At 52.0% G+C, this 71,625-nt stretch overlaps 1 protein-coding gene across 1 annotated transcript; it reads left to right on the forward strand.

Moving 5' to 3' along the window:
* Positions 1-12,445: 12,445 nt before the first annotated feature.
* On the forward strand, positions 12,446-13,681 carry LOC149345427 (uncharacterized). The gene has a single exon (XM_089547422.1). The coding sequence runs from the start codon at positions 12,446-12,448 to the stop codon at positions 13,679-13,681; it is 1,236 nt and encodes a 411-aa protein (XP_089403548.1).
* The last annotated feature ends 57,944 nt before the right edge of the window (positions 13,682-71,625 follow it).

A 71,625-nucleotide genomic window follows, 5' to 3' on the forward strand; every position in this document is an offset into this window, starting at 1 on the left:
CTGGTTGGCCAGTTTCGACCGTGTGGCAGCCTTCAACCAGTGGGACGGTGAGCGCAAGCTGAGGAACGTTTACTTCGCGCTAGAGGACTCGGCAAAGATCTGGTTCGAGAACCACGAGTCCTCTTTTGCCACCTGGGAGGTTTTTCTTCGCGAGCTGCTGGCGACATTCCGTAGCAGTGAACGAAAAGAGAAGGCGGAAGTCGCTCTGCACTCGAGATCGCAGCAGCCTAATGAGAGCGTCACCATGTTCGTTGAGGACATGATGCGCCTCTTCAGTCGAGCAGACCCTGCTATGGCCGAGGCAAAGAAAGTGCGGCACCTGATGCGGGGCGTTAAGGAGCAGCTGTTTGCTGGACTTGTCCGCGACCCTCCAAGGACAGTGGCCGATTTTACGAAGGAGGCAGTGAGCATGGAACGCTCCTTGCAGGAACGCGGTGCACAGTACGGCCGGCAGGCTAGTATGGCAGCCGCTCAAACCTGCACGCCTACGACGCTGCCTCCTGAAGATCTTCGAGACCTTGTAAGGAGCATCGTTCGCGAAGAACTCGCGAAACTCCGCTTCGCAGCTCCACAGGCCAGCGTCGCCGCCCTGTCGGACGTGGTACGGGATGAAATCCGTCGAGTGGTGCAGCCAGCACCAGTTGTTCCGGAGCCGCAGCCGCAACCCTACATCATGACCTACAGCGAGGCACTTCGACGGCCTGCGGCAGTGGCACAAGCTTTTTCACCTGTGCCGGCTGTGCAGTACCCACGTCCAACTGTGCCCACCACCGTGCCGCAGGAATTCCGGCCCGCCATGCGTAAAGCGGACATGTGGCGAACGCCGAGGAACCGGCCACTCTGCTACCACTGCGGTGAGCCCGGCCACATCCTGCGCCACTGCCCCTACCGTCGGATGGGTTTAAGGGGTTTCGGTTCAGACGCTCCTCGACCACGCTACGGCGAGCGACCCCAGGAGATTGAACAATACCTGACGTCCAACGTGCAGGCTCAGACCGTGCCGCGACGCCAGTCTCGATCCCCATCGCCCAGGAGACTCTCTTCTCCCAGCCGCCCGTCGACCTCTGGCGAATTCAGAGGCAGGTCCCCACGGCGGGAAAACTGAAGACGGCGTCCTCTGGGGGTAGGGCCGCCGCAGCTAGAAAGAAACAAGAGCCTCCACTCGACGATCTGCAGCGACGACGAGACCAACGACCACCTGACCCGACGAGCCGACCGCCGACGAAGAGCCAGCAGTTGGCTTCTACGGAAATTCCAGTGTTCGCCGATAACTGTGAAGTAACCGCACTGGTAGATACCGGCGCTGATTTCTTTGTGATAAGCAGCCAGCTAGCCACGACCCTTAGAAAGGTTTTGACACCTTGGACTGGGCCCCAGATCCGCACAGCCGGCGGCCATGTTGTGACGCCGACCGGCGTTTGCACCTTACGAATTCAGATCCGCGGCGTCACTTTCCTCGGCTGCTTTGCTGTGCTTCCTGAGTGTTCTAAAGACCTGATTCTCGGTCTGGATTTCCTACAGGAATATGGGGCTGTCATCGACTTTAAGGAGCTGATCGTCTCGTTTGCCGCACACCGTACTGTTGGCGACGAACCGCAGCAACGCAGGACTAAGTTGCGGGTCTGCGATGATAACGTGGTGATTCCGTCGAGAACCACCATGCTAGTAACTGTGGAGTGCGATGACAGCGCCGGCACTCATGGCATCGCTGAAGCCAACATGTCACTGCTCCTGGGTCGGCAAGTGTGTGTAGCTCGCGGGCTTATAGAACTGAACAATAAGCGAGCCGAACTACTGATAACAAATTTCGGTTGTGAACCCCAACGTTTAGCGGCCAACACAACAATTGCTTATTTTGAAGAACTCGGGGAATGCGCCGGAGAGTACGCGTTGACAGGGACTACGAAGTCCGTGGAATCAACGAATGCTCCGGTTAAACTCGACGTGAACCCGAATCTTCTGCCTAGTCAAAAACGCAACCTGCAGACTGTCATTGACTCTTTCCAGGACTGTTTTGCGTCAACCTCCAGAGTTAGGCAAACGCCGATAACAAAACATCGAACTATAGTTGATGAAAGCCAGAGACCATTACGCCAGTCGCCGTACCGGATATCTTCAAAGGAACGGGATGCAATTCGAAGGCAAGTTCAAGAAATGCTCCGCGACGACGTGATCCAGCCATCGAAGAGCCCGTGGGCGTCGCCTGTGGTCCTAGTTGCAAAGAAAGATGGGACCCTCCGGTTTTGTGTTGATTACCGACGTCTGGACAAAGTCACTAAGAAAGACGTTTATCCTTTGCCGCGCATTGATGACTCCCTAGATCGTCTGCGCCACGCCAGATACTTTTCATCACTCGATTTACGCAGCGGCTACTGGCAGATAGAGGTGGACGAACGTGACCGGGAGAAGACCGCATTTATTACCCCGGACGGTTTGTACGAATTCAGGGTGCTCCCCTTCGGCCTATGCTCAGCTCCGGCAACTTTCCAACGGATGATGGACACTGCTTTCTGATCTCAAATGGCAGTCGTGTCTTGTGTACCTGGATGATGTTGTCATCTTCTCCGACACTTTCGAAGAACACCTCAGCCGCTTACGCGCTGTTTTCGAAGCTATCCGTTCAGCTGGTCTCTCCCTTAAGCCCGAGAAATGTCACTTCGCTTTCCAGGAGCTGAAGTTTTTGGGCCACATTGTGAGCGCCAAGGGCGTTAGTCAAGACCCCGACAAGACTGCCGCCGTCGCTTCTTTTCCCATTCCTGCTGACAAGCGAAGTGTGCGCCGTTTTCTGGGTCTCTGCGCCTACTATCGGCGCTTTGTGAAGAACTTCTCCCGAATAGCTGAGCCCCTTACTCGCCTCACCAAAGATAACGAACCCTTCGTCTGGGGTCGGGAGCAACAACATGCCTCTGAAGAGCTACGCACGCGTCTTCAGAATACACCCATACTTGGGCACTTCGATGAGGCCGCTGACACAGAACTGCACACAGACGCGAGTAACGTTGGCCTTGGTGCGGTACTTGTACAGTGGCAGGATGGTGTCGAACGCGCAATCGCTTACGCAAGCCGCACGTTATCACGGTCTGAGGTGAACTATTCCACCACCGAAAAAGAATGTCTAGCTATTGTGTGGGCAGTAACGAAATTTCGACCCTATTTGTATGGCCGCCCTTTCCGAGTGGTGAGCGACCACCACTCGCTGTGTTGGTTGGCAAATCTCAAGGATCCCTCAGGGCGACTCGCACGCTGGAGCCTCCGACAGCAAGAATTTGATGTCACCATCGTGTATAAATCAGGGCAAAAGCACAGTGATGCAGACTGTTTGTCCCGTGCCCCACTTCCTGCCAGTACCGTGGACCTCGATGACGATTCCCTTTTCCTTGGGGTCATTTCCGCGTCCACCCTGGCTCACCGCCAACGAGACGACATTGAATTACGGTCCCTGATTGACTATCTCGAAGGAAGCGCTCAGACTCCGCCCCGCATCTTTTCACGCGGCCTGTCATCATTCTGCTTACGGGAAGGTATCCTGTACAAAAAGAACTATAGGTCGACGGAGCCTGCCTATCTGCTCGTTATCCCTAATGCCTTTCGCGATGAAATCTTGCAGGCGTCCCACGATGATCCTTCCTCTGGTCACCTTGGTTCCTCCCGAACGTTGGCCCGCATACGGCAAAAATATTACTGGCCCAAGCTCGCGGAGGTTGTGAAACGCTACGTCCGAACTTGCCGCGAGTGTCAACGTCGCAAGACGTCGTCGACTAAGCCGGCCGGACTTTTGCAGCCTATTGATCCGCCACAAGTTCCTTTCTACCAAGTCGGCATGGATTTACTCGGCCCCTTTCCGGAGTCTTCGCTGGGTAACCGGTACATTGTGGTCGCCACCGACTACCTCAGTCGATACTGTGAGACGAAAGCTCTTCCCCGCGGAACAGCGGCGGAAATTGCCACCTTCTTCATGCAGAACATCGTGCTTCGTCATGGCGCACCCACGGTCGTTATAACTGACAGAGGCACGGCCTTTACCTCGGCGCTGACACAGGAAGTTATGCGACTCAGCGGCACGGGTCACCGACGAACAACAGCTTATCACCCCCAAACTAATGGACTCACTGAGCGCCTAAATAAGACGATCGCCGACATGATTTCCATGTATGTCGACGACGACCACCGCAACTGGGATGCAGTACTCCCTTACGTTACGTTCGCATATAACACCGCGCTGCAAGAGACTACTCACTTCACACCATTTCGCTTAGTCCATGGTCGCGAGGCCGTGACAATGCTCGACGCCATGCTGCTTCCTGGTAGTGAAAACTCCACTGTCGTGGGGGCCGACCGCTTTGTTCACGAAGCCGAGGCCGCCCGCCAACTTGCTCGGCAGCATATCCGACATCAACAAGAAAAAGACGCTCGCCGTTACAACCATCGCCACAGGGATGTCTCTTACCAGCCCGGAGAACATGTTTGGGTGTGGAGCCCAGTCCGTCAACGAGGGCGCTCTGAAAAGCTTCTTCGGCGGTACTTTGGCCCCTATGAAGTGTTACGCCAACTCGGCGAGGTAAACTATGAAGTTCACCCTCAAGGAACTGTTCGTTCCTCAAGGCGACCAACGTCCGAAGTTGTGCATGTCGCCCGAATGAAGCCTTACCACGCCGGCTAGCAGCTCACTCGTCTCTACCTTCTCTCTCTCCACTCGGCTCTTCACCGTGCGCACCCGTCGAGATGGTGATCGGCCAGAACCGCCACATGGAATTCGGCAACGTCAGCATCCATTCCACACTTGCCGTGCTGTTCAACCATAACACGCTGCAGCTTGAATATTTCGTCGGACGGAGTACCCACGCTTCACTGTCGCGAACGCTGAACGACCGCGTGCTGCTCCCACTGGAAGTAGCCTATGTCCAGACGACTAAGAGCGCAAAGATCATGGCATTCTCCATCCTGACCGTCCATATGCTCCAGCTATCCGCATCTATGATGATTGTCTTAATGCCTCCCTCTCCTCGCGTACGAGATCACGACGGCCGAGAAAGTGGATTCCGCGCCCGTCGCCGATACCTACTATATACACCAGGACTACTGCGCCTCTGCAAGGGCACTCTATGATCAGCGGATGTTCGTGCCCCAAAAGCCTGTGCCCGGGGAAGCGGCTGCCGCACCACACGCCCTCCAGCGCCTCGGGCGGCGCTTAACAGAGGGGGGGAGCAATGCCACATTCCTGGACATTCTCGTGGCGCCGTCTCCTGGCCGAACTGTCTCAACCGCCATCCTGGCTAGCCTTAGCCATGGTGGCGGGCGGGGCTTCTTCGTCGTCTCTTCTTCGGGTTCCGCTCGGGAGTTCGCTGCTACCTGGCACTGTTCAGTAAAACGTGACCTGGCTGTCCCGACTGTATAGCCGTGACAATATAGTTCACTGGTGACGTACGCTCTAAGATGCAGTAAGGGCCAATGTGCTTGGCCGAAAATTTGGACGCAGCCGGAACAGAGAGCCAGACCAATGATCCAGTGGAGAAGTGTGTAGCGGGCGTGTCTTGGTCCGACTCATGTTTCCGGAGCCCTTGACGTTCGGCGGTGAAGGAGCGAGCCAACTGGCGGCACTGCTCAGCATGGCGGATAATGTCAGATATGGAAGTATATTCTGAGCTGTCGGGGTTGTAGGGAAGGATTGTGTCCAGCAGACAGGAAGGCTCGCGCCCAAATAAAAGAAAGAATGGGGAAAAGCCGGTGGTTGCCTGGGATGCGGTTTTATATGCATAGGTCACGAACGGAAGGACTTGATCCCAATTAGAGCTGTCGGAACTACTGTACATGGCGATCATGTCCCCAAGAGTACGGTTGAATCGTTCGGTGAGGCCGTTGGTTTGGGGGTGGTAAGCGGTAGTGGTACGGTGGACTGAGTGGCACGCATCGAGAAGCTCGCGAACAACTTCAGACAAGAAAAAACGGCCGCGGTCACTGAGAAGTTCTCGCGGAGCGCCGTGACGCAGGACGAAGTGATGAAGAAGGAAGAAGGCGACGTCGCGAGCAGTAGCAGCAGGTAGGGCAGCGGTCTCTGCATACCGAGTGAGGTGGTCCACGGCGACTATAATCCATCGATTGCCGGCGGTCGTGAAGGGGAGCGGCCCATATAGGTCGATGCCCACACGATCGAAAGGGCGAGCCGGGCACGGTAATGGCTGTAACGGGGCAGTCGAGGGTCGAGGTGACGACTTCCGCTGCTGACAGGCTGTGCAGGAGCGAACGTATCGACGAACAAAGTTGTACATGCCCCGCCAGTAGTACCTCTGGCGTAGCCGCTCGTAGGTTTTTAGCGATCCAGCGTGAGCGCTTCGAGGGTCGGCGTGGTAGTGCGCACAGATCTCAGACCGAAGATGGCGGGGAATCACGAGGAGCCACTTTCGGCCGTCCGGACGATAGTTGCGGCGGTACAGAAGATCATCGCGGATGGCGAAATGGGAAGCTTGGCGACGAAGGGCCCGAGGGAAGGAGGACGTAGAGTGCGCACGAAGGGCATCCAGCAAGGAAGAAATCCATGTATCCTGGCGTTGTTGATTGGGCATGTCGATAGCAGTGAGCGCTGCGAGTGGGGAATCAGATACAATGGAAGAGGGCGCAGGAGAGGGCAGTGGCTAGCGTGACAAGGCGTCGGCGTCGGAGTACTTGCGGCCCGACCGATAGACAACGGTAACATCGAATTCCTGAAGACGGAGTGCCCAGCGGCCAAGGCGTCCTGAGGGATCTTTGAGGGAGGCCAACCAACACAAGGCGTGGTGATCAGTAACGACGGTGAACGGGCGGCCATATAAGTAAGGGCGGAATTTTGTGAGAGCCCACACTACGGCCAGACACTCCTTTTCAGTCAGCTGTAGTTCGACTCTGCTTTGGTGAGAGCACGGCTGGCGTACGCAACAACGTATTCAGAAAATTCGGGCTTGCGCTGGGCCAGGACAGCACCGAGGCCCCATTCCGCTTGCGTCGGTGTGCACCTCAGTAGGAGCACTGCGGTCATAGTGCCGAAGAATAGGGGGTGAAGTAGGACGACGACGGAGCGCAGCAAAGCTTCATCGCAGGCAGAGTCCCACGTAGACAGTCGGCGGGACCATTGAGGAGTTTCGTAAGGGGCGCGACGATAGAGGCGAAATTAGGGACAAAGCGCCGAAAATAGGAGCAGAGGCCCACAAATCAGCGCACCTGTTTCGTAGAGGTCGGTTTAAGGAATTCAGCCACAGCCCGGAGTTTGGCCGGATCAGGTAGGACGCCATCTTTGGATACGAGGTGGCCGAGTATTGTCAGTTGCCGGGCACTAAAGTGACATTTCTTGAGGTTAAGCTGAAGGCCAGCACGGGTGAGGCAGCTCAATATCTGGCGCAAGCGCTGGAGATGCGTCGGAAAATCGGGCGAAAACAGAACATCATCCAAATAGCAGAGACAAATGTTCCACTTGAGCCCGCGCAATACATTTGTAGAGCGGTTTATTGGCACATTCAAGCGCCGGCGACGAAGACCCTGGCGCAAGAAGTCTAGGAACGAGCGAGGCGAGGGACCGGCACACAAGCGGCAGTTCTCCAGCACGAGCCTGCTACGGGCGGCGCTAGCGCTTCGTCGTCGTTGGTGGCGGTGCTGGATCATCTTCTTCATTCCAACTGCCCCGGCGGAAAGAGGGAGCCATCCTGGCGACTCAAGGCGAGGAGACGACGAGAGGGCTGTAATAAGGCTTCAAGCGGCTGACATGAACGATGTCGCGACCACGGCGGCGATGGTCCAAAGAAGGTGTCACCGGTTCGATGATATAGTTCACTGGTGACGTACGCTCTAAGATGCGGTAAGGACCAATGTGCTTGGCCGAAAATTTGGACGCAGCCGGAACAGAGAGCCAGACCAATGATCCAGAGGAGAAGTATGTAGCGGGCGTGTCTTGGTCCGACTCATGTTTCCGGAGCCCTTGACGTTCGGCGGTGAAGGAGCGAGCCAACTGGCGGCACTGCTCAGCATGACGGGTAATGTCAGAAAGGGAAGTATAGTTCTGAGGTGTCTGGGTTGTAGGGAAGGATGGTGTCCCGGAGGCAGGAAGGCTCGCGCCTGAATAAAAGAAAGAAAGGGGAAAAGCCGGTGGTTGCCTGGGATGCGGTGTTATATGCATAGGTCACGAACGGAAGGACTTGATCCAAATTAGAGCGGTCGGAGCTAATGTACATGGCGATCATGTCCCCAAGAGTCCGGTTGAATCGTTTGGTGAGGCCGTTAGTTTGGGGGTGGTAAGCGGTAGTGGTACGGTGGACTGAGTGGCACGCATCGAGAAGCTCGCGAACAACTTCAGACAAGAAAACACGGCCGCGGTCACTGAGAAGTGCTCGCGGAGCGCCGTGACGCAGGACGAAGTGATGAAGAAGGAAGAGGGCGACGTCGCGAGCAGTAGGCGCAGGTAGGGAAGCGGTCTCAGCATACCGAGTGAGGTGGTCCACGGCAACTATAATCCATCGTTTCCGGCGGTCGTGAAGGGGAGCGGCCCATATAGGTCGATGCCCACACGATCGAAAGGGCGAGTCGGGCACGGTAATGGCTGTAACGGAGCAGTCGAGGGTCGAGGCGGCGACTTCCGCTGCTGACAGTCTGTGCAGGAGCGAACGTAGCGACGAACGAAGTTGTACATGCCTCGCCAGTAGTACCTCTGCCGTAGTCGCTCGTAGGTTTTTAGCGATCCAGCGTGAGCGCTCTGAGGGTCGGCATGGTAGTGTGCACAGATCTCAGACCGAAGGTGTCGGGGAATCACGAGGAGCCACTTTCGGCCGTCCGGACGATAGTTGCGGCGGTACAGGAGATCGTCGCGGATGGCAAAATGGGAAGCTTGGCGACGAAGAGCTCGAGGGAAGGGGGACGTAGAGTGTGCACGAAGGACATCGAGCAAGGACGAAATCCATGGATCCTGGCGTTGTTGATTGGGCATGTCCATAGTAGTGAGCGCTGCGAGTAGAGGATCAGATAAGGGGGAAGAAAGGTGCAGGAGAGGGCAGTGGCGAGCGTGACAAAGCGTCGGCGTCGGAGTGCTTGCGGCCCGACCGGTAGACTACGGTAATATCGAATTCCTGAAGACGGAGTGCCCAGCGGCCAAGGCGTCCTGAGGGATCTTTGAGGGAGGCCAACCAGCACAAGGCGTGGTGATCAGTAACGACGGTGAACGGGCGGCCATATAAGTATGGGCGGAATTTCGTGAGAGCCCACACTACGGCCAGACACTCCTTTTCAGTCACGGTGTAGTTCGACTCTGCTTTGGTGAGAGCACGGCTAGCGTACGCAACAACGTATTCAGAAAATTCGGGCTTGCGCTGGGCCAGAACAGCACCGAGGCCGACTCCGCTTGCGTCGGTGTGCACCTCAGTAGGAGCACTGGGGTCATAGTGCCGAAGAATAGGGGGCGAAGTAAGAAGGCGACGGAGCGCAGCAAAAGCTTCATCGCAGGCAGAGTCCCACGTAGACAGGTCGGCGGGACCATTGAGGAGTTTTGTAAGGGGCGTGACGATAGAGGCGAAATTAGGGACAAAGCGCCGAAAATAGGAGCAGAGGCCCACAAATCGGCGCACCTGTTTCGTAGAGGTCGGTTTAGGGAATTCAGCCACAGCCCGGAGTTTGGCAGGATCAGGTAGGACGCCATCTTTGGATACGAGGTGGCCGAGTATTTTCAGTTGCCGGGCACCAAAGTGACATTTCTTGAGGTTAAGCTGAAGGCCAGCACGTGTCAGGCAGCTCAATATCTGGCGCAAGCGCTGGAGATGCGTTGGAAAATCTGGCGAAAACACAACATCATCTAAATAGCAAAGACAAATGTTCCACTTGAGGCCGCGCAAGATGTTGTCCATCATTCGTTCGAACGTGGCGGGAGCGTTACACAGACCGAATGGCATTACGGTGAATTGATATAGGCCGTCAGGCGTAACGAATGCCGTTTTAGGACGGTCGGACGCAGACATCGGAACTTGCCAATAGCCGGAACGAAGGTCCAGAGATGAGAAGAACTCGGCGCCTTGCAAGCAGTCAAGGGCGTCGTCAATACGGGGTAGCGGGTAGACGTCTTTCCGCGTAATTTTGTTGAGCCGGCGATAGTCCACGCAAAATCGTATCGAGCCGTCCTTCTTCACCAGGACAACTGGGGATTACCAAGGACTGGCAGATGGCTGAATAATGCCGCGTTGTAGCATGTCGTCCACTTGCTCAGCGATGAGGCGGCGCTCGTGAAGTGACACACGGTAGGGGCGCTGGCGGAGAGGAGTATGGGTACCGGTTTCAATGTGGTGCTCGACATTGGTCGCACGGCCCAAAGAAGAGGACTGGTGGTCAAACGATGAGCGAAACTGGTTGAGCAGGGCAAGAAGCTGCGCGTGTTGAGCTGTGTCGAGGGCGCGGTCAATAGAGCGGTCGAAAATGTCCGAAGGCAGTGGGTGATCGGGAGTAGGGCTACGTGGGGTGAGGGCAGCGATGTCGGGACTGGAGGAGGTCACATCGGTGTCCAAGGAAGTGATCAAGGTAGCGGTTTCAAAATGGCCAAGGCACTCGCCACGGAGCAGGGAGAGGGCAGAGAAGGAGGTGTTAGAGACGAGGATGGCGGCAGTACCATGTTGAATGTAGATGACGGCGAAGGGAACAGAGAGGCGTCGGCGAGAAGCAAGGATGGGGGAAGGCGTGAAGAGAACGGTGCCGTCAGAAACAGAGGCGCGCAAACAGGGACAAGCACAGCACTGTCAGGGGGAATGTGAGTGTCCTCGGCGACAACAAACTTAGCATCACGGCGAATCGAAGGCTCGTCGAGGGGCGCATCACAGAGCGTAGAAAAGACGACATGCGCACGGGCGCAGTCAATGACGGCGCTGTGGCGGGATAGAAAATCCCAGCCAAGGATGACGTCATGGGAGCTTGCACGGAGAACTAAAAATTCGACAACATATTGTCACAGGCCAGACGGAGAACAGTCGTAGACGTAGAGGGGGACCGCAAAACGGCCGAGGGTTTTCATCGCCCAGAACAGAGCCAGCTCGAGCGCGCCTCACGCGAACGCGACCACTTCGTCCTCGTCACGGCTTAGCGCGCAGGTAGCTCGAGCCAGGTCCGTGCATTAGTCCCCCGAAAAAGAAGAGCATCGTCCCGATGCGAGGGTATGTACAAAGGAGAAAACGAACAGGAAAAGCAGGAAGACAATGCTAAAAAAACGAACAAAAAGAAATAAATTAAAACGCAGAACCCGAACACAGTTTAAAGTGGAGCGTCATCGCTCTCACGCGAGAAGTATGGCTTAAGTCGCATTTCATGCACAATGTCAGTCCGTGGTTGCCGACGACCGGTAGACACAGTTCCACGTGGAACAACCTCATAATCCACGTTTCCAACACGACGGAGCACCTCATAAGGTCCGAAATATCGGTGCAGCAGTTTTTCGGACAATGCCTTTTGGCGGACAGGGGTCCACACCCACACACGGTCACCGATGTTGTAGGTAACCTCCCTGTGGCGCCGGTTGTAACGTCTGGAGTCCGTGTCTTGTTGAGCTGTGATGTGCAAACGAGCAAGCTGGCGAGCTTGCTCGGCTTGTTCGACAAAGGAGCCCGCATCTGGTGTCAAGTCATCATCCACGCACGGGAGCATGGCGTCCAGCATCATCCGCACTTCTCTGCCGTAGACTAGACGGAATGGTGTAAAGCGGGTTGTTTCTTGAGTCGCAGTGTTGTACGCGAATGTGATGTACGGGAGTATTTGGTCCCAGGTTCTGTGTTCCACATCCACGTACATGGAAATCATGTCGGCCAGTGTTTTATTCAGGCGTTCTGTGAGCCCATTTGTTTGGGGATGGTATGCTGTCGTTGTTCGATGGCTGGTGTGACTCAGCTCAAAGATGTCGTGGACAAGCTGAGCTGTGAATGCCTTCCCTCGGTCTGTAATGACGACGGACGGAGCGCCGTGTCGAACCACTATTGCACGCATAAAGAAGTGCGCAACTTCGAACGCTGTGCCTTGAGGGAGAGCCTGCGTTTCGGCGTAACGCGTCAGGTAATCGGTTGCAACAGCTATCCATCTGGACGGAGAACAGTCGTAGACGTAGAGGGGGACCGCAGAACGGCCGAGGGTTTTCATCGCCCAGAACAGAGCCAGCTCGAGCGCGCCTCACGCGAACGCGACCACTTCGTCCTCGTCACGGCTTCGCGCGCAGGTAGCTCGAGCCAGGTCCGTGGCAAAACCCTCGGCCGTTCTGCGGTCCCCCTCTACGTCTACGACTGTTCTCCGTCTGGCCTGTGACATCTGGTGGAGGTTGCTTGGGTATTCTCGGCTGATGCTCGATCCTTCCTCGGAGAGCCGAAGCACAAGCCCGGTGCCTCTTGTGCGAACGCCCGTCCATCGTGTCAGCCGCAGGCTCCGCGGCTTGTCTCCAGAATTCGGACTCCGGCCTCAAGAGAGCGCACCCATGGCTACGACCACGGAAGCAAGGTCAGACAGCGCCCCGTTCATACCTGCTTCTTTTGTGAGCCTGCAAAATCCCCGGATCCCGAAGCCCTTTCACGGCGGATACTCGGAGGACGCCCAAGACTGGCTTGATCAGTTCGAGCGCGTTGCGCGTTTCAACGGCTGGGACGACAGTGCTAAGATCCGGAACGTCTACTTCAGCTTAGAAGACGCCGCTCGGATCTGGTACGAAAACCGCGAGACGAGTCTAACGACGTGGCAGGACTTTCGTCGCCAGCTGTTGGAGACTTACACCAGCAGCGATCGCCGTGAACGGGCCGAACGTGAATTGACCGCTCGCATTCAGCTACCAAATGAGAACGTAGCGATGTACGTGGAGGAAGTGACGCGCCTCTGTAACCGAGCGGACCCGACCATGACGGAAGAGAAAAAGCTCAGACACCTGATGAGAGGCGTGAAAGAGCAATTGTTCTGCGGTCTTGTGCGAAGCCCGCCCAGAACAGTCGCCGAGTTCCTCTCCGAGGCTGTGCTCATGGAGAGGGCGCTCCAGCAACGGTACAATTTCTACGACCGGCAGCTAAACCCTATCTCGGCTCTACACCCCCTGGATGCTGCTTCGGGGGTCAATACAAGCTCCCTTCGGGACATCGTGCGTTCTGTGGTCCGTGAGGAGCTGCAGAAACTTCGGGGGATTTTTCCTGTGGACTCTCTGACTAGCGCCATTCGGGAGGAAGTTCAGCAGGCGCTCAGACCACCCGTCGCTCCAGTAGAGCCGCCACCACAGCCAGTTGCTTGGCCGCCAGCGACGTATGCGGACGTGCTGCGCCGTCCTGCGCCGGTTCCCTGCGCGCCACCGTATGCCCCTTCGGTAGTCGCAGTACACGCCGAGCAGCCGGTTCCCTACTGGCAAGCTCGAGGACAGGCGCCGAGAAAGACCGATATTTGGCGTGCGCCAGACCGACGTCCCCTGTGTTACCATTTTGGCGAGGCCGGTCACGTCTTCCGGCGGTGTCCATATCGGCCTCTGGGATTCCGAGGCTTGTCTGCAGGTAGTCCCCGTCCGCGGCATGCCGAACAGCCTCAGGAGTTTGACGAATACGTCACCCGCCGGCGTGGTTCACCACCTCCTCCGCGCCGAACGTCCCGATCGCCTTCACCTCGCCATTCGTCGCCTCATCAGTCCGGTTATGGACCTGGTGCACAGCGTGGGTCCTCGAGCCCGCACCGGGAAAACTAGAACAGGCGACCTTTGGAGGCGAGGCCGCCGAACGCCGCATTGCCGAAAAGCTTCCACCGACGCGCCGACTGACCCTTCCCGAATTGACGACCACGATACCGATGACGACGACGACGACGACGACGAAGACGGCGCCGACGACTGGGTCTGGTAAGACCAAGGTCTCCCTTGACATACCCGTGCTGATTGACTCTAAGGAGGTTAGCGCACTAGTGGATACGGATGCGGACTACTCGATAATGAGCGGTAGGATGGCTAAGGTACTGAAGAAAGTTATGATGCCGTGGGCAGGGTCACAGATACGTACGGCTGGTGGCCACGTGGTTACGCCGCTCGGAATGTGTACGGCCAGAATTACGGTGCGCGGATGCACGTTCGTGGCAACGTTCCTCATTCTGCCTGAATGCTCACGAGACGTCATTCTCGGTCTCGACTTTCTTCGAGAAAATGGTGCGACTATAGACCTTCGAAATCGATTGGTTACATTTTCAACTGAACTCGCCGCCACCAAACCCACCCCCGAGAATTGCAGAGCCGCACTGCGTATATCGGACGATGCCTTAACGGTGCCTCCACGGGCGAGTATTCTGGCTAGGGTCACTTGCGACGCGACCACTTCGTCCTCGTCACGGCTTAGCGCGCAGGTAGCTCGAGCCAGGTCCGTGGCAATATAAAACATCGGCGATGACTACGCGTGCTGTGCAAGCGGCAGACGGATGAACGGGCTTGGCGCTAGCTGTACGGAGGGACAGTCCAGAAGATGGGTGGTAACTTTTCGAAGCGAACGGCAGAAGTTTTCGTTAATAACAGAAACGAAGGCCCCAGTGTCCACAAGCGCAAGTGTCTTGACGCCGTCTACAAACACGTCAAGAAAATTCGGCGGTGAAAGGCGAGGACTTAAGCAGGGCGATGATAGCGCAGTTCGTGCCCCAGGAACTGCGGCTGCTAGTTTTCCGAATCGGCGGGGACGGGGCGACGCCTCATGGGCGACAAGGAGCGGCGGCGAGGGGAGGGCGAGCGGTGGGAAACGTAGGGCTGGCGACCAAGCGCGCGGTCAGGTGAGGTCCCCTGATGCGGTGGTTCGAAAGATGCGCGAAAGGTGCGATCTGTATCGCGGTAGTCCGGCAGGGGGTGGAGAGGCGCAGGCAGAGTACGTCGACATAGGCGAGCGACGTGGCCTGGAAAACCGCAGGCGTAGCAGATCGGTCGGTTGTCAGCCGTGCGCCAAGGATTGTAGGCAGCGGGCGCGAAACGCTGTCGGGAAACAACAGGCGCAGGCACCGCAGGAGGAGCATAGGCATAGGCCTGCGGCCGCGGTGTTCTTCTGACAGCCTCTGCATACGTGAGAGGCACGGGTGCGGGCGCAGGCGGCACGCTTACTGGAGGGTCGTAGCTTAACGGGGCGGCAACTGGGGTGGGCTGGATCGGAAGTAGACCGGCCTGGGGAGCCAAAGGTGCCGGTTGCCGAAGACTAGGAAGTGCATCGGCGACCTCCTGCGCGATGGCATTCCGGATCTCAGGACTGAGGACGGGCGGTGACGGGTGTGGGTTAGATATGAGCGATAGCTGCCGGGCGACCTCTTCCCGCACGAAGTCTTTGATTGTGGCTAGCAAGTCGTGGTTGATGCCCAGGCCGGAGATGGAGTCGGCAGGCGGGGAAAGGCGACGAGCGCAAAGACGCTGCGCACGCAACTCGTCAAAACTTTGGCACAGTGTATAAACCGAGGCGACGGTGGTGGGGCTCTTCGCCAGCAACATCTGAAAAGCGTCGTCGTCGATGCCTTTCAGGACGTGCTTAATCTTGTCAGCTTCGGACATAGCCGGATCAACACGCTTGCATAAGTCAACTACATCTTCAATGCAGCTCGTGAAAGTCTCGTCCTTGTGCTGAGCTCGGACACGCAGGCTTTGCTCAGCGCGCAGTTTCCGGACGGCAGGACGGCCGAAAACCTCCGCAAGTGCGCTCTTGAAAACGGTCCAGGTGGAGATGTCGGCCTCGTGGTTTCGGAACCACAGGTTCGCTACGTTGCTCAGGTAGAATATAACGTTGGTCAGTTTGACGTTGTCATCCCAATTATTATGGCGGCTCACCCGTTCGTATGATTCCAGCCAATCTTCTACATCCTGGTCGCTGTGGCCGCTGAAAACAGCGGGGTCGCGCTGCCGGACGGCACCGGAGCAGATGACGGGCTGCGGCGGGGGGGGCGGGCTGTTGACTGGTCTTGGACATTGGGATGGTGCGGCTGCGAAGGTCCACGGTGATGGGGAACGGTGAACGCAGCAACCTCCACCAAATGAAGAGTGGTTTATTGGCACGTTGAAGCGCCGGCAACGAAGACCCGGGCGCAAGTCGTCTAGGAACCAGCGAGGCGAGAGCCCGGCACACAAGCGGCAGTTCTCCAGCACGAGCCTTTCACGGGCAGCGCTAGCGCTTCGTCGTCGTTGGTGGCGGTGCTGAATCATCATCTTCATTCCATAGGTTAGGTTAGGTTAGGTTCGGCTAGGCTAGGCTAGGCTAGGCTAGGCTAGGTTAGGTTAGATGAGGTGAGGTTAGGTTAGGTCAGGTCAGGTAAGGTTAGGTTCTCTAGTATGTCAATTTATAGAAATCTATAGAACCCTATACGAAATCTATAGAACTCTATAGGAAATCTATGGAACTCTATAAAAACCTATAGAACTGTATAAAAAATCTATAGAACTCTATAGGAAATCTATAGAACTCTATAGGAAATCTATAGAACTCTAGAAAATCTATAGAATATCTATGGAACTCTATAGAAAATCAATAGAACGCTATAAAAATTTATAAAAACATAGAAACCTACAGAACGCCTATAGAAATCTATAGAAAATATATAGAATACATATAGAAATCTATAGAACTCTATATAAAATCTAAAGAATATCTAATGTACTCTATAGAAAATCTATTCCTATAGATATTACCTATTGAACTCTACAGAAAATCTATTGAACTCTATAGAAAACCTATTGAGGTCTATAGTGAATCTATTGAACTCTACAGAAACTAAGGTATAATGTTTCCAAAAGGTGCCTCCAGAATGTAGAGAAAAGAAAACGATACATCCCGGTGATATTGTCACGTAGTGGTGACTGCAGTCGGGCAAACAGCTAAACAGCGAGAATGTCTTTGAAGCAAAACCCTTTATTTTGGCTGACTTGCGCCCGCAAAGAACTGAATCACTCGGCGGTGGCATAGCAACAAGCGTGCTCGGCGGTCGTCGAACACAATCCCCGCCGCAGTCCGCCGTGCTCTTTTCAAAGCTGATAGCGAACATTAGAACATTCTGGCTCAAAGCAGAATCGGCTTCGCCAGGATGCGATCAATCGAGCTAAATCTAGGCGCGTCTTGCGTCACAAACGAAGCGATGAAGCGGCGTGTCGGCAGCCGTGAAGCATGAACAAACACTACAAACAAACGCTACAAAGATTCGCCGCATTACTCCCCTCTCAAAGAAGCATAGACTTGATGCGTTAGAACATAATGCGGCTATAAATAATGATAAACTGACTGTGCAAAAATAAACACCGAATGTGGAAACACGGCGTCTTTTAGCATGCATGATAGGGCTTTAGGCGTACGACATGGACTACTTCTGGTCGCACGCGGCTTCGCTGGGATGCAGTCATTTGGTCAGGAACGACTTCATAGTCCAATTCACCTAGCCGACGAAGAACCTTGTACGGGCCGAAATAGCGGCGCAAAAATTTTTCACTCAATCCTCGGCGGCGAATCGGTGTCCGCGTTGCCTCTTCGTAGGTTGTAGCGTCTGGCGTTGGTCCGCTGCTGGTTTTTGATCCATAATCGGGCAAGTCTTCGGGCTTCTTCTGCGAGGCGTTGAAAGTAGGCGTCGACGTTATCTTCCTCGGTAACGTTCGGCAGCATGGCGTCTAGCGTGGCCGTGGCCTCTTTGCCACGGTCGAGCCTAAATGGTGTCATCTGGGTGGTCTCCTGCACTGCGGTGTTGTAGGCGAAGACTACGTAAGGCAAGATGACGTCCCAGCTCTTTTGTTCGGCATCAACATACATGGCGAGCATATCGGCGATGGTTTTGTTGAGGCGGTCGGTCCGTCCTTTGGTCTGCGGGTGGTATGCAGTTGTTCTCCGGTGGCTGGTTTGGCTGTAATGGAGGATGTCTTGCGTCAGTTCCGCCTTGAATGCTGTTCCTCTGTCAGTGATGAGCACATCGGGGGCGCCGTGTCGCAGAAGAATGTTCTCCACGAAAAATTTGGCGACCTCTGCTGCTGTTCCGTTCGGTAGGGCTCTAGCCTCGGCGTATCGCGTCAGGTAGTCGGTCGCTATGATGATCCACTTATTTACAGATGTTCATTTCGGGAAAGGGCCAAGCAAGTCCATGGAGATCTGCTGAAAGGGCCTTGATGGGGGTTCAATGGTGTTCAGAAATCCTGCTGGTCGGGTTGGAGGGGTCTTACGTCACTAACAATCTCGGCAGGTTTTCACATAATGTGCGACATCAGAAGACAGTCGGGGCCAGTAATGCTTGTCTTGAATGCGGCGAAGGGTGCGAGAAAACCCGAGATGTCCAGCTGTCGGCTCGTCGTTTGAGGCCTGAACTTCTCCGCGCAGACTAACAGCTACAACAAGGAGGTAGGCTGTCTTGTTTGTTGCAAAGTTCTTCGAGGACATCGTTTTATAAACAGAACGAAGACAATCTTCGCTTGAACGAGGCAGCGGTGAAGAAACCTTGCCTTCCAAGTATTCGATGATGCATTTTATGTCGGGGTCCGCGCGTTGCTGTTGTTCAAAAGAGCTGGGGCTGATGGGTCCCAGGAAGGCGTCCTCATCGTCGTCCGGCGGTGGTGCATCTACAGGGGCTCGTGACAGGCAGTCGGCGTCAGAGTGCTTGCGTCCGGTCTTGTAAACGACGGCTACGTCAAACTGCTGGAGCCGCAGGCTCCATCGAGCGAGGCGGCCGGAGAGGTCCTTCAAACTGGCAAGCCAGCACAGTGCGTGCCGATCGCTGACCCCCTTTAACGGTCGTCCGTACAGCTAGGGGTGGAATCTCGACATAGCCCCGATGATGACAACACTCACTGTACTGCCACTCTGGTAAAAGTGCTTGGGGCAGTGTAGGAACAGTTGTTTTCAGTCTGCGGTCCATGAGGAGTTCAGATGGTGAGTATCCCTCCTGTCCTGGTGTTGCTCTATTAGCAAGAAGGCCTTCAGCGATACTTTCTGACTTACGAAGTATGTTTTTTGCAGTCTGTACAGCTCTTTCGGCTTCCCCATTACTTTGAGCATAGTGAGGGCTGGAAGTTATGTGTTTGACACCCCACTTGCTCAGAAATTGTGCAAACTCTAGCGAAGTGAACTGTGGGCCGTTATCTGACCGCAACACATCTGGGATGCCATAGCGAGCAAATTGTTGGCTGAAGAAATTAGCAACCCGCTTGCTTTGCGTTCCATGTAGCTCTTCCGCTTCGAAGAACTTTGAGTAGTAGTCGACTGCGATGATGTAGTTCCTACCATCCAGGTGGAACAAGTCGGTGCCAACTGTTTGCCATGGATGGGCGCTCTGGGAGGTCAGTCTGAAGGAGATGCTCGGTTGGTACTCGGCGGTGCTTGGTACAGGTTGGGCATCTGCTCACGAATACCTCAATGTCATGACTGATCCCTGGCCACCATGCAGCCTCACGTGCTCTGGATCGGCATCTAACTATGCCCTGATGTCCAGTATGCAGTCGTTCCAGAACTTCTTGGCGTAGACTTGGTGAAAAGACGAGCCTTGTCTCCCAAAGCAGCAGTCCATGCACAACAGACAAATCGTCAGCCACACTTGCATATTTCCGTACTTCCGGAGTCAATCCTTCTGTTTTAGGCCATTTGGTTTTACAGTAGTGAATAACCAATGAGATTGCAGCATCCTTTGTGAGCTCAACTCTGGTTCTCTCCAACATCTCAGCTGAGGCTGGCAGTAGTTAGACTGTCAGGAGCTCGTAGTCTTGAACAGCTGATGCAAGGTCTCCACTTGAACAGTGTAGTGGCTTGCGTGATAGCACGTCTGCTGTGTGCATGTCTTTCCCCGGTGTGTGTGTGTGATGGTGAAATCGTACCCGAGCACACGCATGCGGAAACGTTGAAGTCTTGGAGTCATTTCGTCAATACGCTTCGTTGTGAACAGAGACACTAATGGCTTGTGGTCGGTTTCGATGTGAAAGCGCAGTCCCAGAACGCACATTCTGAAGCGTTCACACGCCCATGTTGTCGCAAGTGCTTCTTTTTCCACTTGAGCATACCTTTGCTCTGTCGATGTCATCGCTCGTGAGGCATAGGCTACAGGCTGCCGCCTGCCTTCACTGTCTGTCTGGAGGAGTACGGCTCCCATGTCATAAGACGATATGCGTCCGCTGATATGGTCAAAAGCTTTTGTGGACCATAGTATCATAATACCGGAGTTGACATCAAGTCTTCCTTGATTGCTTCGAATGCTCTGTTGAACCTGGGACCAACACCAACTCGCTTCACTGTGTAGCAGTTCTCGCAGTGGCTGGGTCTTCTCAGTCAGCTTCGGGAGAAATTTTGCCAGTTGATTAACCATACTGGAAAATTGGAGCGCAGCAGTAACAACCATGCCCATTAACCATGCTCAGGAACGACCTTAGTTCGGCCGTGTTCTCTGGCGGTGGCATCCTTCTAATGGCTTCTGTCTTTTCTGGGTCAGCAATGATGCCATCACTGTCGAGAATGTGCCCATGAAACATCACTCTTGATTTCCGGAGTTCACACTTGTCCGGATTCAGTGTCATTCCAGCCTCCTTGAGGCGTCGGAGCACTGCTGCGAGCTTGGCATCGTGGTCCCCCCTGTCTTTGCCGTACACGATAATGTCATCTTGGTGGCAAGCCTGCCCTGGTAGCCCTTCTAGGATGCGGAGCATTTTCCTCTGAAAATATTCCGGCGCTGTGGCTATGTCAAAGGGTAGTCGTAAGAACTGAAATCTTCCAAATGACGTGATGAATGTGGTTAGTTTTTGCGATTCCAGTGCAAGCGGTGTTTGCCAATAGCCGGCATTTGCATCCAGCTTGCTAAACACTTTTGCATTTGCCAGGTTTGCCAGGTTCTCTTCGACTGTGGGCATGATGACTCTTTCACGTATCACCTGCTGGTATAGCTGCGTGTAATCTATGCAGATTCGTATCTCGTTCTTCTTCTTAGCGATCACCATCGGTGCACACCATGCCGTTGCGTGGTCCACTTGCTTGATGACCCCCAGCTTCTGCATTCTGTCAAGTTCTTTTCTTACTTTGGGCAAGAGAGGAACTGGCGCTCGTCGAGGCACGGCTACAGCACAAGGTGTAGCCTTTGGCTCGAGTGTCACTTCGTATGCCGTCTTCATTTCCCCTAGCCCAGTGAACAACGAGCGGAACTATGCTCTAGCCTCGGGTAGCTCACCATTTTGAGCAGGCCTTTGTTGAATGTTTGCATCCACAGCATCCAGGTGTGCTAGGACATCTAAAACACGTATGGCGGGTCGTCCCAGCAACGCCGTTTGCAGACCTTCCACTACAAAAACTCTTTGACGAGCTTTGTTTCGCCAAGCAATGGTAGCACTGAACATTCCTCTTGACTTGATCGGCGTTCTGCCTGGTCCGAAGAGTCTCTTGTCTGGCAGTTTAAGCTTCTCCATGCGGCTGTCCACATACTGTCACGTTGTAGTGACGGCAGTCCAGCGGTCAGGAAGACACCAGAAATACTTGCAAACGAAGCTCTTTATTTGGGCTGACTTGCGCCCGCAAAAGAACTGAATCACTCGGTGGCGGCGTAAGCAACAAGCGTGCTCGTCAATCGTCGATCTACGAATGCCCGCTGCTCACGGCATCGTTCAATTTAAAGTCGGCAAGGAAACTTCGAGATAACAGGTCGAGATCATCTAGAGTAATCTGGAAACACGTAGATGCAGCTGTTCATGGCTGCGAACATTCGAGATTAGACCGGTCGCTTCTCGCGTCAAGAACAAAAATGATAACACCACTTTCCTGCGGCCTTGCGCGAACGAACGGACACTACAATGATACGTGGCATTACCCCCCTCCCAAAGAAGCATCGTCTCGATGCTTTAAAATGAAAATCAACGCGGAGAATGCTTCGAGAACTTAGAGTCCTTTAGCGTTCCTAATAAGGTGTAAGAACAGCGGTAAAAGCTTCAAGTCTGGCCGTGTCGTCGTAGTCGTCGTCGTCGGTGTTGTAGTTTTTGTCGTATTTGTCGTCGTAGTCGTAGTTGTCGTCGTCGTCGTAGGGATCGTCGTCGTCGTAGGGATCGTCGTCATCGTAGGGGTCGTCGTCGTCGTAGGGGTCGTCGTCGTCGTAGGGGTCGTCGTTGTCGTGGTGGTCGTCGTTGTCGTAGGGGTCGTCGTCGTCGCCGTAGGGGTCGTCGTAGTTGAGGCATAGTCTTGTGTTTTCGTTGATGGAGAATCTTGGTCCTTGCGCTTAGAAGCAACCTCACCTCCAGAGGCTGCTTTATTCAGTTTAACCTTCGGGGGCTGGGGGAGCGTCCACGCATCGCGTAACCTCGGCTAGGAGATACAAAGCGCGGTGAAGATGGCGACGGGGAACGTGATAGGCGGCTCGGCGATGAGCATCCTTCCCGACGCAAAAACTTCTCGATTTCGGCTGGTCGCTGGCCGGGTCGGGGTCGTGGAGCGTCGTAAGAAAACACTCGGATGCCCAGTCTTCTGTATGGGCAGTGCCGGAGGACGTGACCGGCTTCGCCACAGTGGAAGCATAGTGGACGGCGCTGGTCGGGAGTTCTCCACTCGTCGCATTTCCTCGTCTGTGTGCGGCGCTCGTAGAACGGGCGGGTTGGGGCGAGAGGGCAGCGGTCCAACGCAGCTTGCTGTGAGCGATAGGGGCTTGGGTCCCGTCGTCGAGGTGCAGGACGGCGCACTGCTGCGGCGTAAGTCATGACTGGGGGCTGCAGAGGCTGCGTGGATGATGGCGTCACACCCAAGGCCTGCTGAACTTCGCCCCGGATGACGTCAGTGAGCGAAGTAAGCTGCGGCTGCGTTCCCGTTGGCAGCAATCGTCGGAGCTCTTCACGCACAACTTGACGTATAACCTCCCGCAGGTCATTGCTGTTAGCGTTGTCCAGGCAGCTTGCTGAAAAAACGCGCTGCTGGCGGTCATACTGGCGGGCTCGGGCATCAAGAGTTTTTTCCATCGTGGATGCCTGTTCTACAAATTCCGCGACGGTTTTCGGTGGGTTGCGGACGAGGCCGGCAAAGAGTCTCTCTTTGACTCCTCACATAAGAAGCTTTACTTTTTCTTCTTCTTTCATGTCTGCGTCGGCACGCCGGAAGAGACGCTTCATCTCCTCAGTGTACATTGCAACGGTCTCGTTTGGATGTTGCATGCGAGACTGTAGCAGCTGCTGGGCTCTCTCCTTTCGCACGACGTTCGTGAAGACCTTCAGAAGCTGCTCCTTGAAGGTTTCCCAGTTCGTGAGGCTAGCTTCCTCATTCTCAAACCAGATTCTTGCTGGTCCCTCCAAGGCGAAGAAGACGTACCTAAGTTTCGTAGCATCATCCCAGTTGTTGAAGACAGCCACACGGTCGAACTGTTCCAGCCATTCTTCGGGGTCGGCGCTAGGCGAAGCGTCGAAGGTTGGTGGCACTCGGGGCTGCTGAAGAATGATTGGAGTCGTCGTCTGGGGCAAGCTCATGGTAGACGTTTCTGCTGGCTTTCGCTTCCTGGTAGGGTTCGGCACAATCCCGAACTCAGGTGCGTCCCCTTGCGGGCATCGGCTTGCGCGGTGGACTGGACAGAGGTCCTGCGGTAGATGACTCAGAGGGCTTGCGTCACGACTTGTAGGGGGTGTCCGGAACATGGAAGGCTACCCAGCACCTCCACCAGATGTCACGTTGTAGTGACGGCAGTCCAGCGGTCAGGAAGACACCAGAAATACTTGCAAACGAAGCTCTTTATTTGGGCTGACTTGCGCCCGCAAAAGAACTGAATCACTCGGTGGCGGCGTAAGCAACAAGCGTGCTCGTCAATCGTCGATCTACGAATGCCCGCTGCTTACGGCATCGTTCAATTTAAAGTCGGCAAGGAAACTTCGAGATAACAGGTCGAGATCATCTAGAGTAATCTGGAAACACGTAGATGCAGCTGTTCATGGCTGCGAACATTCGAGATTATACCGGTCGCTTCTCGCGTCAAGAACAAAAATGATAACACCACTTTCCTGCGGCCTTGCGCGAACGAACGGACACTACAATGATACGTGGCAATACTATGAGGATGGGATGACAGTAACATCTGCTCCAGTATCGACCTTAAACTGGACGGGACTTCCATCAACAAATACTGTGATGAACCAAGGTTCCTGACCATCGGTATTGTTGATCTCCCCAAGGAATACTCGTCGATGGCCGTCTCGATAACTGCTGGCGTGCAGACAAACACACTGTGGCAAAGTGACCGGTTTTTCCCCAGTTATTGCACACTTTCCCCGATGCCGGGCACTGTCTTGAAGTGCTGTTGTGCAATGCCGCACCATTTGCACACGTTCTGGCCGGTTTCCTGTCCGCCTGAAGGCGCTGCTTTCTGTGGCGCGTATTTGTTCTTTGGTCGTCCTTTCGGGCGTCGCAGCTCCTCAACTGCAGCGTTTTGTTCAGCCGTCTCGTGCAACTCGTTCTGCTGCCTTTTCACAACCTCTGAGTTTCGCGCCATTTTTGTTGCAGACTGTAGAGTAAGCTTGCGATCGAGTGGCATCCTCTCGCTAAGCCCAACGTCCAAAAGTCCTACTACGAGGCGGTCACGAATGAGCTCATCCTTGAGTTTGCCGCATTCGCACGTCTCGGCAAGTTTGTGCAAGTCTATAATGAACGCCTCGACCGACTCACTGCTTTGCTGAACCCGACGGTTGAACCTTGCCCTCTCGTAAATTATGTTCGTGCAGGGTATGAAATGCTCCTCAAACTTGCTTTTAACAGTAGCATAGTTCGCCATTTCAGCGCCTGTCAACTTCAGTGACGCTAGAATATCTTCAGCTTCCTTCCCCATTGCATACAAGAAGGTGTTTACTTGCGTTGTTTCGTCACGGAGGTGGAGTGAAGAGACGAGTCGGTAGCGTTCCCACCTTGCAATCCAGCGTTTCCAGTCCGCTGGGTCGCGGAAGTCCAACTTTTCGGGAAGCTCGATGGCGAAGGGATTGAAGAAATTCCCGCCATTTTCATCCTGCGCTGCGGCGGCCCTTTTTGTGGCGTCTTCTCCTCTCTCGTCAGACATGCTGGAGGCTGATTTATTTATTTATATATTTATTTCACATACTTTCAGGGCCAGAAGGCATTACAGAAAGGAGTGGTACAACAAAAAAAAATACAGTGCATAGTTATACAAAACAAGTTATATGATGGCAGAAAACAGTTTTCTTGAAGTTCTCAACATCGGTAATGGCAGCGATGGAGGGAGGAAGGTCGTTCTAGTCAACGCTGGTTTAGGAATAAAAGAATCATGACACAATTTTGATCTCGAAAATGGAACACCGACTTTAAATATATGATTGGAACGGGATGAAATGTATGAAGGGATCGAAAAAAGATGATCCTTTAAAAGAGGGTTATGGTGATACAGTCTGTGGAAAAGACATAGTCGAAAACACTTCCGCCGCGAAGAAAGGTCTGGTAAGGCAAGTGTGTTTTTCATAGAAGTAATGCTGGCGTAACGGGAATAGTTAGTTAAGATGAAACGTGCTGCACGATTTTGAATGGATTCTAGTGTGTTTATCAGTGTGATTATATTAGGATCCCAAACTGCAGATGCATATTCTAACTTTGGTCGTACTAATGTTTTATAAATGGTTAGTTTTATCGGCAGAGGCGCGGTAGAGAAATTTCGGCGCAAGTATCCAAGAGTCCTGTTGGCGTTATTTGCGACATGTTCGACGTGTCTATGCCATGATAAGTTACGTGAGATATGAACGCCTAGGTATTTGTAGGAGTTAACTGATTCAAGTGGAATGTCGTGAAGAACATAAGTACGCTTATTATCAGTGATATAAGCGCGACGTGACACATGCATCGTTTTACATTTATTAACGTTTAGTCGCATGCACCACTGATCACATCAGTTAGATACGCTTGTGAGACCATCCTGAAAATAAATAGAATCAGTTTGGTTAGATATTTTGTGATAGATGACGCAGTCGTCTGCGAACAGCCTGATAGAAGAATGAGAGATGCATTCAGGAATATCGTTAATGTAAATTGGGAAGAGAAGAGGTCCCAGTACCGACCCTTGTGGTACACCGGATGTCACAGAGGTGTGAGAGGAGGAACAGCCGTTAGCAGAGACATATTGAGTTCGATTCGATAAGAAGATTTTAACCCAATTCAGTACGTTAGGGTCAATATTAAGCATGCTAAGCTTAAGAATTAGGAGATCGTGGGAAACAGTATCAAAAGCTTTCGCGAAGTCCAAAAACACACAGTCTACATCAATGTTCAAGTCAGTGTAAGCAAAAAGGTCATTAGTAAAACATACAAGCTGTGTTTCACATGAAAATGTCTTCCTGAAACCGTGTTGTTCTGCTGAAAAGAAGGAATTAGACTCAAGGAAATCAATCAGATGAGAGTATAAGATATGCTCCAAAATTTTACATGGTATACTTGTGAATGATATAGGACGATAGTTATCGGGAGAATGAGTGTTAACTGATTTTGGTACTGGAACAACCTTGCCAACCCTCCAATCGCCTGGAAGTACTGAGGAACAGAGTGACTGGGAAAAAAACATTGAAAGCATAATAGAAGAGTAGGGTTCAGAGAGTTTCAGAATTTTAGAGCTGATTGCATCGTCACCGGGCGAAGAAGACATTTTCAAGTTTTCAACCAACTTTTGCACGCCGACCCAGTCAATACTGATAGGGTCCATAGGCAAATAAGAGAAAGTAGTTACAGACGGTAAAATATTAGCACTTTTCTGGAAAACGGAAGCAAACACATCATTTAAAACGGAACAACACTGGTTCGGAGGAATGGAAATATTGTCAGAACGGGTTAGTTGAATTACCTTATCTTCTTTGCCCCCAACAATATTCCAGAATTTACGCGGATTAGATTGCAGAAGTGATGGGAGGGTGTTGTCAAAAAAGTTCTGTTTAGCATCATTAACAGCTATTAAATATTCAGCATGAATGCGATGATATGCTGCCCAGCGTTCAGGAAGGTTAGATGCTTTAGCGCGACGAAAAATACGCTTCTTTTTGTTGCATAAGCGGCGTAGGGTTTTGGTAAACCACGGAGAGGTAGTATTTGAGACAATCCTAATTTTAGGTACGTATCTATCTATTAATTCTATCAGTTTATTTTTGTACAATGACCAGTTTTCTTCAATAGTAAGTTCGGAAAAGTTCTCAGTGTAGTCGGCAATGAATGAGTCTAGTTCAGCTGTGATGGACGTGGTATCGGCGGCATTGTAATCACATATGGTCTTAACTATTTTCTTAGGACGAACATTCTTCCTAATTGTGAAGTGAAGCAGTGAGTGGTCACTCAGTCATTCTAGGCACGTTGGCGGAGAGACCAAATCTGGAGCTGTAGTAAAACAGAGGTCTAAAATATTAGACGATGTGCTGGTGGTACGTGTGGGTTTGTTAATTAGCTGGGTTAGATTAAAATCGGCGCAGGTGTCTAAAAAATTAGTGCACTCGGAGGATGGGTGCTTAAGGGAGGGAATACAGTTTCGCCACACTATGTTTGGGAAGTTAAAATCACCCAGTAGGAATAAGTGTGATTTCGAGTGTCGAACAATTAATTTATTCAGGGCATCATGAAGGTCGGCGCAAAAAGTAGTAGGTGAGGATGGGGATCTATAACAAGCGCAAAAGATAAGGTCACCCTTTGGAAAGTTAACATGGATGCAAACGATTTCTAGTGGTGAATCGATAGAGATAGCAAAGGAATTGATAGCAGAGCTCACGGCAATCAGTACACCTCCGCCTGTTCGGAAATCGCGGTCGTATCTGTAAAACTTGCATGTTTTTTCGCAGTCTAGTATTTCGCTATTCTTTATTTTTGCTGAGAGCCAAGTTTCGGTGAGCACAACAATATCAGCCGAGCATGCATCGATATGTGACGATAGTGATGTACGTTTGTTGATGACACTTCGGACATTAGTGAAAAGAAGCGATATGTAGTCTGTTTGCGTTCGATCATGAGATAGCTATGCTGAGCTTGAATGTGCGGTGGGTGAACCTGGTGGTGTGATGTCTCTTTTTGGGGTAATTGCACTCCTGGCTGGTCCGATTTCGCATACTTCGTCAGTAGCTGCACAATAAGCGTAGCATATTTTACCTATGATCAATTTGTTGTGGCGTAAAGAATAGAATTGGCCGCTAGCCTTGCCGAAATCACTAAGGGCTGCGTGGTCGCTCACCTCTCGGTCGTCTTCCGTGTTCACTTCACCGTTGACACACCGCTGCCACCATGTCGCGTTACCGAGGAAATGACGACCCTTGTTAACAGCACACACACATTTATTGCACTGCCGTAGCTCCAACCATGGCGCCGGCCACCGGGCAATTGCCCGCGCTCGTTTCCCGCCGCTCTGTGCGTTCACCCCAGTCCCCACACGGGGTGGTGGCGCCATCTCTCGCGCCCGCATTCAACCACTATACACGACACTTCCCATTTAAATGGCTCGGCTGCCTTTGTCAGGTGGGTCAGTGGCTCGGCGATGCGCGAAAAGTTCTTCACAAATCTTCGGCAGTATGCGCACAGTCCGAGGAATCTGCGCACAGCTTTCTTATCGGCCGGTGGCGGAAACATTGCGATAGCAGCGGTTTTCTGCGGGTCTGGCCGTACTCCCTCTTGCTAACGATGTGGCCTAGAAACAGCAGCTCTTCATAGGCAAAGTGGCACTTCTCTGCTTTCAAAGTAAAGCCGGACGATTTTATTGCGTCTAGTACTGTTCGAAGTCTTTTATTGCGAAAGCAATACTGCTAGCACTTTTCTGCCGTCGGTGGAGGTCGTTCCTTCGCTCACGTGACAGCGTGACGTCGCGACCAAAGGAGAGCAGGGGCCCCAACTCGTCTGTTCGGCCGTAGTCGTTCCTTCGCTCGGCGCTGCGGCTACCACGTGGCGGCCTCCTCAGGCCGCCGCGTGAGGGCGCTCGCTAGGAGAAGATAAATGGGGCGCCGGAGGCGCGCTCCGCTTAGTCATGTCTGGGCGTAATCCCTTATTGCTAACAATGTGGCCTAGAAAAAGCAGCGTTTCATAGGCAAAGTGGCACTTCTCTGCTTTCAAAGTTAGGCCGGACGATTTGATTGCGTCTATATAGTACTGTTCGAAGGCTTTTTAGGTGCTCCTCAAAGTTCGAGGCAAAGACAACGACGTCATCTAAATATACCAGACAAATCCGCCACTTCAGGCCTGCCAGCACTGTATCCATTACTCGCTGAAATGTCGCTTGTGCGGAACAGAGACCAAACGGCATCAACTTGAACTCGAAGAGGCCATCTGGAGTGACGAATGCGGTCTTCTCGTGATCTCTTTCATGGACCTCTATTTGCCAGTAGCCGCTCTTGAGGTCCATCGTTGAGAAATACTTAGCGTTGTAGAGCAGGTCCAGTGTGCCGCCGATGCGGTGAATGGGGTAAATGTCCTTCTTTGTGATGTTGTTCAAGCGGTGGTAATCAACACAGAATCGAAGTGTGCTCTCTTTCTTTTTCACTAGAACAACTGGTGCAGCCCAGGGGCTGCACCGGTTGAAGCTTGGATGACGTCGTCGTGAAGCATTTTAATTTTTTTCCACTTGGTCCCGGATGGCTTGTCGTTCTCGTGGTGACACTCGGTGGGGGCTTTGGCGGAGTGGTCGAGCGTGCTGGTCGGTTGTAATGTGATGTTTGGCAATCGGCGTTTGTCGGACCTTCGGCGATGACGAAAAACACTCACTGTAGCTTCGAAGGAGATAGCGGATCGGGTCGGGTCTGTTCCGGGGCAGGGCTGGGTTTATGTCGAAAGAGGGCGAGTTCTTTTGGTCAGGCGAATCTTCTTCGAATTGGTCGGAGAGGGCGAAGAAGTCTCGTACGCCGGATATTTCGTCGAGGAAAGCAATCGCCGTTCCTTTGTTAACGTGCCGGTATTCTTCGCTCAAGTTAGTCAGCAGTACATCGGCTTGTCCTTTGCGGAAATGTGCGATGCCTCTTGCGATGCCGATTCCTCGGTCGAGAAGCACCTGCATGTTCCCCTCGATAATGGCTTCAGTGTTATTCGGTTCTGTAAAGCCTACGGTGACGATGACGCTTGAGCGGGGTGGGACACTCACTTGTTCCTCCTGGACACTAAGTGCAACGTGATTTCCGGAGCCCTCATCGACGGGATGGCCTCGTCCGTGGAAAGTGTGATCAGCTTGGATCGCAGGTCGATGATTGCCTGATGCTCATTAAGGAAATCCATGCCCAAGATCACTTCGCGGTAACATTGCCGTAGCACTACTAGGTTGCGCGATAGGTATGTCCCTTGAGAGTCACTCGCGCTGAGCACCGTCCTGATGGCGTAATGAGGTGGCCCCCTGAGTTGCGAATTTGCGGGCCGTCCCAAGCGGTCGTTACTTTCCTCAGCTGCGCAGTGAATGGTCCATCCATCACCGAATAATCAGCTCCTGTGCCGACGAGAGCGGTAACTTTCCGGCCGTCGATAACGACTTCTAAGTCGGATGTCCTGGCTCTGGCGTTGCACGTAGTCTTCGGCGTCGGGTTGCGGCTTCGTCGGGTACGTATGTGAATTGTGGGTGGGGCGTGTGGTCGAAGCTTTTCCCGATGACGGCGTCGTTTTAAAGGTGGTTCGCGTCGTGATCGAGGTGGTCATTGTATGCGGCGTTGGCGTAGTGGGTGCGACGTCTTGATACGGCATGGTCACTGGAGGATCTTCGTCGTTTCCTCGGCAAGCAACCTGACCTCCACAGGTTGCTTTGTTTAGTTTCCCCTACGGGGGCTAGGGAACCTTCCTCGGACAGCCGTGGCGTAGCTGCGGCCCGGTGATGCAAAACGTGCGGTGTACGGCGACGGCGAGCGGGACAGACGGCTTGACGACACGTACTCCCCTCTGTGCAGGTAGTCGTCGATCTCCCGTGGTCGCTGACCAGGGAATGGTCGTGGGGCTTCGATGGCGAAACCTCGCAGGCCGATGCGTATGTACGGGCAAGGACGAAGTATATGACCGGCTTCGCCGCAATGTAAGCACAGTGGGCGGTCGTTGGAAGTCCTTCAGGCGTCGCACTTCCTGGGGCTTGCGCGGCGTTCGGGAACAGCTGGTTCACGTCGAAGAGGCGGACTTTGGCTCTTGCGTTGGGCTGAGGACTGCGCAGTGCAGCGGCGTAGGTTAAGGCTGGAGCTTCAGCAGGAGGCGAAGATGACGGGGTGCCAAGCGCATGCTGCAATTCTTCGCGTACGATTTCAAGGGTCGCTACTTGAGGCTGGTTGGAAGATGGTAGTAGGCGACGCAGCTCTTCCCGTACAATTTCGCCGATAACATCCCGCAGGTTGCCTCCGAATGCTTCGCCATCCGAGAGGGCAGTCGAGGTCACTTGGGGCAGTCGAGGAAAATGACGGGCTCGTGCTTGCAAGGTTATCTCAATGGCGACTGCTTCAGTGGTGAATTCCGCGACCGGCGTCGGTGGATTGCGGGTGAGAGCGCCGAAAAGTGTCTGTTTAGCATCACGCATCAAATTCTCCACATTCTCCTCCGTCATGTCAGGATCGACCCGTCGAAAAAGGCGCTTCATGTCTTCTACGTACGCGGTTAGTCTCATTCGGGTGTGGTATGCGTGATTGTAGAAGGAGCTGAGCTATTTCTTTCCTGATGTTGCTCGTGAGGGCCTTCAGGAACTCCGGCCTGAATAATTCCCACGTCGCTAGAGAAGCTTCGCGGTTTTCGAACCAAACTCTCGCGGGTCCTTCCAAGGCGAAGAAAACATGGCTCAGTTTGGTCTGGTCGTCCCAACTGTTGAACACGGCGACACGCTCGAACTGTTCCAGCCATTCTTCGGGATCCTCGCCCGGTGAAGCGTTGAACGTTGGCGGCAGTCGGGGCTGGTGTAAAATAATAGGGGCTGGTGTCGTAGCCATGGCTGACGTCGAAATTGAGGGGTCGTTCATCGCTCGCGTGTGGTCCGGTAGCAGTCCGAATTCTAGTGGACGCCTGTAGAGACGACGGCTGCTTCGCCCTTCGCCTTCGGTTGGGACGACTTCTGCGGCTTTCTCGGGATCTTCTTCGAGACAGCTCGGGCTGCTTTGACGTCTCCCAGGGTGTGAGGGCGACCGGGACATCCGTTAGCACCTCCACCAGATGTCACGTAGTGGTGACTGCAGTAGGGCAAACAGGAAAACAGCGAGAATGTCTTCGAAACGGAACTCTTTATTTGGGCTGACTTGCGCCCGCAAGGAACTAAATCACTCGGCACCGGCGTAGCAACAAGCGTGCTCGGCGGTCATCGAACAGAATCATTGCCGGTGTCAGCCGTGCTGGAAAGTTACTAGAACATTCGCCTGGATGCGATCAATCGAGATACATCTAGGCGCGTCTTGCGTCACAAACGAAGCGATAAAGCGGCGTGCCGGCAGCCTTGAAGCATGAACAAACAAACACTACAAACAAACGCTACAAAGATTCGCGGCAATATACATTGTGCTACGTCCCTACGTTGTGCTACGTTGTGCATATCTTTCGTTACACACGCGTTATGCTACACGTTTGCACACACCCACGCACCACGCACGAACGCAAGCACGAGCCCCGAAAGCGCACGTAGCGGGCGTCTTCATAACTGCGTCGTGTCATGCGATCGATTGAGCGAATATCGCGCTGGCAACATGCGCTGAATTTTGAGAAAACTATATTCGCAAAATCAGTGATCAAGAATGCAAGAGAAGTATTGTTCTTTATGGCCTTTATGGCAACCTTGACTGAGGAATAAGTGAGCACGCTGTCTGCCCCATGGACCAAGTAAAATTATAGAAACAGAACTCAGAAAATCAAAGAGTGACGGAAAAACGAGGAGATAGATTCCTACAATCCATCAATGCGATGAGTTGATATATTTTGTTTTTGTGCGATGCTCTTCAGTTGTGGCCATGAGTATTTTCAAGCGTGTACTAATACAGGCATGCATTTCGAGGCTACACCTTCGACTTGACGCAAGAAGCCACCCGAAAAAAGTACATGTGGGATAATTTTAAGTTTCACCGCATTTCTAACCTTTAAGGCGCAACCAAAAAAGTGTGTGGCTTTGTAAACAGCTCGACTATCGCCATAAGTCACCAGTGCATGTCTCTAGGAGGAATTTATACTTGCAAAAATTAGCGCTCTATGCTGAGCGGTGGGAAGCGACTTCTTCATGGCAGAAAAGCAAGACGAAAAGACTAGAAACTGAGCGAAGAGACATAAACAGTAAATGGATGGCCTAGGGTGCACAGTAAGGCGGAGTTTGCGACATGAATGGGAACAGAGGTGGAAGAAGCCGTCCGAAGAGGCGCACTTTCGCCTGGCGCCACAGACGCCACGACAAGACGACAGCGGGCCGGGGCATCTGTCGCGGTAAAGAGGCGCCGAGATCCCCTTCGCAAACAGCGACCGAGAATTGAAGAGCGACGTTCATTTCATGCAGCAGCATTCCCAGCATGTAGTCTAGCCAAGCCATCACCACACGCCCTTGAACACTTGCCCACAGAAGCCAGAACAATAAATGAGGTTTCTCTTGAAGACTTCACGCGGAAGGCGTCCTGGGCGACAGCACGAAATGCAAGCGCAACGAGACAAATTCATAAAGCTTTCTGTAGTGACACCGCTCGATATCTATACATTGCTACAAAACACGGCACACAACGCATGCATTACTGCAATGTGGTATTCCAGATATAGCACGGATTGTAACAGTTTTTAACGCGAGAGCATTATACTCCTGCCACAATGGCGCATTTAGTGCCACTTTCAACAACCCACGGAACACAAAAAGCCCTAATAGACGTCTAAAAAATGTCTTCGAAAAAAAAGCTTGACATCTAAAAGAAGTTTCATCTAAGCAGTTTTTTAGACTTAAGACATTTACTAGCCTTCTATTAGCTCGCCTAACGCTACGCTTGTATACGGCTAGAAAGCTTCTGAGGTAGAACTTTTCTAGAATTTTTTTTAGACGTTCCTTTTTTTCTCAAAAAGGTGCCTGGATTATTTGACGCATTTGAAGACTGATTTTAGTGCTGCCTGTAAACCCTCTAAAGCTTTAAAAATGTTATAGCTCATTTTTCTGGTATACACCACTCAAAAATGAACTCAAAGCTGATTTGCAATGACCTGAAAAATGAGCCCACATTGCAAGGGATGTATGGCTGTAGTAATCAACCATAAATGCATGTGCTAGCACACTTTTCAGTCACTGTGTTACTGTTTATTGAATCCAGTGCATACACCCCCACACACACCAGGAGATTAATGTTAGAAGCCACGGAGGAGGTAGCTTCACTGGTTTGGCTGACATTACAACGGTAAGCACTTGGATGGCGGGAAAGTGTCGAGCAGCAACAAATTGTTAAATCAAAAATTGATTCGGCCCCGGGCCTTGTTCACAACGGATGCGTTGATTAGCAAGTTGCTGTGATGTGGATGGCAGTGAAGAGCTCGCTAGATGTTCCAAAAATTCAAACAGCGTGCATGGACACTGAAAGCCAAGCAGTCAATAGCAAGTGCACTGCCTTACTGTGATGCACACTGTACTCACAGAACCTCCTAAGCTGCATCTTGCAAACAGGTTTTCTCTTACCTGCAAGATCTGGCTGAATCAAAAGTGGTTGATGGTTGAAATCTTGCACCGTCGCACGAAAACATAGCAGAGATTCTGCTGCCCTGGTAATACCTGCATCACTTCAGTAAACACCAGAGATGGTGTAAGGAGATAGCGCCACCCAGCGGCGTTCGTGAGGAGAAGAAGACAAAGCACGAGGAGCGCGTGCGGAGGGGTACGCGGGGCTGGTCGAAGAGGATTACGTGGCAGAGAAGAGAAGAGCGCGGTGGACGACGGACGTGGACGAGTTCTGCTGGCTCCCCGAGTTCCGGGCTTGGGCCTCAGCCGCCGACGTCCGGGCCACCAGACCTGGACATCCATCGTCGAGAGCCTCAACCACCAGGCCCAGGCGCCACTCTTCTACGTCCATCCGTCAGCTGCTCCACACAGGCCGCCTCTGGCGCCTACGTGACCTTTTCCGGGATACCGGACCTGGGAACCGTGCCGGGAGCCCACGAACGCTGACGCTGCGGTAGCGTTGCATCGACGTTGGAACGCCAAGAGACTCCTTGACTGACCGACACCCAGCCGGTCCTCCCCGCTCGTTGCTCGAATAAGAGACAAGTAGTGTGACTTTCCTCTTTGACTTTCTTTTCCCTGTATTGTCCGTAAGCATTTTGTTCTGTTTCCCCGTGTGTTTTTCCCGTGAGTTGTTGCCTTGCTCTCTTGTTCCTTTCCTTTCTTCACTCTCATAATGAAATTGGTATCCTTTCCTATAAAAGCCGCCTCGTTTATTGTTTTACTTTTGTATTTGTGTAAAATAAGACCTGCAATCCCACAGATCCTCACAAATTTGGCGTCCACTACGACAGGGCGAGGTCGGTTTTTATTTATTTGCCTGTTGTGTTAATTTAGGAACAATATGAGCGCTTCAGATTTGGTTGCTTTAGGCGAGCGCATGGGCTTGTGCGGCGCGGAGTTACGAGCGTGGGTGGAGGACGAGCTTCGTAAGGCACGGGAAGAGAGAGCCGCTGAGCGTGAAGCTGCGCAGCAGAAGCTGGAGTTAGAGGCACGGAATTTGGAGACGGGTCGTGAAGCTGCGAAGGAACGTTTGGAGTTAGAAGCGCAGAACTTGCAGCTACAAATAAGGCTCAAGGAGGATGGCGCAAATCCTCCGAGTGACCGTGGAGAGCGTAGCGCCTCATCGACCAGCTCCATTAACCCGCACAGCCTCATACCACAGTTCAATGAGGCGCGGAATGACCTCGATGCCTACTTAAAGAGGTTTGAGCATGTGGCCACGGGGCAGGGTTGGCCAAAAGAAAAGTGGGCAACGGCGTTGAGCTTGTGCCTTGGTGGCGAAGCACTTAGGGTCTTCGGTCGGATCTCGCCTGAGGATTCCGTGGATTATGACAAAGCGAAGCTTGCCTTGCTTCAGAGGTTTAGGTTCACCGCGGAAGGGTACCGAGAGAAGTTTCGCCAGAGCAAGCCCCAGGATGTAGAAACGGCCTCGCAATATGCTGCCAGGTTGTTTAGTTTCTTTGACCGTTGGGTCGAGATGCGGAGAGAAGGCCGCACTTATGAGGTGGTTCGCGAGATGGTCGTGAGCGAGCAATTTCTGAACAACTGTCATTCTCGTTTAGCCCTTTTCTTACGTGAGTGGGAGGGCAAGACAGTTTCCAAGCTGGCGGAGGCTGCCGATTATTTTCTCGAAGCACAGCGGCAAAATAACTTGTTGTTCTTCAAAGAACAGAGGGAGCATACGATGAATAAATCCAAGGACGAGGTTTCAGGTTCACAATCTCGCCTGCGGTATTTTCTTTGCGAGAAGACTGGGCACAAGGCGGCGGATTGTCGGACGAAGCCGAAGCAATCGTATTGCACCTGGTGCCGCGAGGTAGGACATGATGCCCAGTCATGCAAAGCTAAGAGGCCAGGAGACCGTGAGGAGTCCGCCTGTTGCATGACACCTCGATATTCACACCCCGATAGCACTGCAGTGGTAACGCGCGTAGAGGGCCAGTTGGGGGAGATGGTCTGTCCTTCCAACCCGGTGGAAACTGCTATGCCCGTGGCGCACGGTGAGGTGTTCGGCCAGCCTGGTTCGGTATTACGGGATACGGGCAGCACCGGCATTGTTGTGCGTGAGTCCCTTGTACCGGCAGCGGCACTTACAGGGAAACATGCTACATTATTCTTGGCCAATGGGACCCGTGTAGAAGTTCCGGAAGCGGAGGTGGTGATTTCCTCACCGTACTTTTCGGGTAAGGCCATCGCGCGGTGCTTGTCTACACCCCTGTACGACATCATAATAGGCAATGTCCCTGGCGCTAAACCTCCATTCTCGGTCGACCCGCCAGTTCTAACTGATCAGGCAGTTTCCCTTGCCATGACGAGTTCGGTCGATGTTCCTTCCCTTACGGTGACAGCAAAGGTTTCAGAGAGTAGTAAAAGCCCCACTCTGAACACACTCCACTTGTCACGGCCGGAGTTTCGCCTCAAACAGGAAGAAGACCCGACCTTAGAGGTGTGTCGCAGGAAGTTTTTAACGCCTTTAACTTTTCTCCGCTCCCACGTGCTATATGTCTATGGAACGATCTTCCAAACTGCATTGCATCGCAGCGCAACCACGGCACGTTTCATAATCATCTGGTCAAACATTATATAGATAACACCTAGCACGTTTTCTTTGCCCGAGTCATGCCTGTTTTTTTTTGTTTTTTTTGTTTTTTTTTGTCACACCCTGTTTATCAGCCCATTCGCCTTCCTGTGTATTTGCTCATGTTCTTTTTTTCCCGTTACTATTATGTCGTATTTATATTCTATTTTTTATTTAATGTTTTTCTGCATGTATTTTGTACTGTCGTGATAATTTGTAATCAGCTTTTAGAATGTAACAGTGTTTGTTTCTACGCATTTTTGGTTTCTTCTAGCTACTGTTGCACATATATATTGCTCCCCCCTTACTCAATGCCTCCCTGGAGGCCTGTAAAGTACCTGTAAATAATAATAAAAAAAAATATTTCGTGGCAAGGGACAGACCGCCCACTCTTTTTATACAGATGACGGTGTTCTTTTCCGAACATACCAAGTGTGTCCCGGCCGAGTCGTTGAGCAAGCGGTGGTACCGAAGGGCTTACGCACGCAAGTCCTTATCTGGCGCATAAGAGTGCATTATCCGGCCATCAAGGAATACGGAAAACAATAGCAAGGGTGCTCAGTCAGTTTTATTGGCCCGGTGTACAGGCTGACATTAAGAGTTATGTCAGATCGTGTGCTAAGTGTCAACCGACTGTGTCGAAGGAAAGGGAGAACAAAGTAAATGACGCCGTTGTTCCGTCGGTGCCGGCGGACAACGGCCGGCACAGAGTGTATAACATCGTAGGACGGGGACATTTAAAACCATGGTGGAGACCGAGGTCGGTTTGGAGAAACCGGTTTCACAAATGAAAACGGAAGTACTAGTTGAAAGAGTTCTCGCGACGGTGAAGTGGTTTGATGTGAAGAATGGAATACGGAAGAATATAGCCCACACCTGTTCTTGTTGGCATTATCTGTGTTCATGTTTGTTTTTGAGTGTCGGCTACCTAATTTGTATGCCTTCCGTGTTTCTTCGCCCTTCTATAGACGCTTCACGTTGACTTTCCATGTGCTCTCTGTGCTGTGTGTGCGAATGTCTGTGAACGCTTCGAACATTGACGACCGTCGTATTGTGTGTGGTGTGTAGTGTGCGCGCTGTGGTGCGGTGTTCTGTGTTGCGATCGTCGAACGCGTCTGGTGTCGCTCTCCTGAAGTTGAGTTTTTTCCCTTGGAAAAAACTTCCGAAGAGGGGGCCTTCTGTAGGGAGATAGCGCCACCCAGCGGCGTTCGTGAGGAGAAGAAGACAAAGCACGAGGAGCGCGTGCGGAGGGGTACGCGGGGCTGGTCGAAGAGGATTACGTGGCAGAGAAGAGAAGAGCGCGGTGGACGACGGACTTGGACGAGTTCTGCTGGCTCCCCGAGTTCCGGGCTTGGGCCTCAGCCGCAGACGTCCGGGCCACCAGACCTGGACATCCATCGTCGAGAGCCTCAACCATAAGGCCCAGGCGCCACTCTTCTCCGTCCATCCGTCAGCTGCTCCACACAGGCCGCCTCTGGCGCCTACGTGACCTTTTCCGGGATACCAGACCTGGGAACCGTGCCGGGAGCCCACGAACGCTGACTCTGCGGTAGCGTTGCATCGACGTTGGAACGCCAAGAGACTCCTTGACTGCCCGACACCCAGCCGGTCCTCCCCGCTCGTTGCTCGAATAAGAGACAAGTAGTGTGACTTTCCTCTTTGACTTTCTTTTCCCTGTATTGTCCGTAAGTATTTTGTTCTGTTTCCCCGTGTGTTTTTCCCGTGCGTTGTTGCCTTGCTCTCTTGTTCCTTTCCTTTTTTAACTCTCATAATGAAATTGGTATCCTTTCCTATAAAAGCCGCCTCGTTTATTGTTTGTACTTTTGTATTTGTGTAAAATAAGACTTGCAATCCCACAGATCCTCACAGATGGGTTAAATCTTGAACCTTACTATGACAGCCACGCAGGGGCACATTTGAAAGATAAGACAAATAAAAGTGCGTGTGTATAAGGCTTCTAACACTGCATTGCCAAACAAGCCCTTTCTAATCTGTACGATGAAGCTCAAATAGCGGGCAAGAGATTACTTACACCACTGCACAAGAAGCATTAGTCCAATTCCCACCTCAGAACTGAAAGAATCTCCAGGCCAAGTCGTCTGAACAACCAAGTACAAGGTGCTGCGATTAATTTGCGTGAAACTAGACCAGGTCCTTGCTCCTCCGGCCAACAGTTGGAGTTCTAAAGGACAAACAAATAATGGGGCTTGTGGAATGATTAGCAAACAGCCTAGACCTATACAAGAAATCATGAAGTGAAAGAAAAAGTGTCAGCTGCAAAGAGTGCTTTCCAAAACTTGAGGAGTTCAGCAGGCAAGGAGGACCTCTGGAAACCACTGTTGAACAGCCTGCACCCAAAACGAAATGTACACAGTGAAGCAGGGACAACGCCAGCTGTGCACGGTGCAATGGTTTGCCAAAAAATAAAAGCAGCCATGCCTGCAAAGAGCCGTAGTACTTCACTGCACAGTCAACAGCCTGCACACATACAGAGCAGCACCACTGAGTAAACTACCTTAGTGCAGGGCTCTCAATCGTAATGAAACAAAAGCTTGACAAGTCAGTGCAGTAACACACCCGGATGTCAAGATTCTCTCATTTCATTTTAATACTATGGGCGAATAACCAACCACAGACCTCAGGCAAATCACAAAGCTTGCAGCAGCTAGGCATACAAAAGGCCACATAGCAGAAGAAATAGCTCAGGGCAGTTCCGCACAAATGAACTAAAATTAGGCAATCACAGTTTTTCTACAAAGTATTCTCCCATATTTTCATCATGACCTGCAACAAAAACAGTCAGCAACTGTATTGCTTCAGTGGTTTGCTTAGTTTACGCATGCAGTCATTGAATGTCATGAAACCAATACAACTTCCACTTCATGATCACTTGTAAATTGTGGTGGTGGTGGTGGTGGAAAACATTTATTTACACATGCACTACTGGAGGTATTGCATGAGCTGACCCAGAGGGGGCCAGCCCTTACAAGTACTAGGTGGAGGTCCCTAGTTCGGGACCCCAGTGGCGTCGGCCGCCGCCCGGGCTCGCGCGACCAAGGCCCGTTGGGCCTGCAGGTCAGAGCAGCCGAGCAGGGTCGCCTCCCAGTCCTCCCGGGTTGGGTTGGGGTGAGGGGGGATAGCAGGGTTGGAGGGGCAGGCCCACACCATGTGGTAAATGTCCGAAGACTTCTCCGCACAGTGCGGACAGCTGCCCGAGAAAGAAGGGTCGAAGTGTTTGAGAGCTGCTGGGCACAGCAAAGTATTGGTATACAGGCGAAGCAAAAGCCGCTCCTCCGCCTTTGAGAGACCTTTACACGGGCGGGGATAAAGACCATGGCCAGATTGATAATGTAAAACAATCTCTTTAAAGGAGTAAGCGGGAGTGAATTCGAGTTCCTGATCGTCGGGGTCGGAGGGGAATGTCCGGTGAGAGAGCGCGCGGGCGGCGGCGTCAGCTGCCTCATTTCCCTCAAGGCCCATGTGAGCAGGAGCCCAAACGATACGCCGGTGCGCGGGGTCCCCGGTGTAGACGCTGTTTTGGAGAATGCGGTAGGCTAGATATGGTACCCAGCCCTGCTCGACGTTCCGACATGCCCCTCGCGAGTCGGAAATAATTGTTTTTGAATTGGAATCAGATGCAGCCAACGCAATGGCGACCTCCTCCGCGTGTGTTATGTCACGGGCTCGGAAAGTAAGGCCGTTCACTGTTTTGGATTGGTGGACGACTGCGGCCGTGTACAATCCCCCGTGGTGGGGGCCGGAGGCATCCACGTAGAATACGCCGGGTTTCGATCCATAGTGGCGGGCCAGGGCTTCCGCCCGCGCCAGGCGCCGGCCATTATGGTCTTCACGGTTCATGTTCGCGGGAAGAGGGCGCACGTGGAGGGCGCATCTCCACTGGGATGGAATACGTACGCGCTCTTCCATAAGAGTGGTGTGTTGGATGTGCAGTCGGGCAAGCAGGCGGCGACCCGACGATGTCTTTGAGAGACGTGTGTATTGGTTGGTCAAGTGGGCTTCCCGGAGCTCCCGAAATGTGTTCACCATACCCAGCCCCAGGAGGCGCTTGTTGAAGGTGTTCACGGGGAGGCCCAGAGCTCGCTTAATAATTTTGCGGAGGATGACTTCGAGTGAATCCTCGTCTTGCTTACGCAGGTGGAGGTATGGAGTCGAGTATAGAATTCGACTGGTTACAAATGCATGCGCCAGCCGCAAGGCGTCCTTACATCGTAACCCCCCGCGCTTGTTAGAAACCCGGCGGACCAAGCGGCCCACCTGGTCCCCCACCTGACGGAGTTTGGCCAATGTTGTTTCTGACCGTCTGTTTTGATGTATGAAGAGCCCCAGTACCCGGACTTCGATATTTTCAGGAATTGGACCTGTCTCAAGAGACAATGAAATTTTGGCTGTGCACTTTGGTGAGGGGCGTATGTGCACAAATTCAGACTTTTGGGTGGAGCATTGGAGGCCGCAGCGGCGAGCATAACGGTCCACTATGGTCGCCGCCTCCTGCAGGTTGGCCTCAATGTCTCCAAGGGAACCCTGTGTAGCCCACAGGGTGATGTCATCGGCGTACAGCGCATGCTGCACACCGGCGACAGCGCCCAGCTGGGCCGGTAGGCGCATCATAGCCAAATTGAACAACAGGGGAGACTGCACCGCGCCCTGGGGTGTACCCCTGGTTCCTAAATGAAAAGGGCCATGTTCTTTATCCTGGACTCGAATGTAAGATTGTCTGTCGGTTAAAAATTGCCGAATGTATTGAAAGGCGTTTTTGCCGCAGTTAGTTTGAGAGAGGTGGGTGAGAATGATCTCGTGGGTAACGTTGTCGAATGCACCCTTCAAATCCAAGGCGAGTACGACCTTGTCATTGTGAGGGCATTCGACGGGGTCGAGGACATCCCGATTTAGTTGTAGCAGGACATCCTGTGCAGATCTTTGTGGGCGAAACCCGAACATGGTGTCTGCGAAAAGGTGTTTGGATTCCATGAACTCGGACAACCTGTCACGTACCATCGTCTCCATGAGTTTGCCCACACAGGAAGTCAGAGAGATGGGGCGGAGGTTGTCCGTGTTGATGGCCTTGCCAGCTTTAGGAATGAAGGTGACCAGGGCGGTCTTCCACTCGATGGGGAGTGGCACTTCCCCAAGCCAGATTGAGTTAATGTAATTCAATAAAGACAGGTATGCCAGGTCGGGGAGGTTGGCTAACAATTTGACTAATTTTGTCCCGACCCGGAGCGGTGCCGCGTTTCATTTTTGCCAGGGCCGCCCTCAGGTCGTGGAGCTGGAACGGTTGATCCAGCTCAACGTTCTCAGAACCTGCATAAGAGTACGCCGGCCCGCGGGGGTCCTGTGTGGTGCACAAGTACTGGTCCCGGAGCTTGTGCGCCAATTGAGTTGTGTTGCCCTGAAAGCTGTGTATTGCTCTTTGGAGGTGTTTTTGAGTTTCCATGCGTGTTTGCGTTGGGTCAATTAGGGCGCGAAAGAGCCGCCACGTGTTCCGGCTGGACATTTGCCGCGCGGCCGTATTGCATCGGGCCACCCAGTTGGAGTCGGCGAGTTGGGCCGCATACTCAGCCGCTCGTTGAGTGAGCTCGGCGATGCGAGCTTTAAGTTTTCGGTTGTGCTTTTGCCGGCGCCACCGGCGGACGAGGCAATGCCGGGCCTCCCAGAGGTGGAGCAGGTGGTTGTCCACATCCGAGACCGCCTCTGAGAGTTGAATTTGAGTTTCGGAGGAGCGAAGGCAAGAGACCAAATTTTGTGACCAAGACTGGTAACCTTGCTCATGTATGGGTGTGGTAGTGTTATAATTTTGCCTGAACTTGGTCCAATCTGGGAGTCGGGCTTGCGTTGTTGGTCGTGCGAAAGGATGGGTCCTAATCATTGTGTTCAGGAGGCAGTGGTCGCTGCCGAGGGTTTCCTCGGTGTTGACCCAGTCTGCATACTGAATGTTGCGGGTGAAGGTCAAGTCCGGACAGGTATCCCTATTCACGGAGTTGCCTATACGAGTTGGATGGAGGGGGTCAGTGTGAAGAGTGAGGCCCAGCGTTGACGCAAGCTCCGCCAACTTGCGTCCCCGCTTCTCTTCACGACAGTAACCCCACATCCGAGCGGGAGCGTTGAAATCGCCCACAATCAGGAGGGGGTCCCGACCCGCAACTCTCAGCGCGCGGCTAAAGAGGTCCGCGAATGATACATTCGGCAATTTCGGATTGCAGTATACATTGAGTATGTGTAGCGGTGCATCCTGCTTGCGCAGTGGGAGGAGGGTCACCATTACATAGGAGTATTCAAGTTGTATGTCTAAGTCGACCTGGTTGGCTGTATAATTTCTATGGACTAACAGACAAGACGAGGGGTCCTGCTGGAACGTCGTATAATTTGTTAGTGCGGCGCCTTTCCCTGGCTCTTGGAGGGCAACCACGGCTGGCAAATGCTCAAAGGTTGAAAGGAAAAGTCGGAGGTCGGCCCGCTTGGAACGGGACCGGAGCCCCCGACAGTTCCACTGAGTAATCGTAATGGGGGAAGCCGATTTGGAAAGGGGGGAGCGCCTACACCGGGGGTGTCTCGCCATGCTCAGATTTAGAGGTGGGAGGTGGAAGTGAGGCTGCCCCCGAGCCAGATACCAGGGGCTGAAGCTCAGCACCTAGAGGGGGGCAGCTGTCTTCGTCATCGTCAAGGTCATTTACTCGGCGGGACAATCTGGAGGGCCGACCAGATACGTCCTTAAGAGGACCGGCTCTGCGAGAAAGGCGGGTGTTAGTCGCGACGTGTTGAGCGATCATAGAGGGGATAGCCTCCATGACTCTAGCGATGAGGCGTCCCATCGCTGTCTCCAACAGGGTGTCAAATTTGGAATTTAGACGGGCTTCGAGTTCGGCAAGGGAAGGTTCCAGAGCCGGCGTCGCCGCCGTCTCGCTCTCCATAGCGTCCGTGTCGGAGTTACTAGGGGGAGGGGGAGTTGTTTTAGCCTCTAAGGCTTCAATTTTGGCAAGTAGCATCTCGTTTTGTGCTCGGAGAGAAGCTACAATGTTGTGGAGCTCAGCGTCAGCCGCCGAGCGAGGGGGAGGGGAGAGGAGGTGGGAGGAGGAGGCAACCCTGCCTGAACCGCTCACCTGTTTGCCATTTTTGACGGCGTTGGCCCAGGAGCCGGTCGCGCCATTGTTGTCTTGGGAGCGGGCTTGCTTCTCCTGGCCGCCGTGTGGGGGCGTTGGTGGCACTTGACAGCTCTTGGCGTCCTTCCCGCTGGTAGGCGTCTGCCGTTTTGAAGCATCGCTGCCGATGCTGCTTGGGTGACGTGGCTGCCTGCCCGTCCCGCTGGATTTCCCGCCCTTAGGGGCGGCTGGCTTGGTATGGCGATATTTTGCAGTGCAGTCCCGCGAGTTCGTGGCATGGCCACCACCACAAACCGCACATTTTGGCTGACACTCGTGAGGGGTCTGCACCCCCTCTTTTACGGGTGCCTGCTGTCCACACAGGCCACACTTGTCTTGGGTTGGGTTGGGGCAAGAGTCCACCCGATGGCCGACAGTTCCACACAAGCTGCAGGCCGGAATAGTGCGGAAATATGGCTGCACTGTGACAATCTCGGAGTTGTAGTGCACGTATCGAGGCCTCACCGTGCCGGCAAAGGTAAGCCTGTCCTTGTTTGAGGAGCCGAACTTGCGGATATCTAGTAAAGTGCCGCTCCTCCACTGCACGCAAGGTTGGAGAGACTCAGACGTCTCTTGGTTGGCCACCGTAATGACCCCATAGCAGACGTCCTCTTGATGTTCTTTCAGATGGCCGGCGAGAGGCACATCTCCTTTGGTCGATTTGATGGAAAACTCGCCTAGCAGACGGTCTGCGACGTGAGCGTTCCGGGTGGTAGCTAGGATCAAATTTTGCTCCTTGCAAAGGAGGAGGCTCAACTCGGCCGCGTTAGGCGCCCCGAGGAAAGCGCCGAACGCTGCACCGAGTTCGCCGTATTCAAAGGCGTCCCGGATGGCCAATGATTTCCGGGGCTTGATGACGATGACAAAGTCGTCTTGGTTGAATTTTGGTAGAGGCTTGGGCCTCCATTTGGTCACGGGTTTGCGGCCAGCTTGGCGGGTAGCAGCAGCCTTGCCGGTGGTTGGCGTGGCGTTCGCCTCTACCTTGGTCTCTCGTCTGGAGCGGCGCTCATGTAGACGGAGGAGAGATGCATTGCGGATCGGGTCCGCGGGCGCCGATTTGGGTTCCACAGTGACGGGAACGGTCGACCAAGACATGGCGTCCGGGTCATAGCCGCGTTGCCGAAGCGTTTCTGCCACCTTGCCGAAAGCGGCTCCCTTGCAGCCGAACGCCGGCGCAGCTGTTAGGCTTAGCGTCGGCGCCGGAGGCGGGTAGGAAAAACCGCTCTAAAATTTGTAAAAGTGGGCCCACCTAGATGAAATTGGTGTCCACAGATGCCGATGAACTTGCCAAATCCAATGGGAGCAAAATTGATGGGGTCCGATGACTTGAGCCGTGGCTCCTGCCAAAAAATGACGGAGCCGAAGCGCCGCACGTCTGGCAAACGCTGGCTGCCTCGCAAGGCCTCTGTAAATTGTGGGCTTTACCGTACCGAAGCGACAAATTGACTTTGAGGTACGCCGTAGTGGAAGTCGCCGGGTTAATTTGGACCACCAGCGGTTCTTTAAGATATGCTGACTTCGCACAGTACGCGGACGTTTTTGTATTTCGACTCCATCGACATACGGCCGCCGCGGCCGGCATCGAAAAACCTCCGACCTTGGGATCAGCAGCCGAACGACAATGCCACACAGCTGTCACGACGGGTTTCATGTTTACTTCGTGATAACTAATACTGCAGAGTCCTTTCCGCAGTTAAGATAACGAAAGCCTTTTTAACGCTAGTTTCACCGACGGCAATCACAGCAAGGAGAATTGGAGCACACAGGTAGCCAGAAGAGAGTCTTTAGCAAGAATTTTAATCATTATGTAGGAAAAAATTCGTGTCTTATCAACCTACGCTTAAACAAAGCTGGTTGGTTTGAAGCTTTGTCACGTTCACCTTGTCACCGCCTTGGTAAAGAAAGCAACTCGCATGCGAGAGCAGCCTAGCTGTATCCACTTAACAAAAGCTCAAATACATGCAAATGCCCTGTTTTAATACATTCAACGCTGCACTTTGGTATATAAAACACTGGCTGATACTGTTTTGTGATTTGTAAACTAAAGGAGTCACACACTAGCCGGCCGTTCAATCAGGCGCGTTAGTGGCTTTCCTACAGCAAGGCCGAGACTTTCACCACACAAGAGAAATGGAAGGTTACACACTTTTGCGGAAAACGAGGTTCACATTTCAGTGCAACACTGGTAGTAGACGGTACCGCAGAAAAAGGGGAAACTGCAAACTGCAGCGGCATGAAATGCCAACCAGCGAGCAAAAAAGACCGCAGCGAAACGTGCAACCTACGCAGCATCCACTTCGCGCGCGTAGCTTTCGCTAGCGTCTGAAACGCGAAATGGCGAAATGAAGTACTAAATTTCTAAACGTAAAAATAAACAAACCATCAAAGAACAAAAAAAAAACTGAATCTCATAATTTAATGTTAAACTAAGCACTTTCAGCTTCCATTAAGATTTATTTGTGCTTGAAACGGTTAAAACTACTTTGGCAAACTAGCTTGCATCGTCAGCATACAGAGCGACACCAAGCAGCAAGCTGCGGCGTGACTCAAGAAAGATTATTTCCTCCAAGATTCGCCACCCCGAGACGATCGCACGCGGGTAATCTCGGAGGCCATGAAAAGATTGCGCGCAAGTGAGCTCGGCGTAGGCGGCGGGCGCCTGTCAATCCTAGAGATGTGAAGGCCTGAAAAAACACTGCAATTTTGAAAAAAAAAAACGGTTTTTTTCGTTTTTTTTTCAGACGAGAAAAATGGAAAGAAACATCGAATATTTCACAATGCAATTTCAAGGTCTTATGATTGCTTGCTTTCAGATTAGGTTTTTGTTTTTCCTTTGATAACCATTGCAGTGTGCATCGTTGAATGATTGGAGAGCAGTCGTCATCGCCGGTGCCAGGTAGTGCTTTTAAACTGTTCGTGCTGCGGGTACGCGGGTTGAAGGCCAGGTCACATATAAGGTCCAGGCTTGACTTAAAAACACACTAATACTTGAACTCACGGTTCAAGTAGTACAAAATGGCTGCAAATTTTACAGTGCGACACACACAGCATAAATAACATAGGCTGCTGTGCACGTAGGCGGTTTTAGCCAAATACAAGCCTAGCTTCTTGATTTCCAACGTAGCAGAGTACAGGACATCCGCAGGAATTTGATTCAGGACAGCGGTCTGGGACTCAGCGAAGGACATGGCCCCATCTACCTGGTGGCAAGGCCTTTGCACCAACCAGCCGCTAACTCACTGGCTTGCGGACTGCTGCAGATGCCACAATCAACCGCCAGCTGCGAACGAAACTGGTCACGTTTCGGAAACGTGCGAACAAGGATTCGCAACAGGCTTTCAGGGGAACGCGTTCGAAAGCTCGTGTATGTGCAGTCGAACCTAGCTGTGGACACAACTTCAATCCATGCTGCTGCGCGTAGTGCCGCATCCAGCGACAGTGACTATGAGTCGAATATGGAGTGACTTATAGATCAGTTTTCATGTTCCCTTTGTCGGTGCAATAGAACAAGAAATTCTTTCGACAAATATGATATTTAGATCTCCATATTCGCCTGAAGTGCAAATCATTATTTATCTTCTCGGTGCAAGTTCGTTTCACAATATGTCATCTATAACTGCATATTCGACTGTACTTCGGAGCATTATTATTGATCGTTGTGCTGTTGCAAATAAATCTGTTTTTGACATGTTTTGCAAAATTTCCAATTTTTCATCAAAAAACTCTGAAAAGAATGGTTTTTTTCATGCCATTCAAAATTTCTTGAAATTTTACATCTCTAGTCAATCCGCGTGCTGCCGCCGGCTAGCCGAGGCGTAACAGAGGCGTTTGCAACATGAAGCAAAATTTTTTTTCTCGCGTAACTACCGTCGGCTTTCAGGGAAATTATATGTTACTTAAATTCAGCCTTACGAGTGGCGGGTTAGCTGTACTCGATGTGGAACGTGATTCGGGCTCCGTAGGAGAAAACGCGCTTTCAGTGTTCGAGTACAAAGAGCGGTCTTTGCACCGGCGCGCCTGCTCTTCGAAACGTCAAGCAAGAGAACCATCTAATTTATGTGTCGTGATTTACAGCATGTTTAATCCACAGCGGCAACTCTCTGCTGATTGCTATAGCGCGTCTCCTTGACGTGGTCTTAAGTTCCACGTGTTAGAAACGTCTAGAAAACATCTGACTACAGATGTTTCAAAGAAGTTTCACAGCAAACGTCTTACTGCAGATGTATAAGAGACGTCGCAGAAGAAACTTCTTGTCGACATCTATGAGACGTTTGAACGCAGCGCAAGACGTTTGTAGTCATTTGGAGCTGTTCCGAGAAGTTTGTAAGACGTTTTGTGTTTCGTGGGAAGTGACATTCGCTTAAAGTGTCATTTGCGCACTGGCACACGATGAGCTTTAGTGACACTCGCTTCAGAACATACTTTCCTCGTAGTGAGTTTGCTGGGCTAACTCCACTTGGTCCGGCAAGGCGAGTGCGTAGCCTGAACAGCAGTTCTCAGACATTCAGAAATTTTGTTTTGGGAATTAAAAACCTCCGTTTTATTTCCTTGATAGCGCCTTTTAATGAAACCATGTTTTAATTCATATGCAAATAAAAATAATGCGCACACTTGAACAGCTACTCCCGCTTTGCAGATGACCCCCTTCCGAGGTAGGCCTGATGAGTCCACAGGGTGTGTGTACTGAATTTCGGCGATTCTGGAGAGCGAATTCTCTAGTTTCAGCGAACCCAAATGGACAGCGAGTGTAATTTTACCAAAAGTGATCTGAAATCGACTGTCGGTTCCTTTACAGGACGCGCATGCGCTGAACGGGAAGCGCCGGTGGAACTCAGACTGCCGCTCAGTGTTTTCGGCAGCTGGCAACAATCGCTGCCGCCGCTTCTGGGTGAAAAATAAGGTCGCTTCAATGAATGCGAATGGTCACCGAATATGTTTCTGCGTAAACTGATTCAAAATGAGCTACTCTTCTTATCGGAGAAAGGAACGATTACCGAGAAGCGCCGGTCCTACGCCATATCAGCAACCAGGCTACCAAGTGTTTCCCAGGCGCGCAGTCGCATCGGCGCTTCCTACAGAGTTGTCGAACTTTGTAAATAAGCAAGAGTACAACCGGCGCAACAGTGAGATTAATTAGGATAAGTGATGCGCAGCTCGTGTATTATGTCATGCAAACGAGCAGTAGCAGTTTGTACACAGCGACTTAAAAAAGAGTACAGGAGTCCAGTCGACCTCACCTGTGCATTTCTGGGGAAATTTCACGCTTATACAGTTAATGTTCAGTCGTGTACTATGGTCTTCAAGCACTCATTTAGCGTGTGCACAAAATATTCGCTAAAGAGAAGCAAAAAAAGCGAACAACACACATGAAAATATTGCATCTCCGAATGATTGTCCTTGGCTTCGTCAGTGACGAGCCGCAATTGGACTACTTCATTTTAGGCCTGTTTTTTAGGCTTTTTTTTGTTCTCAATCTACTTCCCTTTCCGTTAAGTCCTTTCTCCTTGTGACCATGTTTGGTTTAGCCGTTGTAATTGTATATGCACTCAAGTTGTTTCCATAGGGAGTTTTAATATAACCTTCTTGCCATAGGGCGAGTGGATGGTAATTACGATTGTTCTCTCCAGCCTCACTCTACTACAATTGTGTATGCAGTTTTGTAACTTTTGTGCGTTCAGTGAATTTGTTTTGTCTTTCCTTTCTGCCTTATAACAAGCTAATTCCATGTGCTCTATTCACTCTGCAAGGGGGGAATTTCATTGATCAGGGCGTATTTTGTACTGTGTTTTCTTTTTTTAATACGCAATACCACTTATGGGGTCACTACACGTGCAGCCGGCCGGGAAGGCGAGCTTCCGTGCCAGCTATGCGCGGGCGTTCTCGTGTCCCCAACCCGTGGCGCAAAGTCACAGCCACGGCGGGTTCGGACGAAGTAGGCAACGAACAGAGTACGCTAGGAAACCGTTTATTAACCTAGCGCAAGGCAAAACACACTGCGGAAGAATGTTCTATGCGATAATATAAGGTCCAGTAGCGTACCAAGTCTTCGTCGACCTGCGTTGGGTAGTCCGGGAGGCGCGGGCAGGCAGGGCGTCGGCTGGGCAAAAACGGCAGTAATACCGCGGCGAGAAGAAAGCTTAGAGAGCCCTTCCCGCCGCGCGCGGCTCCCTTTTTAACCCCTACGACATGGCCACCACCTTGGGCAACCGGTTACCTCCAAGGAGAGTTGTTCACCCCGTCCTTAAGACGCCAGGGCGTAGGCGTGAAGTCACGTCCGAGCTGGGAGTGAGGAGAGTGGCCGGGTGCCCCCTCTCCCCACGCACGGCGGCGCGCGCTTTCGGCGCGTGACGCGGCGCGGGGGCGATGAAGGATATTTGTATATCCCACATCCTCCCCTCCTTAAGAAGCCTCCCGAACAGAGAAGCAGGCGCAACGTTACTTAATCTTCTCCGCCATCCAGGGGTCGAAGGTCTTCGGCTCCCGTACACCTGTTGCCGTCCGCGCCACGCCCGCACCGATCAGCTGGTCCGTAGGTTTGGCCACCCGCGAGATGGTGATGCCGATGCCAGACGTTAGCTTGCCATCTGTCGCCGTCCTCCGAGCACGCGCGGCTGCGCCGCTCCGGTCAAGGTGGTCCGGTCAAGGACCGCCTCCGTGGCAACGGCCGAGAAGGCTTGGAGGCTGCAGGTTCGTGGCTGCGCCGCCCTGAGATGCTGTGTCAGGCGACTTCAGTGGCGAGGGCCCCGGTTGGGCTGCCCTGGCATGCCTGGTTAGCTGGCGAGCGCCCTGGGTTGAGGTGGTAATAGGGCCACGGCTGCGCTCTGTATGTTTTGACCAGCTTGTTCTTGGGTAGGCGGGTGCAGCGGCGTACAGTCGGCAGGCGTTAGGCAGGCGGTTAGCTCCGATGCGGTGTGGCAGGTAGCAGGGGCGCCCAGGTGGCAGCAGGGTGGCGGCTTCAGGTCGCGGGCTGGGCGTAGCGGCGGTCCATGGGCGCGGCGCGTTGCCGAAGCTGGATGGTGGATTGTTGGCGGTAGTGGTGAACGATGTCGTTCTGATGTGCCCTGCTTCTTTTACATCTGCGCTGAAAAAGGTCAACACAGAAGTAGCCAACTCCCGCAGCGCGTGCTACGTAGCTGTACGGCCGTCACGAGAGTCATGAGGGTTAACGCAAGTAAGCCTTACGTAACATCGATCGGCGTGAGCGGCCTGTACGTTCATGCATCTAACGAGACTGCGTGTCGGCCTGCGTCCTCGCTCTAGTCCGCGCAGGAAGATTTTATTTCTGCCTACGGCGCAAGTTATAGCGGGACGCGGAGTTCGCCGGCTGATCGCAGCGCTCGTTTTCCGACTGCGGCGCGGGTCAAGCTGTGTCCTGGAACCAGTCATCTCGCTGCACGTAACGTTTCAAGTCGCATACGTGCACCGGTCCGCCTGTCGGTTTCGACCGCAAGTCCTCGAGCCTGTAAACGAGCGAGGAAAGCTTCTCTCGCACGCGAAACGGCCCGATCCATTTCGGTGCCAACGAGGCCGCGAACTGTCTGCTAGCATCGCTCAGAACGTGTTGGCGCCGCAGCACCAGATCGCCCACTTCGTAGTGAACATCTCGGTGCGAGCGGTCGTACTGTGCTTTCTGCTGCGCCCTAGCAGTACTCAGGTTGCGGCGAGCCTTGCGTAAGGCCTCCGTCATTTTAGCGCGCAGCTGCGTCGCGTATTCAGCTCGTGCTGACTAAGCGACTGGCGTCTTCCTGCTGTCGGTTAGAACCCGGTCCATCGGATTTAGCAGCTCTCTACCCAGATTGAGAGAAGACGGCGCATACCCAGTCGAGCGGTTAACGGTCGAGCGAAAAGCGAACGCGATCTCCGGCAGGTAGAAGTCCCAATCTTTGTGCCTCTCAGAGTACGCGACAAGCATGTGCTTGATGTTGCGGTTGACCCGTTCCGTGGGGTTCGACTGAGCATGATAGGTGGTCGTTTTCTTATGCTTAATGCCGAGTGCAGCGCACGAATCTACGAACACCTTCGCAGTGAAGTAGGACGCGTTGTCCGTTATCAGCTGCTCTGGGAAACCGAACCTGGTGAATACGTCCATCAGCTTCTCCATGATCACTTGTGCCGTCAGCTTTCTAAGGGGGAAAAGTTCAACCCACTTGCTGAAGTGATCCGTGACCACCAGCAGGAACTTGTTCCTACTCGGTGTCGTGGGATACGGTCCCATGATGTCACACGCCGCGATTTGCCAGGGAGTCTGGCTGTTAATCGGCTGCATGAGGCCGGGCGGTCGTCCACCCCGGGGCTTCACGCTTTGGCACACATGGAACGAACGGGCGTAGCGTGTTACGTCCCTTTTCATGCCAAGCCAGGTAGCAAAGCAACACAACTTGATGTAAGTCTTGGGGCCGCTTGCATGCCCAGAGATGCACGAGTCATGAAAGTAACGTAACAGTGCCGCTTTCAACACTCGCGGTATCACCACCTTGAACGCCTCGCTTGTGTCGTTCTCGGAGGGGATATACCTCAGCAAGACGCCGTCGGAATCCAGCAGATAAGAATCCAGCGCGCTCACAGCACTACCAGCTGTTTCCAGGTGCTCCGCACCGACAGCAAAACCAGCTGTCCCCGTGTGCGCGGCGGACCGGCCGCCCGGCTCCCGGAGCCCGTCGAACACTTCCCGACAAAACGAATCCATCTGCTGAGCTTCGAGCAACTCCTTTCTGCTGAACACAATCTCTACGGAACTCGCGTAGTCCACGTGGTTCACGCTCTCGCCCGGGGTCAACGGTCGGTCCGCGTCCCTTACATCGGCTACGGCTGGGGACAATCCCTCACTCTCTCTCTCTGTCGGGCGGTCGGTCGCGTGACCTTCCTCGCTCTGGACAGGCGCTCGCGAGAGTGCGTCAGCCACGGCGTTGTTCTTCCCTCTGCGGTAGCGCACGGTAAAGTCGTAACGCTGCAGCAACAGGGCCCAACGCGTCAGGCGGCCGCTCGGTTCACTGAGTCGTCTCAGCCATGTGAGCGCCATTTGATCCGTCTCGATCACAAATGCCACCCCGTCGACGTAGTAGTCGAACTTCCGCAGAGCAAAAGCTATCGCGAGACATTCCTTCTCTGTCACCGAGTAGTTTCTCTCTGCCGGCGTCAGTGAACGGCTCGCGAACGCTATCGGTCGGAGGACGCCCTCATGCTCCTGAAGCAACACTGCTCCTAAGCCCAGGTCGCTTGCGTCTGTTTGAATCACAAACTCCCTGTTCAGGTCAGGTAGCTGCAACTCAGCCCTGTCCGCGAGCACCTTGGTGAGGTTGCGCAGTGCAGCCTCTTGCTCGTGACCCCAACTCCAGCGCTCGCCCTTCTGCAAAAGCTTTGTCAAAGGTGCCTGCAGCGCTGCGCAATCTGGCATGAACAGGCGATAAAAGTTCGCCATTCCCAGGAAGCGTCTGAGACCGGCTAGATCTGACGGCGACGGAAACTTCAGCAAAGCCTCGAGTTTATCCTCGCACGGCAGAATGCGGCCTCTGTCGATCGTGAACCCCAACAGTTTTATTCGGGTCGCGGCGATCTGCGCCTTCTTCGGGTTCAAAGTGATTCCCGCGGACCTCAGCCTCTCTAGGATGTCCCTCAAGTGGCGCAGGTGTTCCTCGAACTTTTGCGAGTACACCACGATGTCGTCTAGGTATGCGAGCGCGTGTTGCCACTTCGCATCTCCCAGAACACGGTCCATTAGGCGCTGATAAGTAGCGGGTGCTCCTACCAAGCCAAAAGACATTCTCTTGAATTGGAAAAGACCTCTGTGACAAGTGAAAACAGATTTCTCCTTATCACGCTCATCCATTTCTACCTGAAAGTATCCGCGGCTAGAATCGAGCCTAGTAAAGTACTTCGCCCCACCTAGGTTCGACACTAGGGAAGAAATGGTTGGTAGAGGGTACGCATCCTTTCTCGTAACCTCATTCAGTCTGCGGTAGTCCACGCAAAGCCGATATCTATCGTCTTTCTTTGGAACTAAGACTACTGGGAAGTTAGACCTCTCCAAAACGCCAGTGTCGATAAGTTCGTCTAAGGCGCCATCTAGTGCTTTTCTCTTAGCCAAGCTAATTGGTCTAGGATTGCACTTCCACGGCAGTGCATCACCCGTGTCTATTCTGTGCCTTACTAGTGTAGTGAGGCCAGGCCGGTCCGTGAATGTGGCGTTGAATTCGTAGAGGAGAGATGACAAGCGTTCCTTCTCCCTCTCCGATACACTGTTCACCTCCGACAACAAAGGGTGCATTGCCCTCCCTGGCACGGTAGAACAGCTTTCTACCGCGACAACATTACCTGTGGGCCCTCTCCCAGCGGGGACTGTCCGCCCGCATGCTTGTTTCCGGGCCGGCGGGGGTGATTTTCCACGGTCTCTCCTCGCTCGCTTCGCGTTCGGAGCCGTAATTGACTGCGAGGCCGCGGGCGCTTTCGCAAAAAGCTTCAAGGCGCCGGTGGTGCGCTCCCGATAGCCTCTGCTGGTTATGTCTATCACAATGCCTGTCTTGGCTAGGAAGTCTCGCCCAAGAATTACAGGAACGGATAAACAGGGAAGATGAACGAGGCGTTGTCGCCGCACGCGTCTTTCCCCGCGAACCACTATTCTAGCCGCACCGCTAGATTGCGCTGTGCCGCTCGCGAGGCGACAAGTGGTATCGCACTTTCTCAAACGGATTTTGTTCTCGCGGAGATGATTTAGCACCTCGTCACCGAACAAAGAAGCGCTTGCCCCTGTATCGAGTAACGCGGTGAATTTCTTTCGAACTATCGTTAGCTCAATGAACGGCGCTGGTAAGTGAACAGAACTTCCTACGCGACATGCCAAAGGCACTAATAAACCGGGTTTCTCTGTGTACGCCGCGCGGGATCGAAGGTCGATCACCGGCGGCTGTGGCCGTTTCCCGACCGTGTTTGCTCACGGGCGGGGAGGCGGCCACAGTCGCGGGCGAAGTGCCCCGGTTGGTCACACCTGTAGCAGCGGTTGCTCGGGCTCCGACGGGCTAGGCGCTGGTCGCCACGTTCCGGTCGGTCGTTTCGATCTCGATCTCGCGGTGGGGACGGTGGGGGCCGCTCGTGCGGCCACGTGTCGTCCTCGCGATCTCGGCTACGTGTGTTGCGCTCTGCGGCAGCGTGTGCTGTTCGCAACGCGTAGCTGAATGGGTCCAAAGCGCAGTCGGACAACTCCCAACCCCTCGGGACACGCTCGTCAGCAAATTGTGCTGTCGCTTCAGCTCTAGACGGACTACGCGCTGAGCTGCCATTCCACGCGCAGCGCGGCTCAAGTGACTGCGATGAGGGTGGTGGCGGCCGATACGCTCGCGCTGAGAGGATGTCTCCCTGAATGCGCTTCGCCTCAGCAGCTAGCTCGTCCAGGTCTCTAAATCTGCCTCCTCTCAGGTAGGCCGCGAAAGACGGGTGCGCTTGTCGTGTGACACGCTCAACTTTCTCCATGTTCGTGGCGCGAGGGTCAGCGAGGCGATACAGTTCGTCCATCGCTCGGACATACTCTAACAAAGACTCGTCGGGGTGCTGGGTGCGGAGTTCCAGCTCTCTCCTCAAACGCCACTCGTAGTTAGCGGGAAAGAATTCGTCGCGGAAGCTTGCGCTAAACTCCTCCATTGTCCTCGCTCGGTTGCCTGTTAGTCGGTACCAGCGGGCCGCTTGCTCCGTCAAAGAGACAGGCAGAACACGCGCGAGAAGTTCGGCGTCTGCGATTCCTGTCGCTTGCTGATAATGCAGCAGACGGTCGAGGTACTCATTAGCCCCTGTTCTGTCATGGTACCCAGTGTAGGTAGGTACGTCTATCCTAAGACGGGGTGCCTGGGCCGGGGCTTGCAAATTGTTTTGCAACATACCCGCTAAGCTCTGCACAACTTGCATCGCGTTCTGGAAGAGCACCTCGGATGACTGCGGACTAACGCCCCCGGAGTTGGGCGCAGCCGCTGATGGTGTCGAATGATGAGGCCTAGGTGCCCCATTGTTCGCACCACGGAGCGGCGAGGTGCCCTCCGTACCAGGCCTAAGTCCTGCCGACGCACCCGGGAAAGCAGCTCGGCTATTCCGCGTGGAACACTCAAGATTTACACCTTCCAAAGGCAAGTCAAGTAGGGAGCCCTGGCTCTGTGCCGCTAGCTCTGACAGCATGAACAAAGACTGGAAGTCAGGCCTATCAGCTGCCATTCTTTGTTAGCGCGTCGACAGTCGTTCGCTCCAACAAAGTACACTGCTCAATGCCTACTTCGCCCCACGTGCGGGTGCCAAGATATGGGGTCACTCCGCGTGCAGCCTGCCGGGAAGGCGAGCTTCCGTGCCAGCTATGCGCAGGCGTTCTCGTGTCCCCAACCCGTGGCGCAAAGTCACAGCCACGGCGGGTTCGGACGAAGTAGGCAACGAACAGAGTACGCTAGGAAACCGTTTATTAACCTAGCGCAAGGCAAAGCACACTGAGGAAGAATGTTGTATCCTTACCAAGTCGTCGTCGACCGGCGTTGGGTAGTCCGGGAGGCGCAGGCAGGCAGGGCGTCGGCTGGGCAAAAACGGCAGTAACACCGCGGCGAGAAGAGAGCTTAGAGAGCCCTTCCCGCCGCGCGCGGCTCCCTTTTTAACCTTTTTTTTATTTACGAATACTGCAGACTCCTTCTGTAGTCCAAGCAGGAGTGGGAAACACACATGAATAATACCAAAAATACAAAATGAAGTCAAAGAAAAAGGTCATACATTCAAACTTTTCAAAGCAGCAATGAATTCCACTTCGTCAGGAGAATCGACAACATTCTGAGGCAACTTATTCCAGTCGGACACAGTCGTAGGAAAATAGGAATAATTAAATGAATCGATGCAAGCCTGGTATTCTTTTAAGATTTTCCCGTGGTTAAACCATGTGTTAGATCGAGGTGCAGGGGTAAGGTAGAGAGTCTTGTTTATTTTTGTCTTATTATTGTACAGGAGGTACAAGAACTTAAGCCTGTATTCTGTGCGTCTGGATTGGAGGGTCTGAAGATCCAAGAGATTAATCATCTCTGGTACGCTATCTGTTCGTCTGTAGCGGTTGCAAATAAAACGGACGGCCATTCTATTTACCTTTTCCAACTTATCTATATTTGTTTTGGTGTAGGGGTCCCATATGCATGACGGATACTCCAAAATCGGTCTAATCAGGGATTTGTATGCAGTGAGCTTCACCTGTGTTGGGGCTGTCGTCAATTTTCTTCGAATCCCCCATAAGGCCTTAGGTGCGGTACAACATATGTTGTCAATATGTTTGTTCCAGGTTAAAGTGTATGTTATTGTGACTCCTAGATATTTTACAACTGATACTTCGTTAATTACATCCCGACCAATATTGTATGTGTGAGCTAATGTTTGCTTCTTGTTTAAGACACGAAGAACAGAGCATTTTTTTATGTTCAGAGCCATTTCCCACTTTTCGCACCAGGTGTAAATATTGCCAAGATTCGCATTAAGGAGTTCTTGATCGTATGGTGACCTGACCGTGGTGTACACAACACAATCGTCCGCAAAAAGTTTAACTACTATTCCAGGGTCTATCTCGGTAACAATATCATTGATATAAATAAGGAACAAAACCGGGCCCAGGACAGACCCCTGGGGTACACCTGATGTCACTGGAGGTCTATCTGAAGAACTATTATTTACGTTAACATACTGTGCACGGTTGTCAAGATAGGCTTTTATAAAGTCAATAAGTATTCTGTTTATTCCAAAGTTATAAAGCTTTTGTATCAGTTTATTGTGTGACACCTTATCAAAAGCCTTGGCAAAGTCCAGGAACACTGCATCGATTTGGCCTCTATCATTAATTGCAAGAAAAAAGTCATGGCAGGTAGTAATTAACTGTGTGATGGTGGAGAGCCCGCGCCGAAACCCATGCTGGGCATCTGATAATAAGCGGTTCTCTTCCAAATATTGAACTAGTTCTCTGCAAATTATGTGTTCCAATAGCTTCGAACTAACTGAAGTTAAGGAAATGGGGCGGTAATTGGATACCGTTGTACGATCACTGGATTTGAAAATAGGGACAACACGCGCGTTTTTCCAGTCGGCAGGCAGTGCTGAGCTTGACAACGAAGCAGTAAAGATTGCGTGCAAGTAGTGCGATATCCACTCTGCTTAACGGTGAAGAAATGCTGTAGGAATATTGTCTGGCCCCACTGCTTTTTTCACGTCCAAGTTTAAGAGTAAATTAAAAATACCTTCTCGAGTCACAACTACGTCGCGCATTGTCGACTGGAACTCCTGGGGTGCAAAACCAATGCTCTGGTCTTTAGGCGCTAACACTGAGTGGAAATACTTGTTAAATTCATTGGCTACATATGTAGAATCTGTAACTTGTATGCCATTAACACATAAATAAATTTCATTTGACCTGTTGCCATTAATAAATCTCCAAAATTTTACCGGTGCCTGTTAGAGAAAGTTTCCGAGGGTAACGGAAGAGAAGTTGTCTTTAGCTTGCTTTATCCTATTCTTGAGCTCATTTCGTAAGCTGCTAATGACAGCTAGTGGCCGAGAAGGCAATCGCCGGAGTCGTTTTAGCTTCCGCTTCATATGTATATTATCTCTTGTAATCCATGGATTATGTCTTTTCTTTTTGAGCTTGTTCGGAACAAACCGTTCCAGACATTCGAAGCACAATGTTTTAAACCTGGACCATAACATATTTACGTCCTCGTGGGTCTCAAAGCCCTGGTAATGTGTCTCTAGGTAGTCAAGAATACTAACATCATCTGCTCTATTAAAGTCTAACAATAACAGGTGAATTATTGCTTTCAGACCTACTTTGGAGATGAAAAGTTGCCGATACTAGTTCATGGTCAGACACACCACTCATAACATCAACATGAGTGCAGGAAATAGCAGGACTAACGAACAACAAATCTAAAGTGTACCGCGATGAAGGTGTGCTTCGTGTAGGCACGTGAACAACCTGGGTGAGGTCACATGAAAAAGTAACGCTTAGAAGCAAGTTAGAATGTTTTAAATCGCCACCCGATACTGTCATATTTAGCCAGTCAATATGAGGCAAGTTAAAATCACCGCCTATAATCAACTTTGTATGAACTCCCCTGAAACGCTGCACATAGTCACAAAACTGCTCAAGAAAGAGTGTCCGCGTTAGGTGGGGGATACACAACACCGATAACAACAGTATTACCAAAAACTTCTACCTTGGAGAACAAGCTTTCATGTCCAAGGATGCCATCGAGTGGTGTGAGATTTATGGAGTTCTTTACAATAATAGCCACTCGTCCCCCACGAGACGGCCGGTCACGCCGTACTATTTTGTACGAAGGTGGTACAACATCACTGTCCGGTGTTGGGACTGGGGCATCCCACCGCTGACGCCACTGTTGGGACTGGGAGTCCGAGCCATGAAACGGTCGAGGCGACGGTGAGTCAAATGAACTTTTATGTACAGTATGTACAAGGGCTTTTACATGATACAAGGGCCAAGAGCACCACGGGCAGGCACACAGAAGAAGGGCGGCCCCGGCGGCGAGCGTAGCTCCGGCGTGATGGCTCTTCTGCTGCCCGTCTGCTGCTCGGGTTCAGCGCGGCTTCGTTTTTATAGCCGCTGTTAACGGTTACGGCAGCCAGCCATTCAAATCCTCGAATCACTGGCCACCGTTCAAATTAGACCAATGGTCGAGAGCCGGCGAGCGTCGGAGGAGTTCGCACCGACGGCGAGGAGGAGAGGAGGAAGGGCCCGTGTCGGCGGGATGAGTCACGCTGCACGTCGCGACTTGTCCGAGAAAGTCTGGGCCTGCTTTGAGCGCCGGCGGGCGCGCAGCGCTGGTTTAGACAGGCCCGCCAGCGAAATGTGGGCGCCGGCACTACACCGGTACATCGTTATGTAACCATGTTTCAGTAAACAACATAACATGGGGATCAAGATCGTAAAGTAAACCTTCAATATCGGTTGTTTTGCTAATGACACTGCGCGCGTTCAAAGACACCAATCGCATAGACTTTGTTTCCCTGGGCTGTCAGTTCGGTGCCATGTCGGCGATTTTTTTCTGCTGACGGCCTCTATGTTTATTCACTTTTGGAACATCGGCATCGTTGTCACTTGACGCATCTGCGATTTGGTCCTCAAAGTTGGCGAGTTTTCGACGCTCGTTCTTTTCTTCGTCCCACACGTAAACATCGTTCCCGATAACGAGCTTATCGCGCCTGAGATGAGCTGTTTCCGTAGTACTATCAACTGTCGACCATAGCAACTTCCTTATTTTCCGGATTCGAGGCGTGTAGTCATCGGACAAGGACACGTTTTTGCCTTTTAACTTCTTCGCATTACTAAACAGCAGTATTTTTTCAGAGAAGTCATATAACCTCAACATCACTGGCCTTGTTTTGTCCGCTGTTTTCTGCCCAATTCGGTGAATTCGCTCGTGACTGGTCACATTGACTCCCAGCGTTTTTTGGAAGATTCCCGTTAATACTGCCTCCATAAGAGACTCCGTTGTCTCTGTTTCTTGCTCCTTCACGCCGTATACAATCAAATTATTCCGACAGCTGTAACTGTCAAGGTAATCAATTCTACGTGTCATCGCAGCAATTTCCCCACGAAGCAAACCAACTGACCGTTCACACTCTTCCACTTTTTGGGCTGTTTGCACTAGGGATTCAATACTGGCTTCAATTGAGCTCAACCTTTTGTTGGTGTCCAAAATGTGGGCAAGTTTTTTTCCAATTGCTTTGATTTCTGCCGCTGAAGCTATCTGGTTCTCAAGAATAGCGGCCAGTTGATCTTGCGTCGAGGGGCCAGGATTCAATTTAACATCTCCACTCAAGAGGAGACGAATTACGCACAAAGACTCAAAGCACCCCGCAAAGCATTCACACAACACTTGTGGGCAAGGCAGCACAATAAGGCACAATGAATCACTCTTGAATTCACACACTGCACGTTTAGCACTAACCTGCACAGAGATGACCAGGAAGTCTAGATGCGGCTGCATCGTCCGGCTGCTGCCTTGCCCACTGGCACAGAAATTTTGGTGGGCGGTGCTCGAAGGTTCCGTGACTGTCAGTGTTGTTGAGCGGAGAACACGTAAGGGCGGGAAAAGTTCAAAAGCGGTTCCGCTGCTGCCGTTGTAACTTCCACTGCCAATGTCGTTGGGGTTCCCTGTAGGCGTTTGTGTTGTCACAAACGCTGCTGTGTTGTCGCAGCGTGAGTATCCGCCAGAATCTTCATAGGCAACCGGGAAAATTTGCGCTGCAAGGACCTGCACAGAGATGACCAGGAAGTTTAGATGCGGCTGCATCGTCTGGCTGCTGCCTTGACCACTGACATGGCCACCCCCTTGGGCAACCGGTTACCTCCAAGGAGTGTCGTTCACCCCGTCCCTAAGACGCCAGGGCGTAGGCGTGACGTCACGTCCGAGCTGGGAGTGAGGAGAGTGGCCGGGTGCCCCCTCTCCCCACGCCCGGCGGCGCGCGCTTTCGTCGCGTGACTCGGCGCGGGGGCGATGAAGGATATTTGTATATCCCACACACTGTACCACTGTCTAGTGCTTGGGGCATGCGACTTTGTCAAGCTGTCATTTATGACAACTTTGACTGTCGGCCTCCACGGTTCTGTACCGTGTGAGACACGAATAAAGGAGTTATTATTAAAATCAACAACCGCAGAACCAGAGCACTCCGGTGTTGCTGTGGGGGGAGGGCCGAGGGGGGGGGGGGGGGCTAAGCGATGACGGCGGTTGTTGGTCAGTGCGGGTAGTGCGGGCTGTGTTCGAGCTTCGGAGGCATCCCAATATCTCGAATGAATTCGCGCAGCTCCGTTAACTGGAATATATCTCAGCCGAATGCTGTCAAAAAATTTGTCTAGCAGCACAATGCGGCAGTCGAGTCGATTGACATTCAGTTGGAAGGCATTCCAAACGCCCGTGTAGCAAAGGTATTACTTGTAACGGATCGTGATGGTTTTCGTCGTGAACATGTATTCAGATGTGGAAATAAATCTGAAAATTGACTCGGAGTAACTACATTTGCGAAAAAATTGTATTTTATAGGTAATAACACGAAAAAAAAACCTCTCAAAGCTGCTGCAACATCCCTCGTCACTGCCATCATTGCCAAATAACACTCCTTTTTGCCGTGTGACAGCGTGCACCAGAAGCTTGGTTTGGTTTTATGGGGTTTAACGTCCCAAAGCGACTAAGGCTATAAGACACGCCGTAGTGGAGGCTCCGGAAATTTCGACCACCTGGGGTTCTTCAACGTGCACTGACATCGCACAGTACACGGGCCTCTAAATTTCTCCTCCAAAGAAATTCAACCGCCGCGGCCGCGATCGAACCCGCGTCTTTCGGGTCAGGAGCCGAGCACCATAACCACTGAGCCACCGCGGCGGCGCGCACCGCGGCGGCGCGGCGCCCTTCGTGAAAGTGTCACGAAACCTTCCTGTGTGACAAGGCACTTGGCTCGTTATGCGGAAACCCCGACGTAGCCAGAAAGCCATGGCAGGCCACAACTACCTAGACTGGAAGGCACGCGTGGCAGAGACGCCGCACGCGAGTTACGTCATCAATGCGACTCTCCCCCTCCGAGAAGGGAAAGACGACTTCCGTGATGAACAGAAACAGATTTCGGCACCCCATCGCATGCCTCGCGTCGTTATACAATAACCCTCACCTGTACAACAAAGACCAGGCTCAGGCACTGGGCGAGATGCCACTGTACCGTCTGACCTGATGTACATGTAAACAATGGCGGGTCGCCTCCGCGAGATACGCTAGGAAATACGATGCTCCACTGTCGTATTCGTGTAAACGCGGCTAGATATTAGACAAAAGAGAAGTCCTGGCGCTGCCGACATTTGGCCTTCAGCTTTCGGTGAGTGAGGTTGCGGCGCTATGAAGCCTTCGTCGTCCAAGTTCAATCGCTCGCATCTACACCGACAGGCGAGACAGCAAAGCGCGGCCGGAGGCGGCAGTTCATTGCCGATGAAATACGTGGCGAAACTAACGCAGCGAAACGTGCTAAGCTAGCGGCTGCAGCGACAGAACGTTCAGCGCCCAAGCCCCTAAAAACAACTCAGCAAAAAGCAGAGCCCTGGCAGTTATTAATCATAAGAATTGCTCAGATGCCCCCATAATTTTTTCTCTGCGTTTATATTTCGTGTTTTTTTTGGTACACCCCTCATTTGCGGAGAAGAGTAAGGACACACGGTTTGCTCTTCAGGGCGCGATGATTGTTGTCCATCAAATGTCTCTCCAGTGGGGCACTCGGCTATGCATTGTTCTAGCTTGATTTGTGGGCATCTTTTTCATAAGATAAATATTCCTCGTTCCCCGAAATAGAAAGAGATGAAGGCCTAATGAACGAAATCCCCTTTGGGAAGTGCCTGACGACGTGCACTGCAGTAACGAGAAGCTGAAAAATATAATCAGCGCAAGAACTACGCTCGGAGCTTCTTGAGAGAGCGCACGGAGCTACCGGTCATCCAGATTGCACCGACCACAAAGGTACCCGAGAACATGACCAAAATTTCAGTCCAAGTTTTACACTTTTGCAATCCACTTCTTTGCTAACCCAGAACATAAACATTGGACGGAATTCCGAGACATGCCTCATGCTCCGCGGAGCTCGCAGAAACAAAATAGAGAACTAGTGAGTGCATGGCATGGCTCACAACAACACAAGGCGTCGCCACGCTCCTTCAAGAGCACCTCCCTCCCACAACCAGTCGCCCCGCACCACATAATAATTGTGTCCTAGAATGCCCAACACCCGTTCCTTCCTTTCTCATGTGCATCCAGAGCCGCATCTTGGTGCTGCGCCTTTCCATATTACCTGCTGAGGTAGAAACCAAAAAAGAAAACGCCCACTTTCAATACACCTCTCCCTGCATACGTCATCGGCGCACGTGTCTCTGGTGTGACGGGCAAATCATGTGGCTTCTGACCGGGAGGGGCAGCAGGTGCTACTCATACCCTCTTCTTACCAAGGCGTCTCTAATCGGGAGAAGAAAGGCGGCGGGAACATGATTGACTCATGCAAAACCAGTTTAGAAGCAAAAGTGGACGAATTTTCCCACAAGGACTTGTCTCTTTGACGTTATGCTCTTTGACCAGGAGAGTTCCTTTTTTTATTGTCCATCCTAACATATGTTTCCAGTTTTCATTCATTTAATATTCGGAACATAGTATTTGTATTGGTTTGATGGTTTGGTTTGGTTTATGGGGTTTAACGTCCCAAAGCGGTTAAGGCTATGAGAGACGCCGTAGTGGAAGGCTCCGGAAATCTCGACCATTCGGGGTTCTTTAACGTGCACTGACATCGCACAGTACACGGGCCTCTAGAATTGCGCCTCCAAAGAAATTCAACCGCCGCGGCCGGGATCGAACCCGCGTCGTTCGGGTCAGCAGGCGAGCACCATAACCACTACGCCACCGCGGTGGCTGCATCGGTTGGAGGAGCACTATTTAGTTGTTCCTTTTCTTCCATTTCGACATCCTTTGACCTGGTTTTCGCGATCAATTTTTGTTGCGAAAACAACACCACTGGAGCCCAGCTCGGCGCGTCGCCTATGCTAGTGGCGGTGCGGCTACCAAACTACCTTGAGTTACCGTTGCCCAGCAACCGCTTCAGCTGCGCTCCAACAGATGGCGCCGCTCTGCTGCCGCCTGGGAAGGAGACGCTCTGGGATTCAGTTCTAGCGCGACTAAATCAGGTGTGATGATTTTTAACGATACAACTGACCAGGTTCTTACAATACAAGGCCACGAAATACCCAAAGTGGCCGAATACAAATACCTCGGGATATGGCTAAACGAAGGGCAGATATACACGGAAAAGCACGAACAGGCTCTTAGGGCAAAATGACGAAGAGACGCCGGGATATTGAAACGTAAGACATTATGGGGGTACAACAAATGTGAAGTACTAAGAGGTATTTGGAAAGGAATAATGGTGCCGGGGCTTACTTTCGGCAATGCGGTTCTGTGCTTAAGGGCAGAAGTTCAGTCGAGATTAGACGTAAATCAGAGAGTTGTTGGAAGATTAGCACTAGGTGCCCACGGCAAAACCACAAACGAGGCAGTACAAGGGTATATGGGCTGGGCATCATTCGAAGCACGGGAAGCTAAGAGTAAAATACTATATGAAGAACGCCTGAGGAATTTGGACAATAACAGGTGGGCAGCTAAGGTATTTAGATATTTATACAGGAAGAGCGTGTACTCAGGCGGAAAACAACTAGAAAACTAACCAGTAAGTATGCCGGTCATGAGGACGGAGAAAGAAAGAGCATTAAACGACAGGTTAAAAACGCGGCAGTTAAAATTGGATTAATGCAATGGAAAAGAAACAGTGTAGGACTATATCGATACTGGAAAAGGCAGATCAGGAAATAATTGTTCTATGATAACTCAAGAGGCAGTGCCCTACTTTTTGAAGCTAGGTCAGGGTGTCTTCGAACGCGCAGCTACGAAAAGAAATTTAACGAAGAAGATGACACATGTGCAGTGTGTGGTAGATCTGTGGAAACAATTGAACACCTCATAATCAAATGTGATTTTATCCATCCGGATGTCGATGCAGGCGCAGTCACTCTTCCTGAGGCCCTAGGGATTAAAGATAACAATGTTTATGTAAATAAATCTGCAGTGGAAGTTAGCAAAAAGCGATTCGAGGATTGGTGGCTGAAAAGCAGAGATGTGGCATAGGGTTAGAATTGTAGGAAACCCTAGGTAAAGATGATGGCGATTCTTAATGAGAATTGCCAACACAGTAAAGAAAAAATAAAAAAAGAAAAGCTGAGCATGGTGGCAATTGCCACCACCCCGTTTCAAAGGGGGCGCTCCTATCCATCCATCCATCCGTCACTACAGAGGGAGGAATCGTGGAAAAAAGCTGCCCTTGGGCAGCTTGACGAGTCTACAATCCTAATTATTGACAGGGAGGCAACACAAGAGTTTATACAATTTTAAAAAACAAGCACAGCAAGGAAGCACCGGAAAATACACGAAACAGCAATATGTATACATAATGAAACTTAAACAATGTTATTCAAAAACAAACAGGCTATCATCTAAGCGCCTACCCCACCCTGCAACCTGGTGGAATATGGAAATTAAAGAGGCCATCGAACAACGACGGGTGGCGTCAAGGGAACACAGAGAAGCAAAGAGGTCGCAGTTATGTGAAGAGGAAATAGGCTAAAAATGGGAATCTTATCGACAAAAGAAACAGCAAGTTCAGGTCCTAGTCCAGGCTAAAATAAAGCAGTCCTCTGATGAAAGGCTGGCTGAAGTACGCGAGACAAATAAAGGGGGGCCAAGAAAATTCTGGAACCATATAAGCTGGTTGGGAAAAACAAATCAAAGAACGCAGGAACAGATTATAGATGCTGAGGGAAAATGTTTAGAGGGAGATGATGCTGTGAACAACGTTACGTAATTTATAGCTTCGTCTTTTAGCAACGGCAATGGGGTAATCTCCCCAAGTGAGGCGGCAATACAGGACAGCACAATAGAGAACAGCTTAGAACAGACGAGTCTTAACTGGACAAGGCGGAAGCAAATATTCCTAAAACCACATCCGCAGGGATAGACGAAATTCCAATTATGCTGATTAATGAACTTGGCCCAAGAAGTAAGGAAGCGCTGATAAAAACATTGGAGACAGTCATAACAAATCAGCTAATTCCGCACAGCTGGAGACAGAATAAAATGAATTTCATTTATAAAGGGAAAGGAGATAAGATGAACGTAAAATCCTTCTGTCCGATTACGATAACATCTGTTATGTACAGGCTGGCAATGCAGGCGGTTCAATTAAAAATGGAGTCATGGGTAGAAGGTAGTCGGATACTCAGGGAACTTCAGAATGGGTTCAGAAGGGGTAGGCGCTTAGATGATAGCCTGTTCGTGCTTACCCAATGAATAGAAATAGCTAAGGCGGAAAACAGACCTCTGTATTTACCCTTTATGGACATAAGCGCTGCATACGATAACGTGAACAGGGAACTTTTGTGGAGCATATTAAACGAATTAGTTATCGGCCATGAGGTAATTGATTTTCTGCAGGAAATCTACCGAGATAATAAAATTGAAATTACATGGGAAGGGAAAAAAAGCACCACAACTGCGGGGGTGAACAATGGATTAAGGCAAGGTTGTCCTCTATCACCGCTGCTGTTCATGTTTGATGTGATAAATATGGAAAGAAGGCTAGAAGAAAGTAATCTAGGTTATAATCTGTGGTACAGATTAGGTGGAAATGTAGTTGAGCAGCGACTCCCGGGTTTAATATATGCGGACGATATTGTACTGTTAGCAGATAGCCAGGAAGATTTACAAACTTTGGTTAATTGCTGTGGAGACGAAGGAGACGCTCTAGGATTCAGGTTTAGCGCAACTAAGTCAGGTATGATGATTTTCAAAGATACAAGTGATGAGGTGCTTACTATACAAGGCCACGGAATACCCAAAGTGGCCGAATACAAATACCTCGGGATATGGCTAAACGAAGGGCAGATATACACGGAAAAGCATGAACCGTCTTTTAGGGCAAAAGGACGAAGAGATGCCGGGATAACGAAACATAAGACATTATGGGGGTACAACAAATGTGAAGTACTAAGAGGTATTTGGAAAGGAATAATGGTGCCGGGGCTTACTTTCGGCAATGCGGTTCTGTGCTTAAGGGCAGAAGTTCAGTCGAGATTAGACGTAAATCAGAGAGTTGTTGGAAGATTAGCACTAGGTGCCCAAGGAAAAATCACAAACGAGGCAGTACAAGGAGATATGGACTGGGCATCGTTCGAAGCACAGGATATGAGCTAAGAGTAAAATACGGTATGAAGAACACCTGAGGAAATTTGACGATAACAGGCGGGCAGCTCAGGTATTTAGATATTTATACAGGAAGAGCGTTGACTCAGAGTGGCGGAAAAGAACTAGAAAACTAACCAGTAAGTATGCCGGTCATGAGGACGGAGAAAGAAAGAGCATTAAACGACAGGTGAAAAACGCGGAAGTTAAAAATTGGATTAATGCAATGGAAAAGAAACATAGTGTAGAACTATATCGGTACTGGAAAGGCCAGATCAGGAAAGAATATTTCTATGATAACTCAAGAGGCAGTGCCCTACATTTTGAAGCTACGTCAGGGTGTCTTAGAACGCGCAACTACAAAAAGAAATTTAACGAAGAAGATGACACATGTGCAGTGTGTGGTAGATCTGTGGAAACAGTTGAACACTTCATACTGAAATATGATGGTATCCATTCGGATGTCGATGCAGGCACAGTCACTCTTCCGGCGGCCCTAGGGTTTAAGGATTACAATGGTCACGTAAATAAATGTGCAGTGCAAGTTAGCAAAAAGCGATTGGAGGATTGGTGGCTGAAAAGCAGAGATGTGGCATAAGGTTAGAGGTGTAGGAAACCGTATTTAAAGAAGATAGCGAATCTCAATGAGAATTGACAACACAGTTAAAAAAATAAAGAAAGAAAAGCTGAGCATGGTGGCAATTGCCACCACCCCGTTTCGAAGGGGGCGCTCTTATCCATCCATACATCCTGTCGCCTACACACCCAGAGGGCACCACCCTCGCACAGGCGCAGGGTTTCACACATGACGGCGTCGTGCCGGCCTCTAAACCAAACGCTTAACCACAAGCTAACACCCCAATCGTATTGGTGAAAATGGCACGTACGATCTTGTGCCGTTACCTAGCAACCCGAGTTACTACCCGAGCTTACACGAGTTGCTCGGGTAAGTTCGGACGAGCGTCGTGCCATATTCGAGAGAGGTTTTATTCGTTTTCATTGCATTTTGAGCAAGAAGATGAATAGTAAAAGAAAGCTGTGCGCGACAATGCAACTAATCTCCTGTACCCTGATAATTTTTTAAAAAATGATTACCGCACAGCTTCAAGAGTACAGATGCAAACGCTCCTCAAAGGAGGCCCTCAAGCCATTGGCGTCAGCCGAATGACATGACTTCGCGGCTGATCTTGTTAATCCGCGGTTAAGCCTCTTGCACCTTCCAGCCCTCTGCAGTGTAACTGTACGAGGTGCGGTGGGACTAGCTGCAGCACCATGACAATCAGCCGCTGCCATTCACTGGACGGTGATATGTTTTGCCGTACTAGTAGCGTGTCCCACCAGGCATCGGGTCCAGGAGCACCGCCGCAGTGCCGAAGAAGGAAGGAACGTGGGCCGGAGACGGGGAGCAGGGGAAGTGAAGGAAAAACTGCATTTACATATTTACATGATTATTTACAAAAATGACAAACAAGGTAAAAACTGAGAAGTCTCAGGGAAACGTTGAGGGAATCGCTCAAGGAGTCGCTCCGGGAATGGCTCCTCGATGAACGTGTCGAGCGCTTTAAATAGACCCTCCCGAGATATTCCCGCCGTTTCCAACCAATCGTAGGGACTTCGTCCGGGTGCTCCAAGGTCGTTCACCGCTTCGTCGTCTTCCTCGGCTGAGGCCCCTGGGTACTCAGAAGTGGCCCGTCAGGCCAGGTGGATTCCATATCTTGTTTCCAGGAAACACCAAGGGCGAACACCTGCAGCGTCCTCACCTCGCTTCATCCGCTGAGGCCATTGGATACTCGGAAATGTCCAGAAGAGCGTGTTGACGGGCTAGTGGTTTCCGGCCAGGTGGATTCCATATCTTGTTCTAAGGAAATGCCCCAAAGGCGAACACCTGCTGCGGCGTCACCCCGCGGTTGACAAAAGAGCCAGGCGCGGTTGAATGGCAGACGCTTGGCAGACGCTCGTATCCGCAGGTGGCAGCAGGTGATGAGACATGTCACCCTGACAGATGCACACACACAAAGTCGCAGGGTCAATACTGCTGCCTTGGGTGCCGTTTAAGGGGAACTCCGGAAAACATGTCGGGGCAATTAGGCAGAAGTGGTGGTACGTGGAAACCAGGAGTCGAATGCGTCCCTCGTGTTCGGTTCCACCTGTCAGGAGGTTGCATGGGAGCGCGTGCATGAAGAAAGACCCCTTTCGCAGAATCACGCACTGCGTCTGGGCATGGCCTAAGTGGAGACAGGTGTGACGGGAACACACAAAGAGAGTTATGGGGGGGGGGGGGGGGGGTAGAAACACAACAAGGGTCTGCTTTGCCGGGCATTTGCCGCTGAATTCTTCAGCTGTATCCGACTGTATGCAGGCAGTGTAGCAAAATGCTACAGCCGCTATTCTTACCGTTAGTGTTACGCTCGACTCCTTCCGCTAAAGCGCCGAAGCATCGGGACGGCTCCTTGGTGCTGTTGCTACTATGTGTTAAAGACGGGAAGCGCCAGACAACAAAGAATCTCCAGACATCTGGAAACTGTCAATAGACAGGACTTCGGAGAGGCGTCGGCGTGGCGGCTCCGGCACCCCGAAAGCAGGGGGCGGCGTCAACTAGTGTGCCCCCTGGTGGTTTATGGGGTGGACATCCGCTGAGCGGGGACGGTCCTCGGCTCAACTCCCATTAGCGGTGCCAAACCCAAAACGAAACGCAACGGCATGGTGTGTCGGCGGCTGCCCTGTGTTGTTTGTGGCCAGCGCGGGTGCTGGCGTGCTCGCGCTTCAGTAAGGACTTCCGGTCTTCCTGGAACCGTTCGACGCAGTGCGACGCCGGCCCTCCGTCCCCGCGTTTCGCTGTGAAGTGCAGGTGTCAGACTTGCGTTTCGGCTGACGAATGGCTCGACTTTAACGGCTCGTCATCGTTGCTGCTAGGGATCGGCCGGACAGCATCTTCGAGGAAGTGGCGAGGGTGAACTGGGGGACGTCCTTGTGGGCGGAACACTACAAATGGACACGTGACCCAATTCGCAGTGATTGGACGCATTTTTGATTAACCAAATTCGCCAACTAGGGAAATGGGGACAGGACACCCTATTTAAGCCGCTGCTCGGCGTGGAAAGAGGCTTTTTCTTTAACCTTGTAACCTTGTCTCCCTACTTTACCTTCTTGTCTTACTTTCTTCATGTAATTAAACCTTTATATTTTACCTGTTACCTTGTCTGGGAAGTTCGTTCTATGTGCCGGCAGTCTGAGGGAAATTATGGTAGGGAACACAACTGTTAGTATCTATCATTTGTCAACTGCTTTTTTGCCAAGGCCCATATGAGAGCTTTTTCGTAGGAAAAGGTCGACATAATTCCATTCACGACTTTCTTCGCAACAATTAAACAAATATGGTGGTAAATCTTGTGGTGTAAGGGAAGTTTGGTGACTAAAAAGCGCCGCCTCATTTCTGCAGTGATACCCCAGATAGGATTGCGGCTATACATCATATAAGCATATGATAAAAGTGAATGAAAGAACACCAAAAAGAAGTAGCCTATAGTTGCTTTAATAAATGCACGAATGGTTAAAA

Source organism: Amblyomma mixtum, chromosome 5, assembly GCF_055824585.1.
Source record: "Amblyomma mixtum isolate Tamu chromosome 5, ASM5582458v1, whole genome shotgun sequence".
In the NCBI taxonomy this organism is placed as follows: Eukaryota; Metazoa; Arthropoda; class Arachnida; order Ixodida; family Ixodidae; genus Amblyomma; species Amblyomma mixtum.

Excerpts from the sequence above, each read along its gene's own strand:
- LOC149345427 (XM_089547422.1), top strand. The coding sequence starts at position 12,446 with ATGGCTACGACCACGGAAGCAAGGTCAGACAGCGCCCCGTTCATACCT.